This window comes from Macrobrachium nipponense, chromosome 34 (genome assembly GCF_015104395.2).
Source record: "Macrobrachium nipponense isolate FS-2020 chromosome 34, ASM1510439v2, whole genome shotgun sequence".
Taxonomy (NCBI): domain Eukaryota; kingdom Metazoa; phylum Arthropoda; class Malacostraca; order Decapoda; family Palaemonidae; genus Macrobrachium; species Macrobrachium nipponense.
In genome coordinates, this window is record NC_061095.1 from 27,893,111 (window position 1) to 27,954,058 (window position 60,948).

General features: G+C 38.5%; 2 protein-coding genes across 6 annotated transcripts in view; one reads left to right on the top strand and one right to left on the bottom strand.

Annotated features, from left to right (window-relative positions):
• Positions 1-5,648, bottom strand: part of LOC135207996 (serine-arginine protein 55-like) — a 332,296-nt gene extending 326,648 nt beyond the window's left edge. The window contains exon 1 of one of the 5 annotated variants that reach the window (XM_064240086.1): positions 5,347-5,648. The gene's annotated coding sequence lies outside the window, so the exon portion shown is untranslated. Of the gene's footprint in view, positions 1-4,983; positions 5,140-5,346 lie in introns of those variants that run through there. The other 4 variants (XM_064240085.1, XM_064240084.1, XM_064240081.1 and 1 more) reach the window with 4 other exon arrangements.
• Positions 5,649-13,347: 7,699 nt separating this feature from the next.
• On the top strand, positions 13,348-58,481 carry LOC135208070 (chromatin-remodeling ATPase INO80-like). Its single transcript, XM_064240217.1, has 5 exons — positions 13,348-13,513; positions 17,981-18,099; positions 34,138-34,214; positions 47,164-47,363; positions 58,356-58,481. Exons 1-5 carry the CDS (start codon positions 13,511-13,513, stop codon positions 58,479-58,481), a joined length of 525 nt encoding a protein of 174 aa, XP_064096287.1. The 5' UTR covers positions 13,348-13,510.
• The last annotated feature ends 2,467 nt before the right edge of the window (positions 58,482-60,948 follow it).

Consider the following 60,948-nt stretch of genomic DNA (forward strand, 5'->3'; position numbering starts at 1 on the left):
TTCTTGTCCGGAGACGAGAGACTCTACCTGGTTCAACACAGAGTCGGCAAGCTCCGATCACGGCAGAACCACCGTCGGTTTGGGTTCCCTCTTCGGGCCCCAAAAACGACTCGAGCCGGGATGTGGGCTCGGATAGTGGGAGCGGCGATCCTTCCCCGAGGTCGTTGTGCTGACGAATCAGCGCAATAACCTCGGCAAAGATCCTCTGGATCTCGGGAGTCACAGCATCTTGCGGAGTAGGACCGTCAAGCCCCTCGAACAAGAGCATATCAAGAAAACCTCCCCCTTTAGGAGGGGGAACAGCGACAGACCCCTCTCGGTCTCCTCCTGTCACTTACACGTACGTCCTAGTCGATCCTAAGACCGTGCCAGGTATGTACGGCGTCATGAAGGGATCGTGCGGGGCGCGCCCCTCACGATCACTCTGCTGTGCCTCACTCTTCCCAGTGTAACCCGAGGAAGTTGAAGGCACGGGAGAGGAGGACCTGATGCTCCCCCCTCGCTCGTTGGCAGAACCAGCGGGCTTGGAGGGCTGCAGGCAATCTCCAACCAGCAGTGGGGATCGAGCTGCAGGCCTAGTCAAGCCGTTTCCCTGGGGAGAACGGCTGGACCGAGAACAGCAGCCCCGATCTCGTGTGTCAGAGGAGCTGCTGCTGGTTGCCCTACCCGTCCGGTCCCTGTTGGAGCGGTGGTCAGGCGACCTGCAGAGACCACTGTCACGGTGAGACCGGTGCTTATCCTCACGGCGCGTCGAACTGCTGGCGCCAGTGATCGGGGGGGACCCCTTCCCAGCCTCAGCCCGTGGCCGGTCTAGGACCGTCACGTCAACTCGGGTGACCGGCTGGTCACTACGAGAGCTAGCCTGGCGAGAATCGCCTGAGCGGTTCTCACCAGCCTTCTGCTCCGTGCCATGAACCTGGCGCCGAGCGAGCTCTGGAGTCTGGTCCTTGGCTGCACGGACACCGGTAGGTGACCGTACACTACCTCTCGCGAACAAGCGGCCGAGACGAAACCTGGTGTAGCCCCACCCCGAACGAACGAAAGACCCCGAATACAATTGTACGTCGGGGCACCGAGTGCCCTCCTCCACGCTCGACAGATCGGGCGAGGAGAAGGACCTAGATACCTCCCCCCCGAAGGGGAAGGTGCCATTAAGTGGGAGCTGAGCAGGGGGGGCAGGAAAGAAGACGAAGAATCAGTTACCAAAGGAGTTGCGGGAGAGCTTTCCGACGACTTCTTGGCAGGCCTTCGCTCTTCCCGCCCCCGCACAACACCCACTGCACCCATGACCAATACACAGATCGGCCCGAGAGCAATCGCGCCCTCGGCACCGAGCGCAAGGGCATAAGGATCAATTCCCGGGTATGAGCGGAAACCTCGATCCATAATGAACATAATACGTGAAAATGAAAAAGAATACTGCCTTTACAAATTCACGGGTAGATTACAGTTTAGTTGACCGGACCGTGTAACACCATTTTGCCCGGTCTGTAATCCCTCCGCCAAGGTAAGTAGTTCTCGCAGATGACCCGCAGCTACCAAAACCCGACCAAACCCGAACCCAACCCACAGGACCGAACCCGACAACATGCATCAACATGAAAGCCGATTCTCTTCGATATTTTTAATCTTGCCCAACTAATCTTTAGGACCTCCAATTTTTTAATTTACAGTATTCTATATTTTCACCCATGCCCAACTGAACTGTAAGAGCTCCATTTTTTTCCCTCTTGTTTATTCTATTTTTTTCCATGCTTGCCCAACTAATTTGCAGGAGTTCCATTTTTTTTTTTTTTTTTTCATTATTCGATATTTTGACTCTTGCCAACGATAGTTTTTACCCGTGCCAACATAATCTGTAGGAGATACATTTTTTTCCCCATTATTTGATATTTCTTTCCTTGCCCAACTCATCTGTATGACCTACATTTTTTACATTCTTCGATACATATTTTCCAGGTACTATGTTATCCGCTAGATAACTTAGTACCCTGGAACGGACCATGCCTGACCTTCCTCGACCCTTCAGTCTGTTCCTGCTCTCAGCCAGTTCATGCTTCGTCATAACTACCATGTCTTCTTTCTGCGAGAATTTGTCGTGTTCCGCACACTGCCGCCGTTCCCGTCACGCTGGAAGACATATACATTTTGTGTCAAGACGAACGATCCCATAGTTAGTTATTTAATGAAAACAAATTTCCCTTGTTCAGTCATATCGGAAAACAACCGTCCCGCCAAGAAAGCAAACAAAAAAAAAAATCCTCTTTACCCAGAGATTTCAAAGACTCGGATTTCTCTTATTAAGTTCTATATTTCTGGACGACTAGCAACATCTCCAAGGTAAGGTATCAATGTAAATGCACGTTATTTTAATTATTTTGCCAAAATTAAGCACGCCATTGTATTTCCGCTTTGCTGAAGTCAGCACGCTCAACACATACGAACATTCACGTTCGCTAGAAGTCCACGTGTTCGAACACAGTCCATGTGTTCGAGCAAACAACGTGGCCTTGACTTTAAACCAATCTATTCTCGGAAATATTAATTTTGTTTAGTTATCAGTAAGGGATATACGGGTGCCAGCCATATTTATGGACAAGTTATATTGGTTAGTTATATTTATAATTGTTAACTTACTACACAGGGGGGTCCAGGGGGGCGAAGCCCCCGGCCAGGTAAGGACATGCAGACTTAGTTTGGTTAGGTCGGTTCCTTTGGTTAGGTAGACAATCACTGTTAATATACTATACTGGGGGGTCCAGGGGGGCGAAGCCCCACCCCCCGGCCATGGGTAAGGAACTGGAGACTAACTTTTGGTTAGGTAGCAATCACTTAAATAATTACTATACTGGGGGGTCCAGGGGGGCGAAGCCCCCGGCCAGGTAAGGGCACGCGGCCTAAGTTTGGTTAGGTTGGTTCGTTGGTTACGATCACCGGAGCTCCTACAGTTTTAGTTGGAACAGGAGCTCCTACAGTTTTAGCAGTTTGTTGGAACGGGAGCTCATACAGTTTAGTTGGCCACTGGTTTTTTTTGCTTGGGTTTCGTGGTTTTTAGTGTTCATTGCCGTCGTTTGTTTAGCCTAACACAACGGGGGACGGGACCTCCTACATTTTTGTTGGTACGTGAGCTCCTACAGTTTACTTGGCAACGGGTTTTTCGTCTGCTAGGGTTTTGTTGTTTTTCTGGGTTCATTGTCGTCATCTGGGTTTCCCCCACCCAAAAACCCCGGTTTCCCAATGGCTCCCCCTTACGTTTCATTTACTCGCAGTACTCCCCCACCCCACCCAAAAACCCCGGTTCCAAAAGGGTCCCACCCCATTATCGTTTTATAGGTTTCGGGGTTTTTAAACCGGCGCCAAAACAAAGCGTCCGCCATCTTGTTTGTATTGCTCCGCCGATTCCATAGCAGACGAAACCGCTGGTCAACTGAACTGTAAGCGCTCCAATTCACTTTCACACAAAAAATAAAAGGCACGGGCCTAGAGCTTACGCGACCCCGGTACCGAGCGCAAGGTATGAGGATCAATTCCCGGGTATGAGCAGACACCTTGATCCAAATAAAAATAATACATGAAAATGAAAAAGAACACTACATTTACGATTTCACTTTCACACAATATAAAAGGCTTGGGCCAAGAGCATTCGCGCCTTCGGCACCGAGCGCCCCCCAAAAAAAAAAAAAAAATAAATAAATAAAAAATAAAAATATAAAAAGAGAGAAGAGTACTGCCTTACAATTTTCACTTTCACCCAAAAAATACAAGGCTCGGCGCGAGAGCGCTCCCGCCCTCGGCACCAAGCACAAAGCCCATGGGATCGATCTCAGGAAAACTCCTAATTTTTCACATTTACGTCGGGTAATCGGATGTGCAGAGATTCCATCGATCCTCGATTAATTATCAATTGAATAAACAAAGTGTATATATGAAAAATGAATAAGCGTACTTACTGTTTGTGTGCGTGTAAAAGTGAACTGTAAGATAAAATACAAATATCCTGAAATCACACAACGATGAAGCGGGTAGAGAGCGGTGGAGAGCACACTTACACACCAGCAGGCTGAAAGCAAAAATGTTTCTTCACCTCCCAGTCGCGCAGTGCGCGTACTGTCGGACAAGCAGTTAACTAACGAACTCCCTTGTTCGAAAGCTTACGACCATCCAGCTGCCGCTAGTTACCTTCCTATTGTAAAAGGACCAAAAGGTTTGTATCCCGTGTCGGAACAAATGGGTACTACCCATTTCTACAGAAGCAATCCGCACGGACTGCAAGGAAAATAACCGCGGATACGACATCCACAAGGGATTGGGGGCCATCCAATGTATTTTGCCGTGTTTAGTACTGGCCCCTGGGGGTTAATTACAGTCGTCCGATTAAATATTTAAAATTCTTGTTCAATAGGTAAAACTGCATAGAAAAACCACAACTGCCATAGTCTAGGCTGCCACGGATAAGTACCCTAGATCTACCCAAAAATGGGCAGAGTTTCGTGTCTGTACAATCTCAGCAGCAATCTGTCACAACCAGGATGCTGGCTTGCAACTTATGTCTGTCATATACAGGTCGTTCAATGGGTGTGCTTGTCTGCCAAAATAACGCTTTCGCGCTGTCTCTTCTTGAGATGATGCCATGTCTTCCAGGAGACAAAATCTTTGCCTAAACTGAAATCTGTGCAGAGATCGTTCATACTGTCTGAATAGTGTGTGTGTTTATCGATAACGACAATCGTTTAGTGTATGGAACCCTTAAAGGGGCAATTTAAAAATACGTAAGCTAGGCCTATGGCCTAACACTAGGTGAATGGCCTAGTTGAGTAGCCCTGTGAACTGGTTTTTTGACGGTAACAATTCCTAAATTATCCGAACCAACGTCGTAAATAAATAACTAAATAAACCTAAATATAAATATATGCACCACTGCAAGTTTACCCAAATGTATGTGTATAAATAAACCGAAATGCTGGCAATACTTAAGCTTCTTACCTACGGTAGCCAAAGCGTACAGAGGACCGGGAAATGCTTTGAACAAAAATGAGATAGGTAGACGGAGTTTATCTCCTAACGATATGCAGTACTGAGGACCTTGCAGTAGACTTAAAGGAAGAAAGGGACAACGATGATGAATCTACTTTATTTAATAAAAAGAAAAAACACAGTCAAGGTTTGGGCTAGTCAAACCAAGGCCACCGAGTCGGTCGCTCAAAAGGGAGCTGCCTCCCTCCCATCAGCAGACGTAAACAAACGCTTACATGGCAATCTTCAACGTCGATATTTCACATGATGCGCCTTTTCTGTCTATTACATTCCTTTGAAACGGTGCTCTAGATTACAGATAACAGTTCTTACCTAGATTGGAGAACAATGCGGCGGAAGAAGAATCAGATAAAAGAAATGTTGTAACTAGGCGTCTGACAGCGTGTTCATAGCAGATCTCAACGTATTATACTGTAGACTCGTTTCCATGCAGCGGGCTTCGTTGCTCTATTCCTTCAATTTTTATCTATAAATCAGAGCCATAAAGTAATGACATAAGGTGTTCACACTAGATTTCCGAAAATTTATGACTGCAGAGAAGTCGAGCTGAGATGAAGAAACAAATATGCATGGCTTCTGAAAATTATAAGAGATATATTCTGGGTGACCTTTAAAAATGCCGCTGCGTCAACGAGCCTACGACTCTACTCGGCGCTAAATACCAGTGTTAATAATTAACCAGTTCAATTTTATTATATGGATTTGCTAAATAAGCTACAATTATAAAATATATCCTTGTAAAACAGGTATAAAATTATCAAAAGTTCATATATAAGGAAAATTCTGAAAATGGTCAAACACCAGATTAGAAGCCACTGACATCTAAAAATACTAGATCAAACTTTTTAATTTGTTAGGCAATCTAAGCTAATTTGCCAAATGCTCTTTAAAAATGGAAAACAGACGAACTAGAGTGGCTAAGGCATCATAAATGTGGACGAACTGTTATTCTAGTTTTAGTATTTGTTTGGATTAGTATCGCAGAACTCCGAAGAGACTGATCATTGTAGGTACATAGGTAATAAAAACCACTGGTATGACAGATAGACTAATTATTCTCTTATTCTCTGCCTCTGTATAGGACGCTACTATATTAAAATAACTTGTCGCTTCAAAAGTATCTAATCGTCCCTATCTTATCGTGAGACACGAGCGATTTTCTTAATAAATAAAGTTTGCTGTCTCCAAATCAATATAATATGATCGATCGTTTTCCAATTGGATACATAATGTGATTCTTTCTCTGTTTTCATAGCCTGCATATGGGCTCTTGCCCGTTTCCCATAAGTGATTTAAAAGAGGCAGAAACCTTTGATCACTTGCGAGAGCTATATTTTGATATTGTCCAAATGAGTTTAGCATAGGCATCCTTCCCAATTAGCGAAAAACTTGCTTGTATAAAGCCGGCCTACAAAAGAAATGTGATAAAGAAAATCTAAGCTTCGATAGGCCAATATCGAACCTATCGTGCTTATTAAGACTGATGGAAACGGTAGTTCACGAACAAACGCGGAATCACTTGAAACAACTCAACATTGCCTATACCTGATGATCAGTCAGTTTACAGACAAAACCATTCAACAGAGACTACATTGCGCGCAATTATGAATGATATGGTAAAAATTATGGCAACCGGAAAATGTGGCATCCTGATTATGCTCGACCTAAGTGCAGAATCTGACACAGTTGACCACAATCTGCTGCTTGAAAAGAATAAAGACCTGAGAGCAGTAGGTATCGAAGATGATATATTCAAATGATACAAAAGCTACTTAGAAAGCAGGAAAGTTACATAGTTAGTATATCAAATTTGAAATAAGAAAAGAAAGGCTTAACAAGAGGAGTGCCCCAAAGGCAGCGTCCTAGGCCCACTGTTATTTGACATTTACACAATTGAATTATCTAGAATTCTAAAGCAGCACAATGTACAAACTGTATGCTGATGATACTTAGTTCTATTTTCCTATCGAAACGTACTACCTACTAACAAAATTACAAGAAGTACAATATCAATAAAAGGACAGAAGAACAATTCGAGGCAAATTAATTCCCTGTAAAAGCAAGAATAGAATACAAAATACTTCTTACAGTTTTTAAAGCGTTATAATATGATGAACCAACATATCTGAGAACATGTTTAAGCTTCTTTAGACCTGAAATGAATATTGGGATCAGTCATGCAAGTGAAGCATCGGGCTATTTGAGGCTATTTGAACAGAGAGCAAATTGAAATCACTCGAGAGAGCATTTGAACATTGAGCACCAAGACTATACAACAAAATACCGCCAGGAATGAAGATCATACAAGAAGAAAGCACATTATAGAGACTCTCATATTCTGCAGGAGCTACGATACTGACGAGGAAATACCAAAAGACAACCATAGAATAATAGAAGAAGGCTGTACGTAAAGCCAAATAAAGTGAACAAAGTACTAAAAAGCTGTTCTTTAAGGAGATTCCAATTAAAACAAAACTTCCTGCGATTTACGGAGACTATGTATATATCGACATTTCTAATTTTCTTGAGAGGGAAGTGGGAGCCATTTTTATACATCTCTTATTTAATCAAAACATTTAAAAAAGGTACCAAAGGCCTGCAGTAAGTATGTGAGACCATAAATTACTGCCATTCAGATTTAAACAGGTGGCTTCTTCTCCCCATAATATTATTGCGATATGGTCTTCTCAGCAAGGTTGCAGAGAATAGGTACTACCCATTTCGAATGTCTCTTTATGTCCAGGGTATGGTTACCATACCATTTACGAAAATTGCTCCATTCTGCAGTGTTACTCCAATAGTGACATTTCCAGAAATTGCTTTTTTCATCGAGGTATAGTAAAAGTACTACTGTATATCATAAACACACACACACACACACTTTTTTTTTATCCGCTTGTTTTATCCGGAATGGTAATGCATGTTCTTAAGGATACACTTGTACTCAAGGTCTTTAGATAGCGATCGACACATTTTGAACATTTTCAGTGATCCTGGTATTTGTTGCGATGGATACTACCCTTCACTCAATCCGAACAGTGTCCTGTTTGCTGTTTGAGTGGTAGTAACATTTGCCTCGAGCGTCCACCAAAAAAAATAACTCATTAATTATGAGGAAGCTATTTGTCTTGCTTGAGCGACATATTGATCTGTGACAACATGAGATTTTTCCCTTACGTCTCTCTTCATTTGAGAGAGAGAGAGAGAGAGAGAGAGAGAGAGAGAGAGAGAGAGAGAGAGAGAGAGAGAATAATGAATGCATTCTTGTATTCGTAATTTCGTAGCCAATATATCAATATGACTTTTCTTAGAACGATATCCATATCTCAACTTTCATTCTCTGTTCTTTGTTTTAAGACCCTGGGTACTGACTTCTCTGCCGTTTCTCAAAAGAAATTAGAAATTAGACCAATAAAACTCCTACAAATTATATATATATATATATATATATATATATATATATATATATATATATATATATATATATATACTAATTGTAGATCTAAGGAAAGAAGGAGAAAAACTAATTTTAGGGAAAGAAGATAAACCTGTAATAAGAGAAAAAATCTGATGAGTTTAGTTGAGCAAAACAAAAGATACTCCCAGTGACCTGATGAAATGGAAGCAAGTAAAGAAGAAATGAATAGTAACTTAGCAAAATTTATATTGGAATCAGCACAAGAGATAGATGGAAAAGTTCCTATACAAGATCAAGGAAAACTATTAGAAAACACCAAAAACTTAATAAAGAAACGATTGGAACTGAGGGTAAAATCCAAGGGAGATGAAATAGAACTAGCAGAACAATCTTCAACAATAAACAAGCTAAAAATCCAAGACATTCCTAAACACAATCAGACCAAATTGAGGAAACAATAAAGAAGGGAAGAAGCAAAAAGTTGATGAAAAGAAAACTTGGAACAGGGCGCCAACAGATATTTGCTCTAAAGGATGAAAATGGAATTATTATCAACTATTGAGATGGAGTGATAAAAATTTGTCAATAGAAATAATGAAACACCTGAGCTGGTACCAAACTTAACAGTGGGAGAAGTAAAGAAAGCATTAAAAGGCATGAAAAGAAACAAAGCTGCAGGAGAAGTTGGCATAACAATTTATTTAATAATAGATGGAGGAGATTTCATAATAGTAAAACTCGCTGAACTTTACACAAAATGTTCGCAAGAATGCGCTGTACCTACAGCTTGGAAAAACTATCATTATATCAATTCACAAAAAGGGAGACTCAAAACACCTGAAAAATTACCGCCCAATAAGTTTAATCTCAGTGACATATAAAATATTTACAAAGATCATATTAGGCCGAATAGAAAGACATCTAGACTTTCACCAACCAAGAGATCAGGCAGGTTTTAGAAGCGGGTATTCAACAACTGACCATATCCATGTCATTAGCCAGTTAAAGGAAAAGTCAACAGAGTATGGCAAACCACTATGTATGGCATTCGTAGACTATGAGAAAGCTTTTTATTCTGTCAAAACTTAAGCAGTAATGAAAGCACTTCAAAAGTAAGGAATGGATGAATCTTATGTTAGAACACTTGAAGAACACGGGTAGTACAGCAATCCTAAAACTACATAAAGACTGAGAAATTTCCGATTGAGAAAGGAGTTAAACGGGGAGACCACATCTCTCCTAAATTATTCACAGCGTGTCTAGAAGAAGTTTTTAAGAACTTAGATTGGGATAATGTGGGAATGAACATCAATGTGGAATACCTTAACAACTTAAGATTTGCAGATGACAGTTCTACTCAATGAATCAGGGGAGGAATTACAAAAGAAGATAGAAGAATTGAATAGAGAAAGCAGAAATGTAGGACTGAAAATGAATGTGAGTAAAACTAAAATAATGTTCAATGAAAATGCAGAGAGACAACAAACAAGGGTTATGGACGAATCTCTAGAGATTGTTAATGAATATACATATTTAGGACAGACTTACTAAAGCCTTAGATCATAAGCAGTTACAACTTAAAGAGCCATGGAAAGATTAATGATGGGAATAACACTAAGAGACAGAAAAAGAGCATCATGAATATCAAAGCAAACTAAAGGATATTTTAACAAGTAAGAAAAAGAAATGGGCGTGGGCAGGACATATATAATGAGAATGTCAGATAATAGATGGACGAAAAGAATAACTGAATGGGTCCCTAGAAATTGCAAACGAAGCAGGGGAAGGAAGAGAAGACGATGTATTGACGAGCTAAGAAAATTTTTTGGTATAGAATGACATAGAAAGACCAAAATCAGAAGGGAGCGGAAGTACCTACATGTCTGAGGCCTTTGTCCTGCAGTGGACTAGAAACGGCTGATGATGATGATGATGATGATATATATATATATATAAATATATATATATATATATATATATATATATATATATATATATATATATATATATATATATGTATATTGTATGTATGTATCTATATAATAAAAGGAGCCCATAAAAACACCAAAATGTATAGAGAGAAATACTATATTTCAGAGACTGCTTCTCCCTCTTCAGGCAGATGAATGAGAAAAGTTACAGAAAAGGTGGTATTTATACCAAGAGGTCCATCCACAGGTAAGTTAATTTAGGTCACTCCCTCTGATAATCTTCCTTTAATCTTCTTAAGCGTCGGTTGAATGAAAACCTGGTCGATGACATCCGAGTCCCATGCTCCCTTTGAGATATTCATTACTTGCCTCTCTTTTATCAAGGCCGATTCTATCATTTGACTCTTGCACCGGCAGTTGCTGCTATAAATTATACATGATAAATTCCAGTTTATACTATGGTTATGTTCATTTATATGGTTGAAAATAGCTGAGTTCTGTTGTTCATACCTAACTGACCGTTTGTGCTGTATTAATCTCTGGGGAAGTGATTTTCCTGTAAATTCGATGTAAAATTGGTCACAGTCCAGGCATGGGATTTCTTAAACGCCTGTGTCCTTGGGTGATCAATTAAATGAGGTGGGTAGCAGAGATCGTTTCCTATCTTTTTTATGTATTCTATTTCTTGGTCAAGATATTGTGGACTCGTGATACGCAAAGCGCGTAGGAACATAGAAGAAAAAATTGAAATTTTAATATTAAGATGGTGGCCAGAATAAAAATGTACATATGTTAAATTATTTGTGGGTTTTCTATAAATACTGAATTTGCATTGGAAAGATTCTCTATGTATTTTTACATCTAGGAAAGGGATGACATTGTTATTTTCAATTTCAACAGTGAATTTTATGAATGGCACTAAATTATGCAATTTAGACAGTAAATCATTTACATCAATACCAACAGGTAAGACTACTACGCGCTTTGCGTATCACGAGTCCACAATATCTTGACCAAGACATAGAATACATAAAAAAGATAGGAAACGATCTCTGCTACCCACCTCATTTAATTGATTTATGTTATCAAAAAGCTCACAAAAAGTTTTATAGTGTTTCTAATTAATGAAAAAGAAATGCCTAAAAATGTACATAGCTTACCTTACTTTCGTGGATTTGAAACCATTTACAAAATTCCTTGTAAGGATTGCCCATCGTTTTACGATGGTCAGTAAAGTAAAAATTTGCGTGTACGTATTAAGCAGCATATGTATTCAGTTAGAACAGCCCAGACTTCAAATGCACTGTTTATCCATCTGAGTGAAAAATCTCATTGTATTGATTGGGGTGATACCTCTGTAATTGCTAGATCTAATGATTATGTTTCAAGAAATTTACTGGAATCGGCAATTATACAAATCACTAATAAAAACAACCTAAATCTTAGTCTGGGAATGTACCATTTGGACCAATTATATTTGTAAGATGTTATGAAGGACCTTAAAATAAATGAAATACTAATAAATTAGTCCCACATGCATATAGTTATTATCTCTCTCTCGCTCTCCTTCTTCTCTCTCTCTCTCTCTCTCACTGGTTCGATATTCTCTCTCCCTCTTCCTCTTGCTCGACATATATATAATATATAATAGATATATTATATATATAATATATATTAATATTATTATTACATATATATATATAATTATAGATATTATATATATTATGATATATATATATATATCAATATAGAATAATATATATATATATATAATATTAATATAGATATACATATATACATATATATATATTATATATATATATATATATAGCTATATTATATCTATATATATATATATATAGTATGTGCTTCCTTGTTTTCAAAATGTACTGTTTTCTGGAAGAATAACCTGTTTACCGCGTGTGTATCCTCCAAGGTGTGGCTACCCTCAGGCGTTTCCTCGTTTCTGTAGAGTGAAATCGACCTTAATGCTAATCTTGTAGTGTCAGTTTGGATATTAAGCCTTCTTTTGACTATGTTTTCTCTGTAAAATCAGTTTGCCTTAGTAAAGGGTCAGAACAAGACCGAAAGTACTCGGCTATCTCGCTTTTTCATTTTTTCCTTCGTGGAAAAATTATTTATACATAGCATCACGTTTTATATACTTCGTGATCAAGTTATTCATATATAGATATATATATATATATATATATATATATATATATATTATATATATAGTATATATATATACACACACACACGCCACACACACACACAACACACACACACACACACACACACAACACACACATATATATATATATAATATATATCAATATATATATATATATATAACATACTTACATACATACATACATATATATATATTTATATATATTATATATATATATATGTATATATTTATATATATATAATATAGATATATATTAGATATATATATATTGTGTAGTGGGGCGTTCATGATGTGTCAAATCACATTCTTGCGATGGGTATATCAATTCAAGCTACAAATGTCCTTTAATATCTAAATTCACTTATATATATATATATATATATATATAATATATATATATATATATATATATATATATATATATATATATAATATATATATATATATATATTTCTGTGTGTGTGGGTCGTTCATGATGTGTAGATCACATTCTTGCGATGGGTTTCATATTTTCATTCCAGATGCTCTCATGATATATTTTCGGAAATGTTATTAGATTTGATTTATGTATGCTGTTTATTTACAATCTTCCATTCAGTGCTATATTGTTGTTTTTTAATGGGAGGGGATAAGAAACGGTTTGGGGTTAGTCGTTCATTTGGGTAGGATTGTCAGCCATCTTGGGTTGACCTACCTTTCTGCAAACCTGATCTCTATGCTGCTGTCTAAAACAATAACTCAGGTAGATCTATGATGGCGGCGCAGCACATGATGGCTGAATAAAGATTTTCCTGGCTCGTTTTCTTCCTACTCGAAGTTCGCCTTGACGTTGTGTGCTGGCTGGAAAAGTTAGCCCCAAAAAGGACTTGTTTTCGAGATAGAGGCCGTTCCGGAAGAGCTCTACGTAAATCAAAAGAGGCAAAATGGTTTGAAATGGTTCGTCGGAGGGTTATTTTTAGCTCTATTTACTGAGATCTTTTGCCTATCGAGTTTCTTTTGGCGCACCCAAGTCCGATTCCCCACCGCGCTTGCTCTTAATTATGCAGAACTTAAAATTCACCCATATTAATGGTTGACCATATAGGTAGATGTACTTGAGAGGATGAGTAAAATGTCTCCCGAGGTACCGGAGACGATGCTAACCTTTGTTGGGTATTCGAGCTCTCCGTCACCGTTCTTGTTTGGGTGTAGCATTCTATGTTAGCTAGGTTGGAAGGAAAGTGAGGTCACGGTTGCCCCAACCCTATGCCATATGAAATACTTAAGCCCTCTACGCCCACCCGTGGGCTGAGGCTAATCAGAATGTCAAGCATGTAGGTTAGGCGGTAGCTTACTCTCAGACCAAAGACCACCAATACTATAGGCTAGTACCTAGTAATGACTACTAGGCCAAATGTCGTCTCTGAAGCAAGTTCCCCACATTTTAGTGTATCCTTGCACATTTTAGTGTACCCTATTATAGGATTTGCTAGGCTACAGATCGTTAGATTGGTGTTAGGCTATTGTAGGATAATTAATTGGGTGCAATTAGGCTAGGCCTAAAGGGTATACCAATTTCTGCTTTATTACCAATCCCCCCTTTGATGAACTTTGTGTCAAGTATCAGCCTCATTGGGTGTACTACACTGTAGGCATTCCTTAAGGTTCTTTGCAGTGTTCCTTCAGCCCCAAGCTGCAACCCCTTTCGTTCCTTTTACTGTATCTATTTATATTTTCCTTCTTCCGTCTTGCTAGTATTGACCCTCTCCTAACAATTGTTTCATAGTGCAGCTGCAAGGTTTTCCTCCTGTTACAGCTTTCAAACCTTCTACTCTCAGTTTCCCTTTCAGCGCTGAATGACCTCATAGGTCCAGCACTAGGCATTTGTCTGGAATTTGTATTCTGTTCTATGTACTCAATTCTAATATTCGGTAAAGATTTAGGTAACCGTAAATGCGTTGACATTGGTATTAGAGAGAAAAAATATGACATATATAGCCCTATATATATATATATATAGATATATATATATATATATATATATATATATATATATATATATATATATGTATAATATGTATGTATTTATATATATATATATATATATTATATATATATATATATATATATACACATTCTTAATATTTATATTTACATATATACAGGGAGCCATCTTAACTTCACCTTCCATGTTCTAGAGCACATTCTTCCCTATATGTTTATGAGTTGATAGTTAGATAGTTTTAAAGGCGAAAGTTCAGTCAGCATAAAGGCCCATATGAATATACTATAGCAAATCATTAGTATATCAGAAATAGTAGTAAATAATGTTACAGGTCTTGAACCCTAATTCAAACAAAGTCCCATCAATTACACCTCTCTCAAGTTATAGGTTAAAACTGCATGGTACAGGGGTGGACCATGTACGATCAATGTGTACAACTCCAAAAAAAGTACATTATAACGTGTCCTGGACTCGGAGATGGGCATCAGACGCGACTTCTTGTTGGTGAGAAACGGAGCTAAAGACCTCTACTCCGGTGTCAGGACGCGTTATAATGTACTTTTCTTGGGGTTGTACACATTGATCGTACATGGTCCACCCCTGTACCATGCGGTTTTTTACCCTAAGTTACCATAGAATATATTTTTGGAAAATATGCATAAAATATGTTTGTACTGTCACAGAGAAGGGTTACAGTTTCTCATAAGTCTCTAGGTACCTGGTGAAACAGTCCCACCAGATACCTAGAGACTTATGAGAAACTGTAATCCTTCTCTGTGTATAACTGTACTTATGAAGCACAAACATATTTTATGCATATTTACTAAAAATACATTTTATGGTAACTTATAACTTGAGAGGGGTGTAAGTGATGGGACTTTGAATTAGGGTTCAAATTCAGTAACATTGTTTACTACTATTTCTGATAAATTAATTATCTGTTATTTATTTATATGGGTCTATATGCTGACTGAACTTTTCTCTTTAAAACTATCTACTCATCAACCTATAGGGTAGAATGTGCTCTCGATCATGGAAGGTTGAGTTAGGATGGCCCCCTGTAAATAAATAAATATATTACACACACACACACACACACACACACACACACACACACACACACACACACACACACACACACACACCTACCTTAGGCAGGATTAAGGTTTTATTTGGGAGAGGGTCAATGCACATCCAGTGTTGCAATTCTGTTAAGTTTAGGTTACCTTTGACTACAACCCATCACTGTAATTACCATCACTTCCACATTTCCAGTAGCTTAAGGCCAGAATTCTTGCATTTCATTTTACTTTTGGAGCTCAGTATATTATAAAACTGAATATTATATATATATATATATATATATATATATATATATATATATATATATATATATATATATATATATATATATATATATATATATATTATAACAATTTGTTTATCAGGAATAGTAATAATTTAAAAATAATCCCATCACTTGCATCACTCTCAAGTTATGTAAATGCTAAAGAAGGTGGTCTCCTATTGTTAATATGCTTATTGGCATTTTTTTCAGTTACTTCATTGCCATTTGTTGAGAATGACTTGTGATATGGTGACAGAACAGTATGTCATGAAGCTGTGTAATTGTTAATTTGTAATAATGTCTTTTAGATGTGACATTTATTAATAAGAGTGGTGAGGATCCTTTGAGGGATTTTGGGACAGGTGCCATAAGTCCTTAAAGCCAAACTTTGCTAAAGAGCTCTGATATTTATATGAGCAATATGCTGGTTTTCTCATTGTAGATGGAGTGCTTTTGTCAGGTTTCCATATTTCTCAAGTTATAGGGATGTTTCATAGTAAAAGATACACTGTTGTATAATTTAATTTATTAATTTTGTAGGTGGCAACTCTGGATGACTTTTTTTCAACTATTACTTGAAGTTTCCACGGCGTTTGTTGCTTTTAGTGATTGACGTTTTATGCATTATCAGAGGAGTGTATGTTACAGTTAGCCTGGGCTGGTTTCCATTGGTAGCCATCACTTACATATTTTTCACTAAATCATGTTCCCAGCTGCAGTCTCTTTAGGGAATTCTACAATTTGAAAAAGATACAAATATTGTAAAGCCAAATAGAGCATAGATTTATTACTTATATACTTAATTAAAAGCTTATCTAAATGTTATCATAGATCATGTTCCCATGGCTAAAAAAAAAATTAAATAAAAATCTTATGTAAAATAGAAGTAGGCTAGCTGAATATGCCTATACGTATATAAAATACTAGTATATATCGTTGTGCACCCATTGGTACTGTGAGTAGTGAGAGGTTTAAATATTTTGATTACAGGCAGTCCCCAGGTTACGACAGGGGTTCCGTTCTTGAGACACGTTGTAAGCCAAAAATCGTTGTAAGCCGGAACATTGTCAAAAATCCTAATAAAACCTTACTTTTAATGCTTTGGGTGCATTCAGAACTATGTAAACTGCATTCTTATTGCATTATTCATCAGAAAACCTTCAAATATTGATTATTTTGCATTTTTGGTGTCATATTTCTTCTGCCAGATCAGCGTAGTAGGTGACGTAACCCTGGAACATGCGTCTTAAACCTGGAAATAATTTCCGATAAATATGATTGAAAAGTGTTGTAACCTCGGAATGTTGTAAGCTGAACCCGTCGTAACCCGGGGACTGCCTGTATATGAAATGAAATATATGTTAAATATTCTAGCCTACAGCATCAGACCCTTTTATTGAGTTAAAAAGTGTGACCCTACAAAATTGTATAGCATTCTTTTAATACAGGCAGTCCCTGGTTATTGGCGGGGGTTCCATTCTCGGGGGTGTGCCGTTAAGCAAAAACCGTCATTAACCGAAATTTGGCGATTTATGGTGCCGATAACCGGAACTCGGCCTGTTATGGCGGCATAAATCGTTGATTTTATGTCGCTAGACAAGCCCCATAGAACTGGATCGCTGATAACCGGGGTCTGCCTGTAGTGTGTATTTTATATTACTGAAAATTTCTATAAATTAGAATAATAATGCCTTACTCATTGTTGAGTAAAATGTTCCATTTCATTAGTTGTATGTATGTTGCATTTATAAAAATATGCCCATCCATGCAGTCCCTGGATTATGGTGGGGGTTCCATCCCTGGTGGCACAATGTAAGCTGAAATCACTGTAACCTGAAGCAAAATAATTATAATGGGAACAAATAGCACATAATCCCTGTTAACGGCACCATAAAGCTTGTAACGATGCTGTAAATCCACTTACGGCGCCAAATAATTGGGGTTAACAGCACCATGAGGCAAGCCATATAGGCTAAGTCTGGAATGATGTAACCCAAACCTGACATAACCCTGGGACTGCCTGTATTGTGCTATTGTACTCAAAATGTACTACAGGGTAATTGTTTTTCAGGTTCACAAAATGGAAGAAGTTGAGTTTTCAAAACCAGTTCATATTCAAAGATTAGAACAAGCTCTCAAGCTTGATCCGTTTCTGAACTATGTTCAAAATGTGATCAACCAACCTATCAGGTAAATACTGTACCTTATTTTGTGTATTTATTATATTTAGGTAAATGTTTTTAATATTTATGGAATTTCCTTACATAATTCTTTCTTCAGTTCTTCCTTCCAGTTCCATGGCTGAAGTACCAAAAATAGTTGGTTCACATCCCTATGTGAAGCAGAAATTTATTTGTTCCTATACAATAGTATACAAACCCTCGGTCCTTTACAATAGGAATTGCTTACGGTGAAGCCAAAACATGGCTGTTAAAACTCTTGAAAAAGGTGGTTAGGCAGTAACTACCATCCGGTAGGCAGGAAGACCCGCATTCCTGGATGTAAACATTTCAATTTGCTTTCAGCTCATGCGATGCAGATGTGTTTTCATGAGCTCTTGCCTGACTGTCGTTAAACTTGCTTTTCCCAGTGGGATTTTTTTTTTATTATTGTTTTTATATTAAATGTACATACTACCGTGTTTGATATTCATGAATGTACAAACCCACGATTTGTGATAGCCTTGCAGGCCGCCTTCCCCCACCCTTGTGTGTCTCAGGGTCGGCAGCCAAGGGCTTAACATTCACCCTCAATCACATACACACGCCCTTTAATTGTAAGCATGTGACAGTTTACAGTAGAATCTCCGTATTTGGGGGGGGGGGGGGTACCAGAAAACCCCCCCCGAATAGCTAAAATCCACATAATACTTAAAACCCCTCTTAAAATGTGTAGAACTGCTTATTTTGATAGTTTAAAAAAACTCTAAAATGCTTGTCCCCAAGTATTTTAATAATAATAATATCCTTTATTTCAGCTCAGGGCCATAGTTTTATCCTAAAAAGTGCATTTATTTACTAAAATTATATGAAAATACAGTAATTTGTGAATATTTCCCAGTAAAAAAATACAGCAAATAGGCTCACAGATTCGCGGATTTCTCTCTGGACCATATCTACCCATCATTTGTGGGAAATTTGGCTATTCGCAGGGTTTTCCAACAAAAATAATCACTAATAATTGTATTTTTATGTTATTTTCGTGACTAAACATTTTTATGATCGAAAAATTATTTACTAATTTCCTAATATTAATATTGATAAATATACTGTATTAGTAAGTTTAATAAGATTAAATGATATCACATAATAAAAATAATAATTCTCTCTCTCTCTCTCTCTTACAGAGATGTATGTCTTTTGCATGATAAATAAATAATTTACTATTTTCAAATATTAATATTAATAAAGATATATGCCACGAAGGAAAATAAACGATGGAGTATCCGCGAGACCTTTCAACGTTCAAACGTCCTTTACTAAGCAGAACTGACATACATGAGGAAAAAGACAAAACAAGAACATTCGTATAACTGACAGATAGGGAAAGAGATTAGTACCTAGAATCCGACCCTCCTGGAAGAGGAGTAACCTTCCCAAACAAGCATAAAGAATGAGTGCAATTAAAAGTTTAAGACAGTCATCTCAGATACGAGGACAATTAAAGGATTATAGGTGACAGCTATTCAGAACTTTGGTAAACAAAACCATATTCACAATACATGTTAGACATACATTACAACGAAGATAACTCTAAGGCAACTAATTTTTATTTAAGTCTGTAATTATATCTTTGAGGTCATTGTTAAACATGTTACAAATACAAGGGTCTAAATGAAAAAGGCCACGACTAACATTGAAATTACAATGAAAAGTAAGTTGTATTAAAGCAGATTCTAAAAGATTTCGTGATAAGACATCTCTTGACCTTGCAATTACTGAACTACCAACCCAATTTATTCGGTGGTTGTTTTCACTTGAATGAATATTGCATTAGATGTTTGCCCAGTTTTTAGATAAAGCTGACTACATATCACGTATGCAAGCCCTACTGGATGATGATGTGACTTATAAAAAACTAACAAAAAATTCCCTTGATCAAGTCTTAAAAAACTTCAATAGCACAGTGAAAAATATCCTTAAAGATAAAACAGAACTACTAGGCTAATTGTCAGTCAAATCTCCTTCGCTACCGTACTTGTACGGATTAGTCAAAACGCACAAAGAAAATATCCCTATGCTGCCTATTAGTACTGTTGGTTCAATTTCATATAAACTTTCGAAATATATCACTAAGATCCTGTCCCTGTTACTTGGTATCATCTCCGATTCTCATATATATAATTCTCATCAGCAACGTATTGTGTGTCTTTAGCATTATGTTGCTGTTAGTTACATATAAAGCAACGAACGTAAGAATGACTTGAACTATTATGAATTGAGTGATTACTCTTAAAACAAGTTATCTCTACTGCGTTATTATTAACTTTATGTACTTGCTGTGGTTTACTTTCATTCTTTGCTAAAATTTGAAAAAGTGAGGGATCCAGGTCAGTGCATTTAGACATATTTTGTTGATTTGTTTATATGAATGTTAAGTATGTTAACCTAATGAAAGTTTTTACAGACATGTTATTCCTTGCAATCCAGCCGTATTTTTTTAAAGTTAAGTTGAGTCATAGAGATTTGATTTTTTAAGCATAACTCAAGGCTGAAACTGCGATCGGGACCTTGCAAAGGAGCCTTTATTGTCATGACCCGAGATAGTGTTACCTCTAATTTATCCAGATTTGTGCGGGTGTTCCACTTGTTTTGTGTGTCTTCTTATCACTACGGTGCCTAACTACCCTATCCATGCATCTGTATAGATACAGACGTCCACTGCGTAAACCATATTCAATGTTTAATATGATTTGTTATGTACAGAATTAATAATCACCCAAAATGTTAAGATTAACACAGTATATGATTATGATATTTCAGGGGAACTTCTGGAAACAGAAACTCAGAGATAAAAACTCGCAGTAGCGAAGTCCCAATGATGTAGATAATTTCTGTAAAAAGCAAGATTAAGAATGTCTCGTAACTTCAGCCACAGGAACAACGAAATTTGACCTGCAAAGGAAACGCACAAAGTTACTCCAAACGAATAAAAAAGGATTGTACTTAGCTTGATTTTGTGGGAAGTCATGGTGTTTCGATAACGACACGGCCTTGGTCGATTTTCTCTGTTTAGCGGGTGACCCTGATTTTGGCTTGAGTTTCCCCCGTGCGCATTGTTCGTTTGTTGGATGATTCGATTCCTTGAAGATCCGATGCTGCAGACGCGTCCGGTTTGTTTCTTGAAGTGCTGGAAACGCTCAATAAACGGTGATGTTTTCTTGAATGATTCTAATGAGAGACATCTCTTAGGACGAAGCTTGCGTTGCCGTAGGAAGCAGACACGTCAGGTTTGTTTCTTGAAGGTATGTACTGCTGAAGACGCTCACTAACGATGATACTAAGTTGCTTGAAGAATCTCTTGCTTTCGCCGTCGTTGACTTCTGATATGATACATTATTCATTATTCTGGTTATTCTTCGGAAGACGTTGAAGAGTTCTTGTTGTACGCTGCCACCAATTCTATAGGTCTCATGCCTTTGTATAATAAGGCGCCCTGTGAGGTTATGTTAGACCTGCGATAATTTTACGCTAAGTCGGTTGGTTATGACTTCCATACTCATTGGAGTGTCGTGGGTTTTGATGATAACTTACGAAGTCAGTATCTTCTTTGGTTATGACGATGGAGATGTTTCAAACTCATGATGATAATTTCTAAGTTCATTCAATATCTTTTTTCTGATGTGAGGTTTCTAGTAGAAAACACGAAGTACAAAAATATCTCTATTCTCTGAGATTACATGATGAATATCAGATACAATGGTACAGGTCTGCCAATGATGATGGCTGATCCAATTCTACATGATGAGGATCTGATAAAATTGGACAGGTCTTCTAATGATGATGGCTTGATGACTTCTAACTACAATCTCGTTTACAAATCATAAAGGAAGCAGACAGTAGCTCGAACATACGAACATACATACAGATGACATAGATTACAAGTCACGTAGGCCGTTTGAATTATAGGTCGCTGTGGTTGTCTTAAGCAGAAAGCTTGGGTTACTGTTTACAAAACAAATGAATGACCACAGGTGACAGCAACTAGACACTGACTCATTACAACACGTCATCTTAGCCTACTTTATCATATCTGGTCTGATCACATTCCTGCAAGCAAACTGGTTGACCTCTTGGGTCACTGGTTCTAATTAATCATAGATTTAGTTTTTTATATATGGAATAACATTCCATATATTCTGCTTATGTAGCACTTACATATGTCTACACATCGAGCTTCCTTTTATTTTTCTTGTTAGAATCATAGAAGCAAACCCACTCCTTCCTCTAGCGAGGGAAGGAAGGAGACTCTGGCAATATTCTTCCCAGTCTTTTTCGTATGAGTTACAAGTCCTCACTTGTTCGAAAAGGCCCAGAAGTCTGACTCTACTCACGCTTTCCACCAGGAGTTGCAGCCCAGGTGTGCTGAACTCCAGTCAGTTCAAGAGACTCACTCAGATTCCTCCATCCAACCAGTGAGTCTTCCTGTTGTAAAGGACTGAGGGTGTGTATATTGTGTAGGAGCAAATCACAATTTTTAAAAGTAAATGTATTTTTCCCTGATAACCCTCTTACGCCGGAGCGGTAAATAAAAAATTGTCTCCCGTATGCCGGAGGGGTTTCGGAGTGAGAGCGGAAGCGGAAAAAATATTTTTTCAAAAAATCACAGCGCGCTTAGTTTTCAAGATTAAGAGTTCATTTTTGGCTCCTTATTTTGTCATTGCCTGAAGTTTAGTATGCAACCATCAGAAATGAAAAAAATTATCATTATCATATATAAATAATGCGATATATGATAGCACAAAAACGAAATTTCATATATAATTGTATTCAAATCGCGCTGTGCGCAAACAGTTAAAGGTAACAAGTTACTTTTTTTTTCTTAGTAATGTACACTAAATTGTGATCATTTTGGTATATAACACATTGTAAAACAATAAAAGCAACACAGGGAAAATATTATCACAAAATAATGCATGAATTCGTAACGCACGGACGTAAACAAATATTTTTTTTCAAAAATTCACCATAAATCTAAATATTGTCCTAGAGACTTCCAATTTCTTTCAAAATGAAGACAAATGATTGAATATTACTATACTGTAAGAGTATTAGCTTACAATTGCAGTTTTCAACCATATCTGACGAGTTAAAGTTGACACCGAATGTCAAATTTTTTTATATATATATTTTTATTTTTATATGCAATTATTTCGGAAATAAGAAAAGCTACAACCTTCATATATAAAACTCGATGAAATGCCTAATATGAAACTGAGCAAATATTCCGAAAATGTGACGTACGCATTTCAGAGATTTGTGGCGGAGAATCCGCGCGCGGAGGGAAGGAAAGATTTTTTTTTAAATTCACCATAAATCTAAATATTTTGCTAGAGACTTCGAATTTGTTTCAAGATGAAGATAAATGACTGAATATTACTAGACTGTATGAGTTTTAGCTTACAATTGCGTTTTTCGAACCCATTTCGGTAGAGTCAAAAGTTGACCGAACGTGGTTTTTTTCTATTTATCGTGATTTATATGCAAATATTTCAAAAATATTTCAATTATTATTTGTCGTATTCTACATGAATTGCACACATTTTCATATATAAAACTTTATGTAACGGCTAATTTAAAATGGTGCAAACATTACCACAATCGCACGTATGATTTTTTCGGAAGAGTTACCGCGCGGACGTAAGGAAAATGTTATTTTTTTCATAAATTCACCATAAATCGAAATATTGTGCTAGAGACTTCCAATTTGTTGCAAAATGAAGGTAAATGATTGAATATTACTAGAATATAAGCATTTTAGCTTACAATTGCGTTTTCTACCATTTCGGTAGAGTCAAAGTTGACCGAAGGTTGAAATTTTGGCAATTATCATTATTTATATGAAAATATTTCAAAATTGATAAAAGCTACAACCATGGGTTGTTTTTAGTTGTATTGTGCATGAAATTGCGCACATTTTCATATATAAAACTTTATATAACGGCTAATTTTAAATTGGTGCAAGCATTACCACAATCGCATGTATGATTTTTTTCGGAAGAGTTACCGTGCGGACGTAAGGAAAATGTTTTTTTCATAAATTCACCATAAATCAAAATATTGTGCTAGAGACTTCCAATTAGTTGCAAAATTAAGGTAAATGATTGAATATTACTAGAATATAAGCGTTTTTAGCTTACCAAATTGCGTTTTTTGACCATTTCGGTAGAGTCAAAGTTGACCGGAGGTTGAAATTTTGGCAATTATCGTTATTTATATGAAAATATCTCAATACTATAAAAGCTACAATCATGAGTATTTTATTGTTGTATTCTACATAAAAATGCGCACATTTTCATATATAATACTTCATGTAACGGCTAATTTACAATGGTACAAAAATTATGTCAAAGTGACGAAATAATTTCCCCGAGATGTGTCACAGATACGTTTTTAGTGCGGCCAAGAAAGAAATTCGCGCCTGCGTAACAATTGTAAACAAAACAACACCATTGATCCGTGAACTCCCAGCATCCCCCAAGGCGCGTGATTCAAAAGTTTTAGGCGAATTTTAAAAAAAAACTTTAGTAAGTCAACGTAAAATACGTCCAGTCGGCACACGAGAGACAAAAAATGTCGACGTAAAATACATCCAGTCGGCGTAAGAGGGTTAAACAAACCTGAGGTCCTTTACACAAATGCCCACCTCATGCTACCTCTCAATCTGAAACCTTGGCCAAAAGGCAAAGTGGAATTTTTCCATCCAGGCAGGTGGGTCTCCTTGCCTACCAGACGGTTTTTACTGCCTAACCACCTTGTTCAAGAGTTTTAAACAAATGGGAACTCACTCCCACAGCATGCACTACCTGAATCAATAAGCAACTATCTAATAACCACCTTTGAATGGGTACTTTTAGCTTATCTTTCGAAGCTTCCTCTTTTGAGTCACATATAATTCTAATTGCAATCAGCTTTTTGTCATTACCTTTTAAATAATAAATGTAGTCAGCAAAAATGAAATGTTGAATTGTGAATGTTTATAACTTAATATTTACAGTTTTCTGTAACTAATTTTATGTATTGGCATGTTGCCTTTTTTTTTATATTTGCTTTTGACCAGTTTGTGCCAAATATTCAAGGAATACTGAATGTACTTGACCATTTAATCATATTTCACAGCTCTTTGTAATCTATTATTGCTTTCCAGCACATGCTGTTGCTTACTAGCACCTGCTTAACTAGTGTTTAATTTGTAAACTACTGGAGGTAAGCTTTTATTTTATGCTAAACCCGCTCTTGTTCCTATCAGAATACAAACCATGGCCTTATACTGGAGTATCCCTCATTGGGCACTTGAGTGGTCGTTTAACTTAGTAACTATGTTGTTGACTGATGGAGATGAGGGTTGAGCAGGGAAACCCCTCACTTGCCTTATTTCACCATTGACTTTTTCTTTGGTTGCTGGATAGAACATAGATGCTTTGCTAGCTGTCCACTGCCAAGTTATTTCTCTGCTTTTTAGATTGCAAATGTATTTATCTTTTTCTTATTTTATACTAGGATGGAGAATCCAAATCCTGGGCTATGGTCTCATCTAGAGATACTACCGCAGTCTGGGTGTTAGGGTCAAGAAGTACTGAAGAATCAAGTGAAAAAATTCTGTTTTCTGAGCACGTCCCAGAAACTTCCCAGTTCCCCAAGGGAGTTCCCCAACCTAAAAACAAGACTTTTAGGAGAATTCTAGTTTGTGAAAGGGGATGAAGGGACTTCCTTCTGACTACTGTGTTTGGACAGTCATAAATATAGATACGATTTTAATCTGGGGCTTTAGAGGAAAAAGCGGCAGGGACCAGCTTTTAAGAAAGACAGACTATAGGAAACTACTGATGTTCAAGTCTTGACATTGAAGACAAAAGTAGGGGAGTGTGGATTCTCGTGAAGACCTGAAGAAATGTAAAAATAATAAGGATGAAGCACTAATCTTCTATCAAAACCTGTTTCATAAGACGGGTCTGACTCCATCCTAAATTTTGTCTTCTATATGAAGAGAAGTGGAGTGTCGCTGCCCAGGGAACTTGTGGGCAAGCCCATGGACTTGAAGGCAAACTGATCCGGACTTTACTTACCTTAGCTTGTACAGGCCAAAGCCCTAGTGGAACTATATACGTGATGGAAAATAAAAAGCTGTTCAGCTAAAAGGAAGCCTGAAAGTCTATATAAGCTTTAGAAAACAGGGACCTAGAACTAGTATAATAAAGTTGAGCCCTGTAGAACAGACACCCAATGTCTGAGAATCTGCAATGGGTACCCAAGAATTGGTGCTGAGTGCCTGAGAATTGACACTGAGCGCCCAAGAATTGGCGCCCTGACTGGTTTGATGTCGGGAGCCTGGAGCTAGTAGACAGATAGCCGAGAAGTAGAACTCTGACATGGAGGCAAAGTTCCGTTGAAGATCGAGAGGAAGGAAAACAAAAGGTGCTTGCCATGCTCCCTTACCGACTAAAGCCAAATTCCTACTTCTTGGAGTTACTAAGCTGGAAGTGTGCTGCTAGATAAGTGACAGCTGGTGCCAAACTGACTGGCACATGTTCAGGGTGCTGAGACACTACTGGGTGCTTGGACACTATAAAAAAAAAAGCATAGCCGAAGACAGATTCATAAGAAAGCCCTATAGGCACTTCTTGACTTCACAGAGGTCTGTAACCCTAAAAAACCATTAATGCAAAACCATCAAGACATCTATCCAGTGGCATTCTAAACATTGGAAAAGCTACAGGTTCGACTGAGGGGGCAACTACTGGTGGCACAACCCCCTCAGACACCCTTTGACTGCCAGTATATCTTCTCCCTGGTGTTGAGGAGCAGGACGATGACTTTAGTTCTAGGAGATCCGAGGGGCCATATATCCACCTCCACCATACATCCAGTAAGATGCCTTTCCAGTGGCTGTCTGTTGATACCTGGGACTGGCAACAGGCTTGAATGAGGAATGGGGTTGTAACTACCTGTATGTAAACACCCCCCACCTTGACCTCCCTTGGACCTACGGTATGTCTTTTTCCTGGTGTGGGGGAGCATGACAGGGATCTTTGTCTAGGAGCTTTGGGGGACGAGTAGCCACCTTCTCTATTGCAGAACACTTCACTAAACAAGGTTAATATCTATTAACAAAAAACACGAGATCGGCAAAGGCATGAGGAAGAAGCGAGGTAGTCAAGCAATGGAGCAATAGAATGGGTGGGGCTAGTAGTAGGAGAGAATTGACGCAGAGAGGCAAGCTCTGGCACTGAGAGCATGTAGCTGGTGCTGAGAGGCAGGAGGAGACATGACGGGGGATGGAGGCGTATGGCGTGAGGAGGCAGTCAGTTGCTGCTCTCTGATGGTCACTTCTGCGCACATGGTGTAGGAGCTAGTGTCAGGAGTACCTATGGCTAGGTGAGCTGGCGATACACAGTTGCGTGACACCAGAAAAACCTCCATACTCCGGAGCCATGTTCTCTTCTCTTGAGATGTTCCAATAAAGATAATTACTGTTGAAGGAAGACCGATGGTTGGAACTTGGCTGTCAAGAATGTTACCTCCTCCTAAAACTTCTTATAGCCAAACAAAGCACCAGTCTCTCCTTACTACGTTTTAGCCCTTTACACTTTTCAAATCTCTGTAAAGAAAAGTTTAATGAATAGCTTAGGCTCAGAAAACAAATAAATTGCAAGAGTCTTGGCCAGATAGCATAACATGCAAGAATTGCATTTAAGGCAATTATATACTGTCGGCTAGTTGGTAGTGTATGTGCGGTAAACATTGTAAATGCAAATACGTAGTTTGGCGTGAAAAACTGTTGTATGTTCTACCATAATGATAATACATAATGTAACTTTCATAAAATTAAAATAAACGTAAAATTCCCAAGTTATATTTATGGTAAGTGTTTACCATCTGCTAACTATAGTAGATTCACATCATATGTGCATCTGATGTCTAGGCCAGTCCCTTACGATGCTCCTGATTGGCTGTTGATAAGCCAGTCACACAGCTGGAAACTCTCAAGAGAGAGTTCACATAGGCAGGACGTATGTTCCACCTCTCCTGAGATACGTATCTACTGCCAATCAGGGGCATCCCAAGGGACTGGCCTAGACATCAGATGCACGGTTGATGTGAGTCTACTATAGTAGTCTTTATGGAGTAAACACGTTGTGAATGCGAAGTTTGGCCAGTAAGTCTGTCGCCTGATCTGGCCTAACAATAATTGCATAACATTCAAGAGTGACATTTAAGACAGTTGTTTACCATCTGCTAACTAGCAGCCTATATTTGGTAAACACATCGTGAAAGCAAATGGTTTTAGCTTAAAAGACTATCGTATGTTCTGGCCTAAGGTTGTGTTTATACCAAGCAAATCAAATCATTTCAATCCAGGGAGAATCAACATGATTCATGATTTTATCTTCATTCGCCACACTAATTTCAATACTAACTGTTTACACCAAGCAAATCGAGTCAATTCAAATCATGCCGATTCGCTTGATGTAAATGGTTACATTGAAATTAGTGTGGCGAATCAAGACAAAACATGAATAGTGTTGATTCTTCATGAATTGAATCAATTCGATTTGCTTGGTGTAAATGCAGGCTAATGATAAAAAAGTAAAATTCAAGAATACATTTAAGGCAATTCTTTACCATCAGCTAACTAGTAGCGTATATGAATGCCCAGTAGGGCACTGGCCTGCCAGTAGCCGGATTAATGAATGAACCTACATAACAATAACAAAACAAGAAAAAACTCATCCTGAAGACTATGAAATATGCATTTCAGTAGCTGTTGAAGCAAGATCCCGCCAAAATTCATTAAAAAACCAGAAAATAAGAATAAATTGCCACCATAACACACTGGGTGTTTCTGTGAGTGTGACAGAGAGAAGACTGCGTTGGTTGGCCAAGTCATTACCAGTTTTGCAGTTGGTGGGCAGCACCTTGCTTTTACACTGAGCTTTTGAAGGCTTCCCACAAAATTTGAGTTCTTTTTTGCTGCCAAGTAGGAGCTATTAGCTATGTAATTACTTGGTAAGCTACTTATATAAAAATGAAAGATATGAATCTCTTGATCCCCTCCCTCTGAGACTTCACCAAGACTTTATTGATGTCAACGTTGATGTCCAAGATGATATATTCCTGAGCCTCTTGGTCCCCTCCTTCCGAGATGTAATTGGTAGCAACCTAAATGTTCAAAACAAAGATATTCCTGAGATCCCCTCCCTTATGAGACCTCATTGGTGACTAGATGTTCAAGACGAGACATTCCTGAATCTCGATCCCCTCCCTCTGAGGCTTCACTGGAGATAACCTAGATGTTCAAGACGAGAGATTCCTGAGTCCCGATCCCCTCCCTCCAAGATGTAATTGGTGGCAACCTGGATGTTCAAGATGAGGTTCCCGAGTCTCTCAGTCCCCTCCCTCCAAGACTTCATTAGTGGGAACCTGGATGTTTAAGACGAGAGATTCCTGAGGCTTGATCCCCTCCCTCCAAGACATAATTGGTGGCAACCTGGATGATCAAGACTAGATTCCTGAGTCTCAATCCTCTCCCTCTGAGGCCTCATTGGTGGCAACCTGGAGTTCAAAAACAAAGTTATTCCTGAGTCTTTATCCCCTTCCTCCAAAACTTCATTGGTGGCAACCTGGATATCAAGACTAGAGATTCTCTGAGTCTCTATATCCTCCCTCCAAAACTTAATTGGTGGCAACCTGGATGTTCAAAACAGCAGATTCCTGAGTCCCTCAGTTCTCTCTCTTCAAGACTTAATTGGTGGCAACCTGGATGTTCAAGATGAGAGATTAATGAGTCAGTCTCCTTTCTTCAAGATGTAATTGGTGGCAACCTGGATGTTGAAGACAAGCGATTCCTGAATCTCGGTCCCCTCCCTCGTACAACCTGAAAAGGACCTACTCACAGAGGTTGGAATGTTGAAGACTTTTTATAATGAAAGTACAGGTAATTGCAAAAGCAGGTATCTTGGAACACCCTTTCTCTCTGGCATCAAGAGTTGATCAAGCAGGCTTATGGCTTCTCTCAGGAGGAAGTTGGCCTCCCTTCTTGGTCAGAAGCTGCCCCTAGCTTTTTGGAAAAACTTTGGCATTTCAGGTAATGAGGGCAGGTGTCTGGTATAGAGAGTACCTTTACCTCCTATTTTGGATCCAAGTACTTAAAAGTACAGTGGTACCTCGAGATACGAAAGGCTCAACTTATGATGAAAAACTCGAGATACGAAAGCCAATACGAAAAATTTAACGGCTCTACATACAAAAAGTTTTCAAGATACGAAAGGTTTCTGAAAGTCCGAGATTCGCCCGGATAACAATTTTGAAAATCGCGCCGCGCTCCCACCATCTTAGTATACTAGTAGACTCGCCACCATCCTCCTGCTCTTCCATTGGTTCCTGATGCTAGTCGTGGCCATGAAATCCTTCTCTCCTATTGGCCAGCGTCCCTCCCATCATGCTCGGTACCAGCATTGTTATAGTATGCACGCGGTATTCGTTTTCAGGATCGTCAATATTTACGTAATATTTAAAAAAAAAAAGTGACCAAGATCTCTCACATGGGATAAGTGATCAAGGTCTCTCTCATAGGATAACTGGAAACTTTGCAAGGTTGGTAGAATCTCCACTCCCTGCTGAACAGAGGGTGTAGACCAATCATTTACAACATGCATACCAGTATGTAGTGTACGTATAATCAAGGCACTAAAGTTTATGTTGAAGGTGAGCAGCCGAACATTCAGTACCCAAATAAGTTGCAGAGAGAGCATTTGGTTGAACAGGGTTTTGATGGACACCAGGGCCAACAGAGTCATGAGGTGCAAAAAAAGAAAGTTGAAATCTGTAAAAAAAAAAAAATAATAAAAAAAAAGAAGAAAAAAACGGCAAGAAATTAAAGCAGCTTTAATAAAGTGGAATCCACTTTCATAAAGCAGCTTTAATAAAGTGGATTCCACTTTCATAAAGTGGAATCATTTGTAGAAGACACCCCCGAAAAGGCTCACACAGGAACATTGGATGTTACTTGTAGTACGTACATATATTTTTTAAAGTGTACGTATGTACATATTACATCAAAAAAAAAAAAAAAAAAAAAAAACGGCAGAAATTAAAGCCGCTTTTCATAAAGTGCAATCATTTTTAGAAGACACTCCCCGAAAAGGCTCACACAGGAACATTGTGAAAAGTAGGCAGAAGCAATCTTCCTTGGATAGTTATGTATGTACGTAGCCTCACTCGAAAGGTAAGCTTCCACATTTTACGTTACAGTAATAATATTTCTTGTACACTAATATACACTTTATTTACAGGTTTTGCATTTTTTAGTCTTAATTTAGGTATTGAATGGTCCAAATTGTCGTAGTATTTCATTGTTTATAGGTCAATTTAGCTTTATTATGAAATTTAATGGGGTGTTTTTGGAGGGCTTGGAACGTATTAGCCATTTTACATGTAAAATGTGGTCCAAGATACGAAAACCTCATGATACGAAGGGCATCTTGGAACGGATTAATTTCTTATCTCGAGGTACTACTGTAGTGACTTGACTCTCCTTTTCTCCTTCCTTTCCTCTCTTAAGAGCAGTACTTTATCTAGACCTATGAACATGCTAAAAGTAGGACAAAATTCAGAGTGCTCACCAAGCACCCAGTCTTATTATTATTTTAACCAGGGTAGGTGGGTGGGTGGGAGATGGAAGAGTTTATTCTGAATATATTACAATGTAGTATGTCTTCCAGCATGAGATTCTTTGTGGCGGATGTTATGGTTTTCTGAATTTTTTTTTTATTTGAGAACTGTAATGCAGGGTACTGTACCTTGGCCTGGGGCCCTACTGCTCTTGTGAACCATTACACTAGATATGTAGGAGGTTATAGGAGTTATGACACACCCTGCGTGCACCCTGCTTGCATGCACATCCAGGAGCATGGCACTTCTGGTGGAATTCAGTTCCCACCTGGGAATAAATTATGTAAAAGGCAATGGCAGTGCCTCAGCGGCGTGGTTGGTATGGTATTAGCGTCCCACCTCGGTGGTCGCGGGTTCGATTCTTGGCCATTCCATTGAGGAGTGAGAGATGTATATTTCTGGTGATAGAAGTTCACTTTCGACGTGGTTTGGAAGTCACGTAAAGCCGTTGGTCCCATTGCTGAATAATCACTGGTTCCATGCAACGTAAAAGCACCATACAAACAAACAAAAGGCAATGGTTAGTGTTTCTTTAGAAATAAATACAGTGGACCCCCGTATTCGCGTTCTTGCCATTCGCGGATTTCTCTCTGGAACATATACCCCCATTATTTGCAGAAAATTTGCGTATTTGCTGTATTTTTCTATGAGAAATATCCACAAATTCATGGGTTTTTTTCAGTTTCATCATAAAATGCATTTTTTCATTTTTTAGGGTTTTTTTCTTAGTTTTAACTAACAAAATAAGCTGTTTTAAGCATTTTTATAGGGGTTTCAACCATTCGCGGGTTCTAGCTATTCGCAAGGGGGTCTGGTATGTATCCCCCGTGAATACAGGGGGAACCATTGTAAATTTTAACAGTACGTAATTTGTATTTTTGTTAGGTATACAAACCAGAGCCATTTATAATTTTAATCCACCTCAACCGCCGCTCCTTGTCTCTGTGGATGAAGGAAAAAGTGATTGGTGATGTGAGGCAAGTGAGGGGTATTCCCTGCTTATGCCCTATCTCCTCTGCTCAATGACATTACCTAGTTTAACAACCACTTCAGCTCATGTTGAAGGATACTCCAATATAAAAGGCTCTGGTTTGTATTCTTTGGAAAAATACCAGTTACCTATAAAATTTATAATTTTGATTGATACAGTTCCTGTGTATTTTGTTTTATTTATGTATTTTCATGTTATGGATTAACATCAGGAATGTACATCAGTCTGTTGGAAAATAGGTGCTGAGGTGTGGGTTAGCAGGACAATGAAGAATTGAAAAACGTTAAAGGAAGTTGTAGAAGATTATAGGGAGGAGGTAAAGAATGGAAATTATTCAGAAGATCGTATAAGGAAAACCAGGCAGATGATACTGATACAGCTATATATACAAGGAAAGGGGTTGGTGTCGGGGATAATTCTTTTCCTCTTTGGAAGAATGATCAGTGTGAGTGCCCTGGACATGATCAAGAGTATGCAAAATTCATTTCTTTGTTACTGATGATCCTTGGTTCTGAGTATTTGTCATGAATATTCCTAGAATGTTTACTGTCTCTCACTTGTGTTGAGTGTCATTTGGTCTCTTGCCTATTTGAAGAGGCACAGGTCAAAGAAGGAGAAAGCAAAGAATATTTCATCAGTGTCAGTCATCTTTTCCCTATCCTATGCTTATCCTGAACCCCATGGTCATTGGTGGTGTGGTTGTTTTGTTTTTTAAGTCCACGCCTCAAGGCTAATGTGGCGCTGTAAAAAGTTTCACCATGATTGGCACTGTAGCTCACAGAGATGAAAGGTTCCACCTTTTCTTGGGTCTCTTCAGAGAAAGATACTTCAGAGTTCTGAAAGTTGTTGGGGTCCGGAAGGAGAATGTTAACCTTCCTCTCCCATCAGTCTGCAAACATATGGGCTAATGGTCTTGAAGAGGAGTTATGGTGCCTGCCTGTATTCCTGTGGGGTTATGTCTTTATGTCCTTTAGTCTTGATTTTCTGGTATTCCCTCTGGTTTTTGTTGTTCTACTCATATATCTACTACATATCTGAGTCATTGCTCCTCAAAATAACCTTAAAGTTTATTTTTTGCGAATTACTAGTTATTTTTAATATATAGTAGTTACCTACTGTACTTCAATTATTATTGTTCTTATATTTATTTTAGGAGATAAAGGATTTTTAGTAAATTTTATACTGTTTATGTTGGTTAACATTTTTTGAAGATTCACTATTATATGTGGTCTGCATTCATGATTCAGTACTGATCAGTTTACAGTTGTTTGTCTTTATTCTCTGTACAGTATTTTTAGTTGACATGTTTCGTGTAAGCGTACTCCAAAGAATTTTTCCTCTTTTCAGTGATGTAGACACAGCATCAGAATCAGAACCTGAAGGAGCAGTTTCTATTAAAAATGGGATTACAAGAACAAAAGAAGGTAACTATTCATAATTCTTAATTTGTCATTATGGCTTAGTAAACCATACAGTATCAGTAGGATTATCAGCTGGTTGTTGTAAGGTAATCACGGTAATTTTTTTAATACACTCAGAAGTCTTATCAATGTAGCTGAATTGGTAAATGAAGTTGTTAATACAGGTGTGGTCAGTGTTGATCCCAGTGACAGCGTGCAGCATTTCAGCTTGTACTCATTGGGGTGACACTAATAGAAAACAATGATTTATTTCATCAGATTGCTGGTTTTCCACTTTAGAAGAAACTGGCATGCCAAAATTTCTTGCCAACTGAAAAGATGTATGTATAGATGTACCTGAATGTACTTGAATTTCATGCACATCTTTAACCTGTGATGAGGTTGCCAAAATTTTAACATGTAATGAAATTTATAGAAAGATTTATTGAATGTCTTTCCACTAGGATAAATTGTAGTTATTATACATTATAATAATTTTGAAAGCTAATTACTAATATAAAAAAGTTTAGCCTTTGATGAAACAAGTTAAAATCTATCGTTAGATCTGTTACATATACTGTATTATTACTCCCCTTTTCGGTAGCTCAAGGAGTAAGCCTACAAGCTACGTTGTTGTTGTTGTTGTTCTTCTTCTTCTTGTTTTGGGGGTGAGGAAAGGTCTATGGAAGAGTGTAAAAAGGTCTGAAAAAACGTGTTTGGTATTGAATTAAAGATACAGGAATTTTAAGAGAGGATATTTGTGATTTATTTATTAGAATGAACATGTAAAAAATAAATTAAGCGCATGTTAAACAGTACCGAAAAATGATTTCTCATAAAATATAGAGAATTTATTTTAATTTGCATTATTGAGCAAGGCTTGATTTGACATTAGATTTTAGCATGTTTTAATTTATGTTAGAAATTAAGAATATGACGTTTACAACTTAGCATGGGGAAAATCTTGCATGCGTCTTGAGTAATCTGGAGGTCGGATCATGTCTTGTTATGTTTGTTGTCACTTGTATTTAGTAAATATGTAATAGCTTTCTGTGTGATCATAAGGTATATGTGATCATGAATGGTTGGAAACCAGTTTGCTCCTTCAGCAAAAGCGTATATGTAATATCTAACTTTCACTTTGTTCTCTCAAGATAAAACTATGGAATTTAGTCTCTCTTAAAATGTTATTCGAAATAATTTCCTATTGTGTATTAACCCTTAAGAGTTGAAAAAAGCACATGCAGCACCCCAGGCCGGGGAAACTTTGAGGTCTGCCAATTTAAGAAAAAACACATCAATGGACAGAGAAAGATATGCAGATGCACATGGTCTAAGAAAATTCTAAAAATTTTTCCCTACATTATATGAGAAGTTGAAAAAGAATATTTACTAACCCCTTGTGGGGTCTTTTACAAGACAATCAGGAATTTTAACTTCCTCTTCCCACCTTCTGGCCATATTTTTTTATATGTTGTTTTATGCCTCTTATGGGGGTAGGGGCCATCAGTACACCTCATGTGGTGTGCTGTAGGCATCACTTAAGGGGCCGGCCGGCTAATGCCATTTTTTAAGGACAGGACTTTGACATTCATACCACTTAATAAGGTGACTTGGGACATCTCCAAACCGCAAATGATTTATGCCTCTGACCTACGGTTTTGTGACGCCAGGGCAATTTATTCCGAAAATAGTAACCATTTTTCAAGTTCTATCTCCTCCCTTGATACATGTACAGTGGTACCTCGAGATACGAAAGGCTCAACTTACGAAAAACTTGAGATATGAAAGCAGCTGACACGAAAAATGTTACTGCTCTACATACGAAAAGTTTTCAAGATACGAAAGGTTTCTGAAAGTCCGAGATTCGCCCGATAACAATTTTGAAACTCGCGCTGCGCACCGCCATCTTAGTTCTAGTAGATTCACCACCATCCTCCTGCTCTCCCATTGGTTTCTGATGCTAGCCAAGCCATGAGATCCTTCTCTCCTATTGGACAGCATCCCTCCCATCATGCATCTTACGTGGTGGCGTGCCTTCGCTCGGCCACTTCGCACCCGAAGCATTATCATACGCATGCGGCATTGGTTCGGTCCAACGATTTCATTTGGTATCGTAAATTCGTTAGTGATTTCGTTGTGCTACTTTATCATGTTGTGATCACCTAACCAATTAGTATACGTTACTACATACGTAACTTAATTACATACAGTACATATAGTCATGGGTCCCAAGAAAGTTGCTGAAGTTCACAGAAAGAAGAGAATGCTTTCTATGGAGACAAAAATGGAGATAATAAAAAAGTATGAAGCTGGCTTGCGGTTGAGTGTGATCGCTAAGGACTACGGCCGAATCCGTCGACGATAGGCACCATCCTTAAGCAGAAGGAAGCATCAAAGCAGCTACACCTTCCAAGGGCGTGACTATTTTTGTCCAACAAGAGGAGCCATGTGCATAATGAAATGGAAAGGCTGCTTCTTGTATGGATTGAGGACAAAGAAATTGATGGCGATACGATAACCGAGACGGCAATCTGCCAGAAGGCCAGCGCTATTTTCGGCGATTTGATTGCCCAAACCGAAGATGACGGCGGAGAGGGTCATCAACGGCAACCCCAGAGTTCAAGGCTTCTCATGGGTGGTTCGAAAAATTCCATAAACGGACTGGCATCCATTCGGTGGTGAAGAAATTGAAATTACGTTAAGTATAAAAAAGTAAAAAGAAATGTAAAATAAAAAAAAGACAAAATAAATTTTATTTTAAGTTTTTTGTAAAGTTAAGTATTATAGTTTTGTTAATGTGTTTTGTAAAGTTTAGTTTGTTTTTCTGACATTTTTTTATGTGTTTCGTAAAGTTAAGAGTACGTATCTGCCGTTTGTCCTCCTCCTCTGCCGCCACTTTCGGAGATAGCCTCACTCAAAAGGGAAGCTTCCACATTTTACGACAGTAATAATATTTCTTGTATCTAAATACACTTTATTTACAGGTTTTGCATTTTTATTATTAAGTACGTATTGAATGGTCCAAGTTGTTGTAGTATTTCATTGTTTATAGGTCAATTTAGCTTTATTATGAAATTTACTGGGGTGTTTTTGGAGGGCTTGGAACGGATTAGCCATTTTACATGTAAAATGTGGTCCAAGATACGAAAACCTCATGATACAAAAGGCGCCTCGGAACGGATTAATTTCGTATATCGTGGTACTACTGTATTTAATATTAAGACCTGTGATTACTACCATATATAGACCTGATGTAGACCTCCAATCAAATGAAAAGTTTTTTTTTTCTAAAAGTCATTTTTTGCTAATTTGAATTTTTTCATTATGGTAAAAAATAAACCCTATAAATAAGGAAAAAAATTATAAAAATAAAATGAAAGAAAAATGGAAAAATGGGCTTCATTTGATTGTTCTATAATTTTCTAAGTTATATACAAAATTTCAATGCATAGCTTAAAAACTAAGTGAGAAGATAGAATTTGAAGGTCAATAAGTATAGTTTTGAGATATGGGGTTTCCAAGGTTTTCTTTGTATTTTTATAAAGACAATGTTAATAAATAATGATTATTATGAATATATATTTCTTTTTTGGGTATTAATAAACCAAAACTATGTTATTTATCATAATTTAATCATAAATGAAGATCCCTTTGCTCATATATCGTATCCTGGGGCACTGCGTCAGGCAAGATGGGGCACTCCTTCCTACGCAACTCTCTCTCTCTCCTTCACTAACTCGGCTTATTACAGTGAATTTTCTTCTTCTGTATGTTAGCGAGATGTTTTCCTTGTCTTTTTCTCTCTGGCATGATGTAAAAGCAAGAGAATGTCAGAGGTGAAATTCAAACGTGTACTCTCTTTTTACAAAGACAATGTTAATAAATCATGATTATTAAGTATGAATTTCATATTCCTTTTTGGGTATTAATAAACCAAAACTATGTTATTTATCATAAATGAAGATCCCTTAGCTCAAAGACCAAATCAGGCAAGAAAGGGGCGTTCCTTACTACGCATCCCTCCCTCTCTCTCTCTTCACTGACTTCACTAATATCTCGTGTATTATGCTATTCTTTAATCATATTAGAGCAAATTTTCTATGTCTGTATGTTAGCGAGATGTTTTGCTTGTCTTTTCCTCATTGACATGATGAAATTCTTGCCAAAACAAAGATAAACATACATAAAAGCAAGCGAATGTCAGAGGTGAAACTTGAATGTGTATACTACATAAGGTTTCTGATCGCACTGAAAGGGGGTAAGCTGACTCCCTTCCCTCCTGCAGCTCATGGAATCTTTATAGATGCTATTGCTCACAATTCCTTTGATAATAATTAGCAAAATTTACGATAACAGAAGAAATATTGCATTTTCTTGTACAGTAGGGCCTCAGGTTATGAAATTAATCCGTTCTGAATCGGCCTTCGTAACCTGATTTTTTCGTATCCAGAACTACGTTTTACATGTAAATTGCCTAATTCGTTCCAAGGACCAATAAACAATGAAATACAACAATTTGGACCATTCAATACCTAACATAACCTTTACTGTACCTGTAAATAAAGTGTATTAGTGTACGTACATGGTACAAGAAATACTGTGTGTACATATGTAGTAAAATGTGGAACCTTACCTTTCGAGTGAGGCGATGTCCTAAAGTGGCGACAGAGGAGGAGGACAAACGGCAGAAAACATGACCCATGGCTAGTAACGTAAGTAATTAAGTTCACACACAACACGATAAAGTAACTTACAGTACAACGAAAGTGAAATCACTAACACGAATTTACGTTAACGAACGAAATCTAAGTGAACGATCGAATTCCATGTGTGTACGATAATGCTGCCGAAAGGAAATGGTCGAGGAACTCCCTTATATAGATGCATGATGGGATAGATGCTGACCAATAGGAAAGCAGGATATTACGGCGGTAACTAGCATCAGGAACCAATGGGAGAGTGGGAGGATGGTGGCGAGTCTACTGAGTTGGTGGCGCGAGAGTTGTAAAATTTTTCTCGGTGGCCCAAGCGAATCTCGGACTTTACAGTACATCCTTTCGCGACCTGAATTATTTTCATACACAGAAGCAAAAAAATCTTCGTCTTTGCCTTCATAACCTGGGTTTTTTGTACGTAGGAACTTTTGTATGTAGGGGTATGACTGTACGGATCAATGTTTTTGGCTTATTGAGTTATGTTTACTAATTACCCTGTAACTACGAAATTAAGAGGAATTTTGACAAAATATTTCGTATACATATTCTCCATTGCCATACGAAGCTCCATGAATTTTTTCATGACTGCATTTTTAGCCCTATACCCCCATATATAAGGGTACCAGTTGGCCCCCTTAAGGGTTGTTGCAGTGCCCCTCTCTCATTTTGTTTACTGTACTTCCATTCATTTCTCTTTCTTCCATCTGACTTTCCAACCTTTTTAATTGTTTCATAGTGCGACCGCGAGGTTTTCCTCCTGTTACACCTTTTAAACTATCTTACTGTCAATTGTCCTCATGCAGTTCACTGTAGACAATACTTTAAGTTCTTTGCATGTGCCTTCTGCCCCTAGCTGCAATCCCTTTCGTCCCTTTTACTGTACCTCCTTTCATATTCTCTTTCTTCATCTTACTTTCCACCCACTCCTGACACTTGACTGCGAGGTTTTCCTCCTGTTACACCTTTCAGACCTTTCACTGTCAATTTCCAGTTCAGCACTGAATGACCTCATAGGTCCCCAGGCTTGTTTTGTGCGGCATGAATTTTGGGGTGAAAGTAGTTAGGATAAAGGTGAGGAACCACATGAATTTGGTAACGATGAAGATAAAGAAGTCATATAAATATAATTATATTAAAAGAATATAATTGCCAAAAGGATACATATACACAGTGATACAAAAACAGAAATATGCTTAATTACACTTAATTCTAATAATATTTCTTAACTTAAGGTATTTACATATATACAGAGGTAAAAATGGCTTATATGTATCAAAAAGATATCTGTGTAAAGCTATGTATCAAATTCCAGAGCAATTAATATAATAAGATGAATAAACAACTCAACAATAATAATATATAAAGGAATGTATATGACTTAATATACAAAACCCGTAACCATTACAATTAAGATGTATCCCCTAGCATAAAAATAAGGGGATAACATCCATGAGATCAATATCCGTAATCACCTGTGAGTGTCCCTAGCAAAAAAATAAGGGACACCCACCACATCATCATAAAAGCAGCTAAGACACAAGGTGACTGTAAATGAACAAGGCAGGAATAGACGAACTGTTGGGTGAGGCAGGTAGAAAGGAGGACTGGATCTTCTACTAAAGATTAGTTAGAGTCAGGGGAAACTAGTTACCCGCTGCTACTGCTGAAAATTTCAGAGCTTCCAAGGACTTAAGGTAATGACGTTTTGAACACTGTCGGCGATTTCCATCCAGTATACTTTTTCAACTCATCGAAGTTCATATGTTGGAAATAGTTAATTGAGGTGGCTACTGCCCTGACATCATGTGCTTTCGGGAAAGAGTCAGGATTGGCTTGTTTAATGAAGTACAGGATTTGTTGCCTGATGCCTTTAATAGATAAAGTTCCACCTTTTTCCCTCTTAAAGAGGGGACCCGATGAGGATGAGGAGGTCCTGGACAGAAATGCTCGTAAGGCTGAAACTGGGCAAAGAGATACATCTTGTGGAAGGGGTAGTACCTTCCAAGGTTCCCACCTCATCAAAGGATCTTCATTCTTTGCTATAAAGCTACGTTCCGGAGAAAGTAGTACTTCCCCCGTGGGGAGGAATTGAATATGATCCGGATCTCTGGATAAAGCCGACAGTTCTGAAATTCTTGCTCCTGAAGCCAAGCTTAATAAAAATAGAGTTTTTCTTAAGAGCATTATAAACGAGCATGTGTCATTATCGGTTTCTGAAGCCAGTTTTAGAACATCGTTTAAGAACCATGATACTGACGTAGGCCTTACAGAAGGTCTAAGTCTAGCACATGCCTTGGGAATAGACGAGAAGTAGGAATCCGTCAAGTCTATGTTGAATCCAAATTGAAATATCTTTTTCAAGGCTGACTTGTTTGTCGTAATCGTGCTAGCTGCTAAACCTTTTTCAAATAGGGATCTGAAAAAGGATATAGCTGAATTAATTGTCATGATTCTAATATCTGATTCTCTCAGGAAGATTGCTAACTTTTTGACAGCAGCATCATACTGTCTCAAAGTTGAATCCCTTTTATCGGATTCCAAGAAGAGAATATTCTGAGGGTCAATATTCGCATCCCTTTTCGCTGCAAACTTCATGAAATCCATAAAGTTAGGGTTTTGAGAATCCCTGAGGAAGCGAACACAGTCTTCGTTTGTACTGACTGGGAGAGCCTGGGATTGGGGATCCGAAGAGGACGAAGACCCAGTTCCAGAATTAGGGGATACCAATTGCTCTTCGGCCAGTCTGGGGCTACTAGAGCCACTTGACCCTTGAATGTCCTGAGTTTGTTTAACACTTTCATGAGAAGATTCACTGGAGGAAAGACATAAATCTTCTCCCAGTTGTTCCAGTCTAGAGCCAGGGCGTCCGTGGCATAGGCCAGAGGGTCCAGGTTGGGGGCCACATAACACGGGAGTTTGTGGTTCGCTTGAGATGCGAAGAGATCCACCTGTAGACCTGGAACTCTCTGAAGGATCCATTGGAACGAACTGTTGTCCAGTGACCATTCCGACCTCTCAGGGGCACTGATCTGGGATAGAGCATCTGCTATGACGTTTCTCACTCCAGCTATATGAGTGGAGGAGAGATGCCAACTGAATTTGTCTGCCAGGGAGAAGATGGCTACCATGACATGATTTAGATGACGTGACTTGGAGCCTCCTCTGTTTATACAATGTACTACCACTGCGCTGTCCAGGACTAGCTTTATGTGGGAGTACCTTGGTGGACGTAACCTTTTTAGAGTCAAGAACACTGCCATTGCTTCCCCCCAGTACGTTTATATGGAACTGACGGAACTGAGGTGACCACGTTCCTTGAACCTTTTTGAACTGGGAATACCCTCCCCAACCGCTTAAAGACGCGTCTGTGTGGATGGTGATCCCTGGTGGAGGGAACTGAAGGGGTACTGACACCGACAAGTTCTTGACTTTCGCCCAGGCCGGAGTCGATTCTTTAGAATCAGAGGGACTGAGGATAATTTGTCCCTGGACCTGACATTTGCTCGTGAGCGCCAGATTCTGGTTAGGTCTTTCAGTTTGGCTTTCATTAGGATGTTCGTCACTGATGCAAACTGGAGCGAACCCAGGATCCTTTCCTGAGTCCTTCTTGACGCCAGTTTGTGACTTAGAAATTGCTTGACTGACTTCGCTATTTCCTTCCTTTTGGTTGATGGAATCGACAGAGTATGGGAGGATAGATTCCATTGAATGCCCAGCCACTGAAAGTTTGACTCTGGAGTGAGTCTTGACTTGGTCCTGTTTATCTTGAAGCCTAGATATTCCAGGAACTGAATCACTTTCAGTGTTGCTCTGTTGCATTCCTCGACTGTTGAAGCCCAGATCAACCAATCGTCGAGATACGCTACTACCATAATCCCTTGTGACCTGAGTTGTTGCACTACCACTTCCGCCAGCTTCGTGAACACCCTGGGTGCTACGTTGAGCCCGAAAGGAACTACCTTGAAGGAGAATGTCTGGTCGCCTATCTTGAAGCCCAGATACGGACGGAAGTGTCTTGCAATAGGGATATGATAGTAAGCGTCTGTAAGATCGATAGAGGTGGTGACGGCCCCACGGGGAAGTAGGTCCGCACCTGCGAGATCGTGAGCATCTTGAACTTGTCGCAGCGAATGGCTAAGTTTAAGCGGGACAAGTCTAAGATTACCATTCTTTTTTGTGAGCCTTTCTTTGGCACGCTGAACAAGCGACCTTGAAATTTTAATCTTTTGACTCTCGCTATAGCTCCTTTCTGAAGGAGATCCTCCGCGTACTCTGTCAATTCCTTGGAAGGAAGTTGACGAAAGGTCTGGATGGAGGTGGGTTCGCTAACCAGCTCCAACCCAGGCCTTTTGAGACAATGCTCTGAGCCCACTTGCTGAAGTTCCACCGGTGGCGAAAGTGAAACAGCCTCCCTCCTACCTGAATTTCCTCATTGGTTCTGGTATCCTCCTCGGCCTCCTCTGAAGTGTTTTCCCTATTAAAGGGACCTCCCGATCCTCTCCCACGAAAGGAATGCTTACCTCTGCCTCCCTTACCCGAGCGGTCATATTTCTGTGAGGCTTGACCCTCGAAGACCTGGTTGTAGGCCGGAGAGAGGGCATAAGAGGTGAGGGCTGAGGCTGAGGAGAGATCGACAATAAATCGGCTGTGACTGAGCCTTTGAGGTGGAAGGTTGGCTGTTTGCACTAAAGGAACAGCTGGAACTTGCTGAAGAAGCGTGGCTGCTTCTTCTGGTAGGGCTGGAAACGTCTAGGTTTCCTTTGAGCCTTACCCTTACCGGCTTGGTCTTGTCGCGCAGCGACACGAGCTGAGCCCAGAAATATAATTATTCTTATTATCCACAAATGATTCCAAAAGCTACCCAAGCACATGACTTCAGATGTTTTAGAAAATACAATGTGAATTTTATAGATGTATGTGTATGTGTAATTGTATCCATGAAATAAAATTTCATTTTGAAAAGACAAGCTAAAAAACTAATAAATTTTGCAAGGATTACACAGTGACTGTTGCTGATGAAGATGGTTGATTATTGACATCTCATATGATGGATTGAAGAGAAGCTTGGCCAGCTATAATATGTTCTCAAGTGGGAGTAATATTTTTCTTCATGTAGAGGTATCAGGGAATAGGGAATTGGAAACAGGAGATAATCTGTAGGTATATGGATAAAAATTTACCCTTAAATATGAATAAATATAATTTTTATTGATGGTACAGTATAAAAGACTAAAAAAGAAAAGGGTAATTTCTGCAGTATCATTTCTTTGTATCTGAATTTGATGGTAGTGAAGACTTGCAAGATAAAGCTGTAAGAAGATATTTTACATTTACAACCTATTTCCTATGCTGTGTGTTATCAATTTCCAGTTATATTATGTTCATAACATGGTTAGACTTATATGGATGGCAAAATTATCTCGGTTATTTGTTATCTTGAAAAGTTGAATAATGATATTTTTCTGTTTTTAGGGATTAGTTATTTGTTATCTTGAAAAGTTGAATTATGATATTTTTCTGTTTTTGAGGGATGAATTATTGATGAAATTTTGGAAATAAGAACAAAAGATTTGAACTGAGATTTATGTAAGATCTCTTTGTCATATTAATATCATTGATAAAGAGCGTTTAGTAGAGAAGTTGGATGCTGTGATATTTATTTGTAAAGTCTAATGGTTCTAAAAACCCAAGAGACAAAGATTTATGTATTTATGCTTATAAGGTACTAGCTGACCAACCCTGTGCATAAGGTACTAGCTGACCAACCCTTTGCTGCCCGAGACAACTGAATGACAACCGATAAATCTCTCTCTCTCCTCTCTCTCTCTCTCTCTCTCTCTCGTCTCCTCATTCTCTCTCCTCTTTCCTCTCACTCTCTCTCTCTCTCTCTCTCTCTCTCTCTCTCTCTCTCTCTCTCTCTCTCTACTGAGATGAGAGAATTTTTATGGTACATGTATATGTTTATTAATATTTTCAAATAATAATAATAATAATACAAAATGTGTACGAAAATATCCTTTCCTTCATCTTGTGTTTTTAACTTGAAGAAAAGCTCGAGGCCAGAGCTGTCAAATTTGTCAAGTTAATGTGGCAGGTGGAGGAGTGTTGCAATTAGCTCCATCCTATCCCTTTCATTAGGGATAGGAGCGATTATCCACCACTTCCCCCAACAAGGGTGGGGGAGTGGAAACCAACAAGAGACAAACCCATGACTTCATTTGCCTCTTGCAATAGGAACAAGTTCTTGCTTGCTAGTTTTAAGAGGTACGCTGGCCTCCCTCTTATTACTTGGGTCCAGAGGTCTGACCATTGATCCTGCGGTACATACCCCGATCATTGGGCAGAGGCTAGGATCCCTCCCTCTGCTCTTACGACCAGGGAGGGAACCAAGGTTGGACGAACACCACTCTGTTCATTAACTCAAATTCCACCCACCAAGAAGTGAGTCTTCCTATTGTTAAAGGACCGATGGTTTTTATTGCGTATCAGAACAAATAACAATTTGTCGAAAATTGTATTTTTCCTAACTATACAAACCTGAGGTCCTTTACACATAGTCCCACCTCATGTCACCCCTCACTCTGTTTTTCCTGGGCCTAAAGCAAAGTGATTCTTCACCTCCCAGTCGCGCGGCGCGCTGACTGTCGGACAAGCAGTTTAACTACCAAACTCCCTTGTTCGAAGCTTACGACCGGTTTCCAGCTGCCGCAAGTTACATTCCTATTGTTAAAGGGACCTCAGGTTTGTATAGTTAGGAAAAATACAATTTTCGACAAATTGTTATATTTTGTCTATCACAGTCATCCTAATCGACTGAGTGGTTTTTATAGTGTGGGGTTCTGGGTTGCATTGTGCCTCCTTAGGAGTCCATCACTTTTCTCACTGTGTGTGTTGTTTTTAGGAGCACACTCTTCTGCATGAGTCCTGGAGCTACTTCGGTATCTAGTTTTTCCAGGTTCTTTTGAGGGATCTTGGGACTGTGCCTAGTGTTCCTATGATTATGGGTACAATTTCCACTGGCATATCCCATATCCTTCTTATTTCTATTTTCAGGTCTTGATACTTATCATTCTTTTCTCTCTGTTTCTTTTCTACTCTGATGTCCCATAGTATTGCAACATTAATGAGTGATACTTTCTTCCTGATTTTGTCAATCAATGTCACGTTTGGTCTATTAGCACATACCACCTTATCTGTTCTGATACTACCATAGTCCCAGAGGATCTTTACTTGATTGTTTTCTATCATTCCTTCAGGTTTGGTGTTTCGTACCACTTATTATTATTATTATTATTATTATTATTATTATTATTATTATTATTATTATTATTATTATTATTATTACTACTACTAGTATTGTCAATTGTCATTAGTATTACGTATTATTATTATTAATATTTGAAAATAATAACATACATACATGTACAGAGAGAGAGAGAGAGAGAGAGAGAGAGAGAGAGAGAGAGAGAGAGAGAGAGAGAGAATTATCATGTTTATTATTTAAAGTTATTTAATTTACACATAAAAACTTGAAATCCTATAAATTACATAAATTAAACCAAAAGTTTTGCAGGGTTCCCGAAGATTCAAAAATGTTGAATTTGCATTTGCATGTTTGCAAAAACTTGTGTATAATAGTTATTTAGGTTACAATGAAAAGTCTGTGCTATTGTCAATTTGCTCAACTCGAATTTAGTTACCGAGTCTACGGGCAGAACTAGCCTCGTTTCAGGGAAGCCTTTGGTGACCCCCTCAGTATTCTTTTTTTAGATAGTTAGTCATATGCATACAAAGTTTGGTTGAAATTGCTCAATGCATTTCAGAGTTATGCTGGAACACACTCTCATCCATTTTTATATATGTAGTATATAGATAAATTACCAGAATGTCCCCGAGTAGACTAGTGAGCTGTGGTTCATATGTTTATCTGACAGTTTAAGCAAGTGGAGACATTAGTAATTGTCTTCTTCTTCTTCTTCTTCTTCTTCTTCTTCTTCTTCTTCTTCTTCTTCTTCTTCTTCTTCTTCTTCTTCATAACTGTTTCTGTATTCGATGTTTCATTTCACTGTTGGTTTTGGCCAAAAATTTTACAGATGCATATTCTTCCTGACTCCAACCCTCCCAATTTATATAGGCTTATGACTGGCACTTGAGTTTAGCAGGTTTGCCCCTCTCAGTGCTATCTTGAACTACATATTTATATATCAAAGTTTGTAGTTCCCTTTAAAGTTTTATATTTTTGTCTATTTTTGCAGAGAGGGAGAGTGACAAAAGCCATCTCTTCAACTTTGAAGGGCTTCGTAAGAAAAGATACTGGTTGAAGGAAGTGCTCGTTGATTCAGACAGTGATGATGACGATGATGATTCAGAATTCACCCAGGAATACCTTGAAAACATGTTGAGGGAGCACAGACTACGGAAGCATGACCAGTCACACTTCTATCAGAATGAGGATGTATGTATATTCTGAAAATCCAGTTTAGTTTATGCCAATGTTTTATATAAAAAGTAACTACCATATATACTTGTGTATCATGCGACTTTTGAAGACCCAATTTTGAACCCTATTTTTCAAGGGCGTATCATCATATGTGAGATATAAAATAAGTATACTTAATATTCATGTAGTATCGAATTATAAATAAAATACGTACATACAAACAACAAATAAGTATCTTTTCCATACTTCTCTTAAAAGGTTATGCTTTATTTCACTGTATCTAATAATATTGTATGTATTCTCATATTACTATTGTACTATTATGAAATACAAACAGTGATCATTGTATGGGGTTGGAAATCAGCTTAGGGCAATTATGGGGTAAGTTTATTTCATTGTATTTAACTTGATTCAGAGCAATTTTCTTATTTTTAGTTAGCGTAGATGAATCTCTAGATATTTTATTTTATGGGACAATGTTATTTTTCATTATACAAAGTGTTTTTAAGTCAAAATGTGACTTAAATACGTCTCGTTGTGAATGAAATTTATGTATTTTTTCATTAATAAATGTCATTGGGGTCATGTTTTTTGTGTAAAAAATTAGATTCCATTTGCTATTTTCACTTGATTTCATCATATGCGAGCTTTACATATTTTATATTTTATCGGCGTAAATACAGCAGTAAAATGTGTTCTACCATGCCCAATAGTTTTGATTAAAATAATTTTTTCTCCAATTATTTTAATGGTTGAGTTGATGGCATACAGAAGTTTATGGGACTTTCATCCATGTTGCCAATGCACAATGATCTATAGTCATTACCAGCTTGAACATTTTTTTTCTCAGCTACAGCTACAACTTGCACCTTAAATGTAGCAGTATATTTCTTTGATGATCTTTTCAACATAGCAAATAAGGGTATGTTTATGTAATATAGAAATACATCAGTACCATTCTACTTAACGTCATTTGTGACATAACTATGGTAATTTTTTACTATCATACCATGGTGGAAATGCAAGCAAAACAGCTGCTTCTTGCTCAGTTGTTTATGGCTTTACGCAACAAGTAGAACGTTACTAACGATACTTTTATCATTCTCTTTTTTTTTTTTTTTTTTTTTTTTTTTTTTTTTACTTATTTGTCTAGGAGATGGGATAGATACAGAGATGGAGGAAAAGAGGTTTGTCTAATGTAATTTGGTCTTTCAAAAAAGGAACTCGAATCATACATGAGATACAGGGTAAAATAATTTTTTAAGGGTAAAAATTTGAGTCATCCAATACTTGAAATTGCTTGTTACATGAGTATATATGGTATATCATGTAATTATTTTTTTTTTTCCATAAAACACATGCAAACTTCTTATTTTACTTTAGAATGTTGCTTGATACATGCTGCTTAAGTTACTTTGGAGTGTTGCTTGGTACATATAGATATTTGAGTGCTGAACTGCCTACTCATAGGCAACCAAGGTTTATTACACATAATGAGACCTCCTGCTGCCTTTTGAACAGGTTTTTTCCTTCCCTTAGCACAAAGTTTTGGTTGACAGGATGTATTAGAGAGTGCTATTTATTATTCCCTTTCACTGATGCTTTAATTCAAGAGTTGCTCTATTGTTTTCCAGTTCTCTCAAGATTGCACAAAAATAATAATGCAGCAGAATTTGTGATCATAGGCATCCTGAACAGGAGAATTGCCATTTTGGCCCCATGGCCTGCCAGGCATCCCCCCACCCATGACAATGGGAAGGGAGTGGCACCCTCTCTATTGACTGCCCCTTCCTCCAGCCCCCCTTCCTGGTTGTATGGGCTTGTTAGGGGCAAGGCTGAAAGGGGTGTTGCTGTTGCTTAGACTTAGATGGAGCAATAGACTGAGGAGCCATTTTCCTTTTTGATCTTCTTTCAACTTTATTAATCCCACTGTATAGCAGGGTCAGCCACTCGAGTCAACTTTATCCATTTTGATTCCTTGCATCTTCTTCCCCCAATCCCACCTCGCCCATATTCCTTCCTTTATCACAATCCACCATGTGACTTGCTGGAGCGGCCATGTTTTCTTTTTTGATGGCAGAAGACTAGTATCATCCTTTCAATCAGTGTTTCCATTCAGAAGATCATGGGCCTCCTTGTCTAATCAACTTTGTCACCTTTGCAAAAGGCTAGCTGCCTTGAGACTGATGTGGATAGATCTCTTGACTTTGGCTGAGTTGTCTGTGCCAGGTAGTCTTGTCCTTCCAGGGCTTTGGCTTCTGGGGAGAATCATGACTCTGGTCCTTTGTATAGCTTAATTAGGGCTCTGTAGTGGTGCTTGAGATGCCTTGGACTGAGACTTCACTTGCAGGACTGTTGTTCCTTGACAAAGTATATTGGCAAGTATCTTGGCCCTCTCATTAGTTTGTAATGAAAACTTCAGAGTATACATTTTGACAAGAGATATGAGGTTTTGTTTTCTCTCTCTAGATGTTCAGTGGTCTGACAGAGGGTGTTTCTAGTGTGAGTCTTGATTTGTACTGGAGCACAACCCATCAAGAGTGTCAGCCCTTTTTGTTTGTACCATCAAACACAAACAAGTACAGGTTAAGAACATCTTTCTTTCTGGTACATCTCCCTTCTTCCTGGTTTTAAGATGAGCTTATGATGTTTCTCAACAAGCAGCCAGTCATATAGTAGTTTGGGAAAAAAACTCACAAAATCAGGGATGAGGGCAAGTGCCTGATGCATCAGACCACCTTTACCTCATCCTTTGTAGGGAGGTTCCCAGACGTTTTTTCTGAGACCTGTGGCAGCCGGTCAGCAGGTTGTGTAAGAAACTAGTTTCTTTTGAAGAGAAAGCATCTTACCTATGGTACTTGAAGAGGGTAAGGCTCAGTCCATATTATCTTCCTCCTTTTAAGGAGCAGCAGCTCAGCACTAGTAAAGGGCTGGACTGGGTATAGATGTATGTGGCTATTCAATTGAGCAGCCAGTCTTAGTACTTCAGCAATCATGCTTCCTCACTTCCTTTTAATAAGCAAGGGGTAGGTCAGTGTTAGCCCTATAGTATTCTAAATCCAGATATAGCTGTCTTCCAACTTATGTAACCCTTCTGGAGGCAGCATATGTTTCTCTACTTTCCTCACTTGAGCAGGGTTTTACACTGTCTCATGCCGAGGGCTCCACAGCATTGTTATACTAGGACATAGCGGAGGTCGAGATCCCTGATTTGTGGATGGCAAGCTGAATTTTTCTCTGGAGCACTTCTGGAAAGCCCCTGTTGCACTTGAAAGCAGTTGTAAAGCAATTGGATTGTGCCATAAAAATAATTTATTTCATACTCTAAATTTTATAACGTTGAAATACCATAAATACATTTCCATATATTGACTTATAGTATACAGATATGTTAAGTTTTCTTATTTTTCTTTTTGTTTGCTACTTATAGCACTCTTGATATCTTGCCTGTTACTTAAATTTATGTGGGTAAATTCTTCTAATATTTCCCATCATCATTCTAATTTTATATAAGTAATTTATTAAGTAACTACATAGCTATAAGTTTCTAACTTTTGTGGCAGCTTAAATTTGAAATTCTTATATTTTTTTCTTGTGTGTAGATAACTGACCCCACCCACTTTCAGGAAGCATACGTGCAATGTCATGAAGAGCTCTATTCCTTTCTGCTGGTCAGTGACTGCTTGTCAGTTGTTTGGTCAGCTTTGGTTTGAAATATTTTCACTGGATGGTTCTTTTTCACACTATGTTTGGTGAAGTTTTCTTTGAATTTGGTAGCATCCTCACTAATTATATTAGCTTATTTAGCTTGACAATTAATAGATTGTGACTGAGATGTCTGAATCTCTTCATCCAGTATCAGTTTTTTTGCACTGAACATGCAGTACCAGAATTACCTCTATTAAATACAGCACACATTCAATTTGTTGCCAGTGTAGGGGTCAAATTTGCTCAGTCTTACATGTGACAAATGTAAAGATGGGATCAGGGAAGTGAAGGACTTTGACTATCTAGACAAACTAGAGAAAAATAGACAGAAGGATGGCTACTAAAGCCAAAGCTAAGGGGTCTTCTAGCCAGGGCTCTCCTGTTATTTGCACTCTTTCTACACCTGTGACAGTCTTCTCACCTATGAACAGTCCTCGTACTCTTCCTGCAACACCTTTACACAGCTCCCAACCTTCCAATCCCAATACCATTGCCAGTCTTTCAGCTAGGATGGATTGTAAGTTTAATTTATTAGTCAGCACTGTTGTCCAAATTGGGGACTTCTGTTAAGTGTCTAATGGATAGAATTAATGCAAGTGCTGTGGAGGAGGTTGGCTATTCTTCCCACCAATGCTTCCAGACTGTGGTCCCTGTCAAACTCCCCTAAACCTGGGAGGAGACAAACCGGAGATCCAAGGGAGGTCAATGGGGTTTGCCCACAGGTAGTTGCCCCCCTTGGCCGAGCCTGTTGTATGAGAATCCCAGGAATTAGCGGACAACCAATAGAAAGGTGTCCAACTTGGTGTTCATGCTCCTTCATCCAGTGATTCAGATTCTAGTGCCAGCAAGGAAGGTAGTTCGAATGTTTTAAGACAGCTTCTAGCCATGAAAAGGTCAGTTTTAGTAGCTGATTGCCCTTCTATGCGCCCATGTAAGCGATCTATGGGTTAGATTGGTCCCGAACCTTCTTGTAGTTTTTTGGGACATTCCCATCGTTTGTCGACTGTAGTTTCTGTGTCGGGTTGCCAATATGCACTGCCCAAATGGGCTTCCAAGAATCTCTTGTTTAAATTAGAGAGATCCAAGTTTTCATTAGGATCTGATGGATCCAACTAGGTAGTTGGGTCAGGAAGATTCATGTTTCCGGTGGAATCCAAAGTGTTCTGCTTTCAATGGGATCCAAGGGATCCTTGTTACCAGTGGATTGAGAAAGACCAGATGTGCAGTGGGATCATATGTATCCATGTGTTCAGTACAAATCCAAGGGATCCAGGTATCCAATGGAATCTGAGCAGTCGATGGGATCGGGACACCCGGAAGGAGCAACAAGTGTAGTGCCTAAACATACAGTGCTTGAGAGTTCAACAGTGCATGCACGTTCTCCCGCAAATGTTCATTCGTCTCTGAGTTTGGCGCCATCTGCTATTAGACTGTTGACTTCTCATTCTAAACTGTTCTCAGACAGGTACTAGTAGTTCACACCTTCTTTCGGTTCAGGATCCTACTTTGGGTCTAATCTGATGTTGACTTGACAGTATTCTCGACTTTCTTCAGAATCCGTCTACAACCTGAGATCTACAGGATTAGCTGCTTCCCCTATTTCCAGTCAAAGAAGAGGGGGTTGAACAGGATCAGCCTTCATTGGCCTATTCGTCTCCTGTTAATGTATTTCCTCCACTGTTTCCTGACATTCTTCTTACCACGGCTCCTTCGTCTCCAGGGTTAGCTTTTAAGATGAGGCAGCCTACTGAAGCCTCTAGAATACCCAAAATAGTACTCTCATCCTCATTGAAGAAAGCCTTGTTTGGTATTGAGAATTGGCTTTCAGAGAAAAGGAGTGCGGGAAAGGCAGTTTTTTGTGGGCACTCCCTCTTATCCAAAAAGATATACCTTTCCTATGTAACTGGAGAAGCACCTTCTTTGGAAGTTGCTGTCTCCTCCCAAGGGGACTTCTCTGGGTTAATTGATTAATCCAGAAGATCTGCCTTCTCACAAAGTTTTTATTCACTGCCTTGGAGCTGGATCACTTCATTCGAGACATGTTTAAAGTCTTTGAAATATTTAGTTTTCTAGACTGGACCATAGGTGCATTAGCAAAGAAATTGAGGGTTGTGCCTCCCTGCCAAAACAAAGCAACTTCTTGGCAGAACTTGTTAGGTGTTCTTTCCTGCTTCAATAAGGCAATTCGAGATGGTTCTCAGGAATTGCTGTTTTATTTACAGTCAAATCTTCAGAAAGAGAACAATGGTGTGCCTCTGCTACACAAGGAGTTATGCCTTCCCAGAAGGTCAGCTCTCCTGTTTGCGCTGTTGGATTGCTGCAGCCTTTCTCCTCGTGCCACCATAGAGCACATTACTGCAGAGAAAAAACTATCCAGGATTTCCTGGCAGCATCCTCCAAAGCCCTAAGGAAACAGTACATGTTCCTGTTGTTTTGTTTACTTCAAGGAAGGCCTCTCCTCTGCCAAACAGCCTTTTTTTGGCTGCAGAGGTAGGTCAGCCACACCCATGAACCTACATTGGTTCAGTGTGACCAACTAAGAAGATAACAAACAAGCCTGCCTCTCGCAAGTGAGGATTCTGTCCTCCAAGCTCAGATGGGAACCAGGCTAAGTCAATTTTGGAGAAAGTAAGAAGAGAGAAAAGTCGTACCATGGGTGTTATGAGTCATCAGAGAGGAATACGCCATCCCATTCAGGAAGAATCCTCCCTTAACTTCCTCTCCAATCAGAGAGGTTTGCAGTCCTCTCAGAAGGCATCAAATCCCCTCCTCAAATCCCTTCTGAGGAGGGGAGCCGTGGCAATGGTCAAAGACGTAAGCACAAAGGTTCTTTCACAACTGTCTGTTCCTTGTCCCTAAGTATCAGAGGTGTTGGCCATCTGGCCTAGACATCAGTGCCCTGAATGTTTGCAAAGACCACAAAATTCAAAATGGAAACCAATCATTGAGTCCTTTCAGCCATCTGGCAAGGGAGGGGATTGGATAGCAACAATAGATATGCAGGATGCTTACTTCCATATTCCCATTCACCTGGAATCCGGGAAGTATCTCAAATTTGTGTTCTAGGGCAAGGTCTTTCAATTCGAGCTCCTATGTTTTAACCTCTCCACAGCTCCATAAGTTTTTACCCGGGTTTTCGAGGCCCCCCCCCTTTTTTTTTTTTGCAAAATGGTTACACCTCTTAGGAATCAACATTTGTCTGTATTTAGATGACTGGCTGCTTTGCTCCCAATTGAAATTGAAATGCAGGGAGAACCTACAACAGACTCTTCTTCTGCCCCAATTTGGGCCTACTAATAAACTAGTCCAAATCCCAATTAATCCTGGCTAAGTCAATTCTATATTTGGGCATGAAGATAGAATCTCAGTGTTTTTGGGCTTTAACGTCAGACAAGAGTCATCTCTTGCCTCGAGACATTTTGGAAGTTTCTCTTTTGCTTGTCGTGCTCTGCCAATGATTGGTTGAGCATTTTGAGCACCTTTTCATCAATAGAGAAAGTTTGTGCCCTTGGGAAGACTACATTTGAGACCACTTCATTTCTTCCTCAAAGCCAGTTAGCACTCCGGAGATCAAAGAGGACCTCAAGTGGTTGCTTGTATAAGGAAGATCTGCATAAGGAAAGTCTCCTGTTTCCTCTGAGCCCTACTGCACACTATAGTACTCGGATGCATTGGATCTGGGGTGGGATGCACTTCTGGGAAATGTAGAGTATCAGGGAAGTGGTCCCAAACAGGATGGAATCTACAAAAATGTGAAAGAGCTGAATGCGACCATCTGGCTCTTCAGTACTTTACTACAGTGACTTGCAACAGCACATTTATTGTTTCGCCTGGACAACACGACAGCCTTGCATACGTAAGGCATCAGGGAGGGACACATTCTGTCTTTCTACGAGACGGCTTGGGTTCTTCTCTTTTTGGCTTAAGACAATCACAAAAGATTGTCACAAGATTTATTCAAGGGAAATTGAATGTCCTGGCGGATGAATTAAGTCACTGCAAACAGGTTCTACTGACGGAGTGGGCGCTGAATCCACAGGTGTGCACCAACCTGTGGAGATGGTTGGGGAAGCTGTCGTTAGACCCTCACCTGCCAATAACCTTTTTTTCTTCTTCGTTGGTCATGAAACCAAATTATTTTTATTACTCTCAAGTCTTCATTTGTTCCTACAAGAAACTCTCCTTTATTGCTCACAGTCCTAGATCCCCTAGCATGGGGAACAGACATGATGATCCAGGATTGGTTGGACTTTGACATCTATGCATTCCATCTTTCAGTATGGTGAGGGAATGTCATAATAAGTTTCTGTCACATAGCAACATATCAATGACTCTGGTAGCAACCTTTTGGTACTGAAGGAATGGTTCCCGGACCTCCTCAACCTGCTTGTAGATTCCCTAAGACTTCTGCCACTGCCGCAGCAATGAAATCTACTCAAGCAACTGCACTATCATCGGTTCCGCTAAGGACTATCCACTCTTGCTCTGATGGTCTTCAAACTGTCATGGAGCTTGCCAAAGCAAAGGGCTTTTCAAGACCAGCTGCAGAGGCGATTGCAAAATACAAATGCCAGTCTTCTTCTAATGTTTATCAGTCAAAGTGGGCAGTTTTTTGCAGCTGGTGTAGAAGAGACAACATCTCATCTACTTCTACCACTGTAGCTCAAATAGCCAATTTTTTACTCTTTTTAAGGACATCGTGACATTTAGCTGCTTCCGTCATCAAGGGCTATGGGTCAGGGCCTCTACTACTCTGTGTTTAGGCACAGGGGACGTCCAAGCTAGGGAGTACAGCCGTACTTTACTTTCTGGAATTTAGATATTGTTCTAAAGTGTATCTCAGCCCCTCCATGCAAACCTCTTCATCCTCATCCCTTAGTGATATAACCAGAAAGATACTGTTTTTGGTAGCCTTAACTGTGGCTAAAAGAGTTAGTGAAGTTCATGGTTTAGACAAGAAGATACGCTTTACATAAGGAAATACGGTCTGTTTCATTTACTTTGGGTTTCTCAGCCAAAAATGAAACACCATCCTATCCTTTGCCTCGTTCATCCATAACCAAATCTCTGACCGTTAATCCTCAGTCCAACGGATCAAGAAAGGACTCTTGCCCAGTGAGAGCTTTAAAACATAACTTGGAGAGAACAAGGGTATCGGAGGTCTCTCCCCTAAACCTCTGGTGATCAGTTGAGGACCCCTCTCTATCCAAAAATGCTCACGTTTTTAATAAGAGACATTATTGCCGAGTCTCATTCGAAGATTAGAGAAGAGGATTTTTCTATTTGTAATGTTAAAGCCCATGAAGTTAGGACAGTAGCTGCTTTGGTTTTCAAAAGTAATTTATCTCTTTATGTCCATTGTACAATCTACATTCTGGAGGTGTAAATTTATTTTTTTGCAAATTTTTGCTTGTGATGTTGAAACAAGCTATGATAACTGTAGTGCATTATTACCTTTATCTGTAGCTGGCATGATATCGGGCAAGGAAGGATAGGAGAATATCCTGTTTCTCTGTCAACTATCCTTGACATTGGTTGTCGAGTTTTTGGGAAGCTTGGGGCTTACTGTGTATCTGGAAAACCCAACGATCTTGATTTTCATGGATGGGTAATAGTATTTGTTTTTAATTGGTATTTAGGTAACTTGAATTTCTGGTTGTTTTGTGTATAGCCCAGGGCAAGGGCTTTTGTTTTATTGTAATGCTTTGGCAACCATCGGAGCACTCCTCGGTTGCAAAGCACCTCACTAAAGTAGAGGCAACTTCTGACTTTATTGTCATGCCACTACAGGTTGAAAGGAACTCTGACTAGGGGCAGTATCTTCCTGCTGTGGCTCCCTCACCAGGTAAGTTACAACAAGCATTTTATCAGCGCCAGCTAATTTACTATTATAAATTCGGCTCCCTTACCGAGTGTTTTTAAGTATACTATACTCTGTTTTTTTTCATCTGTCCATCTGCCTATGGTGTTTGTGTATGGCAAGACTGCGTCCCGGTAAATAGTTACGCTGTGTGAAAGTGTTAGGTTAAATAAAAGGATATCTGGGTGTACATTTGCAACTGAAAAGTGTTTTAATAATTTACTGTATGCGAATTACACCGTTAATATTCGAAATAGGATATTATCATAATCGTTGAATGCAAGCTGAATGTAACTATCTAAAGCCCGGGACGCAGTGTTACCATACAAAACACCACAGGCCGATGGACAGATGAAAAAAAATAGAGTATAGTATATGTGTATGCTGTCCCACTTCATGTCAATGTGGATTCAGCTATGTAGTTACATTGGGTAAGTACTTATAGTGTAAAATTGACATTTTTTTTTTATAAAAATAAATTTTTATACATATACTACTTTACCAGTAACTACATGAATGTCTTTTTTTCTGTAAAAATACATATACTACTTACACCCAGTAACTCTGAATGTCTTTTTTTACTGTAATACAACAGTATAAGATGAAGATAAAAGGCCCATAAAACACTATTTTAACGTTGCAACCATATATTTCGAGCACTTCCTTCTGTGCTCCTGATCACTGGTAAAATATGGACATAGGATGTCTTACAAGAGTATATATACAAAATGTATGTAGGTGTGGCAGTGAGTCTGATGGTGACCAGGAAGGGTGGAAATTAAAACTATTTACTGGTGATTTCTGGCCTCATTCCCAACTCCCGGCTGGCCACTCGTCTGGTGGGCGGATGTTCTTGGACACCTGCTTGAGGAGTGGCCTAAGGATTAGTTCATCGATGTCGTCCAATCTCCAATGTTTCTCCTGACAGGTTCATATTGTTGGTTTGATTGATGACAGCAGATTCCAGCATTCTCCTTTTGTACAGACAGCTACTTTTGAAGGAAAATCCCCGAGTTCTCTGATGCATATCACACTGATCTTTTGTTTTCTGCTAATCTTTGCTCTCCTTCCCTCTCTAGACTTGGAGCAAAACTGAATTGAGCTCTTCAGCTACGTTGTACCTATGCTTCCCGAAAGTGAGTGGGGTCAGTTACCTACACCAAAAACCAAAGGATCTCGACTGTGAATTTCAAATTTAAGCTGCATCAAACTTATAGCTATGTAGTTACTTGGTAAATATATATAAAATTTTATCATAAAATTGTCATTTTTATGACTTAGTAATTTCTCAAAATTATGTATTCACCCAGCTCTTCTGTGTCATTGTTCTACCGAATAATTATTCTCCCTTTGGCATGTCCACCTGCCATATATTTTTCCCTGTTTGAGTTTGGTGAAAGTGATTAAGCTCAATTACTAATGTTTCGTAATTCTTACAGAACCGAGGGTACCTGTATTATAGTTCCGGTCTCTTATCTCGTGTGGATAAGTTTCCTGAACATCAGCGCTTTATGGCTGGATCAAGACGCAAGAAAAATAAGGAAAAAAGAGAAAAGAGAAGCTGAAAAAATTAAGAAGAAGAAGGGAGGATGAATTTGATGTAGACGTAAGTGTGAAATGTGTTTTTTCATCATGGTGTGCTGTTTAATGAAATTGTTCTTAAAGTATAGATGTTTATTGTTTGAATTGTTCTTCAAGTATAGATTTTTTATTGTTTTGAGATGTTCTGCTGTATTGTATCCACATTTATGCTTACTTAATGTTATATGTGTGCAGTTAAAAATACTTCATTGCTAATTTATGTTATTATGAATGAAAGTTCGGAAGATTTTCCCTAATGTTTCATCAGATTTATGAAGATTATGGCAATCTAAATTTTTTCCTCTGGTGATATGTTAGTATGTGTTCACTACAACCCATTATTCATGAGTTGTCTAATTTCCCTGTAGAAAATTCCAGTTGCACCAACCAGTCATACTAGACTTTCATATGGTGCTGCACATTACTCCTCATTCTGTTTTCTCTGACTTCAACAAAAACACATAGTTTTTTTCATATCAATCTCCCAGTTTACATTTTGTTATTGATTTTACTATGTGCCAACCTTAACTCACTAGTTGCTTTCCTTTATTCCCTCTTTCTGTTCTCATTTTTTCCGTTTTAGTCAAAGTAGGCATTTAAGGTTCTTTGCAGCGTCCCTTTGACCCCTAGCTGCAACTAACTTTCATTCCTTTTACTGTACCTCCGTTAATATTCTCCTTCAATCTTACTGTTCACCCTCTCCTAACAATTATTTCATAGTGCAACTGAGAGGTTTTCCTCCTGTTACAACCTTTGTAACCTTTAACTTCAATTTCTGTTTCAGTGCTGAATGGCCTTAGTTGCCCCAGTGCTGGGCATAATGCCAAAAAATCTCTATAAATCAAATCAAACCTCTCACCTGCTAGTAACCTTTTTTCTTCTTCGTTGGTCATGAAACCAAACTTTTTTTATTACTCTAAAATCTTCAATTGTTCCTACAAGATATACAAACCCTTGGTCTTTTACAAAAGGAATTGCTTACGGTGAAGCTGGAACATGGGCGTTAAAACTCTTGAACAAGGTGAGGTATACCTACCGTCAAGGTAGGCGGGGAGACCCACCTGCCTGGATGTAAACCTTCCACTTGGCTTTTAGCCGTCATGTGATGCAGACGTATTTTCGTGAGCTCTTTGACTGACTGTTGTTAAACTCCCTTTTTTCCTGCTGGGTTATTATTATATTCTATTATATATTATATATATATATATATTATATATATACTTATATATTTTATATATATATATAATATACTATATGTATATAGATATATATATATATATATATAACTATATAATATATAATATATATATATATATATATATATAACTTATTATATAGTATAATATAATATACAGGCGTCCCCGGGTTTACGACGGTTCCGGCTTATACGACGTTCCGAGGTTACGACGCTTTTTCTTAAATATTCAATGGAAAAATCCGTCCTGGGTTACGACGCTTGTTCCAAGGTTACGACGCTGACGCTTCCGACGCTCCGAGTTTAACGACGCTTTTAAAAAACTCATACTATGATAAAAATCCTTTATAGTTTAGCACAGTATATTAATAAAAATAAGTTTCTGGTTAGATTACAACAAAAAATTTTGAGGTTATGATGATTTTCGACACTTTTTATGTCGTATTTTTCTATGATTTTTTAATGACGCCTCATATGCGGAACTAGTTTTTCCGAGCAAATGAAAATTAACCAGACTAGCTTGCGGTGCACAAAGTTTACATATAACAGTCCAAAACCACAAATAATGAAAAAAATCATTGCTTGTTTCCAGTAATAATAAACAAAACGAAGTTTCTGTTAGATTACAACGAGAGAGAGAGAGAGAGAGAGAGAGAGAGAGAGAGAGAGAGAGAGAGGTGTCTTCCGACGCTCCGAGTTAAGGACAGAGAAGTGTTCGTTTCGTTACACGGCCTCTGACTCATGCCAGTATATGTTTTGTGATACTAATAATATAAGCATTTAAAGATACGTTTTACTTTAATTAGTCTATATGATACGTAAATAGTAATCAACTGTTCTTGTAGCCCTCAAGATTTGGCAAAATCGAAGTATCCAAAGAGAGACATTATCCAGTACACTGGAACTTTGACATACGAATTTAATTTGTTCAGTTACCATCGTCGTATATCAAAACAGTTGTATCTCAAAGCATTTTTTCCCATTTAAAATAATGTAATATGTATTAATCCGTTCTAGCGGTATGAAACCACACCTAAACACAGCTAAATTACATATAATATACACAATTTATACACAAATAAACGATTAATAACACACATAATGATAAAATAACAGCAATGTGATAAATGATAATAAATGTTAATAAAATCAATTAAAAAAAAGAAAGGAATTTTACTTACCACAACGAAAGATTGACGGAGGGACCAGCAGGGGGAGGAGGTAGGGAATGGGTGGCAGGGAACGATTTGTTGTTC

What these genes read in the sequence shown, in the direction of transcription:
- LOC135208070 (XM_064240217.1), top strand. An exon ending in GTGATCAACCAACCTATCAG is followed by an intron (nt 18,100 to 34,137) that starts GTAAATACTGTA and finishes TCCTCTTTTCAG; the next exon opens with TGATGTAGACACAGCATCAG. An exon ending in ACTTCTATCAGAATGAGGAT is followed by an intron (nt 47,364 to 58,355) that starts GTATGTATATTC and finishes TAATTCTTACAG; the next exon opens with AACCGAGGGTACCTGTATTA.